The 72089-nt window shown below is 41.0% G+C and overlaps 2 protein-coding genes across 3 annotated transcripts in view; one reads left to right on the forward strand and one right to left on the reverse strand.

The window, feature by feature from the left end:
* The first annotated feature begins 21192 nt into the window (after nucleotides 1-21192).
* On the forward strand, nucleotides 21193-27494 carry LOC148113450 (uncharacterized). The gene is made up of 2 exons (XM_087895231.1): nucleotides 21193-21379; nucleotides 25513-27494. Exon 2 carries the CDS (start codon nucleotides 25627-25629, stop codon nucleotides 27109-27111), a length of 1485 nt encoding a protein of 494 aa, XP_087751357.1. The 5' UTR covers nucleotides 21193-21379; nucleotides 25513-25626; the 3' UTR covers nucleotides 27112-27494.
* Nucleotides 27495-49522: 22028 nt separating this feature from the next.
* IL1RAPL1 (interleukin 1 receptor accessory protein like 1) overlaps nucleotides 49523-72089 on the reverse strand; it is a 2053286-nt gene continuing 2030719 nt past the window's right edge. For both annotated transcript variants that reach the window (XM_087895235.1, XM_087895234.1), the window contains exons 10-11: nucleotides 57351-57521; nucleotides 49523-53050 (exon numbers count right to left, since the gene is read on the reverse strand). In XM_087895235.1, the coding sequence (XP_087751361.1) occupies nucleotides 52332-53050; nucleotides 57351-57521 (890 nt within the window). In that variant the 3' untranslated portion in view covers nucleotides 49523-52331. The remainder of the gene's footprint in view (nucleotides 53051-57350; nucleotides 57522-72089) is intronic.

Genomic DNA, 72089 nt, shown 5'->3' on the forward strand with positions numbered 1-72089 from the left:
GGGCGATAGTAAAAGATATGTATAAACAATATGAAATAATGAAAATTAAATATAATAATTAGGAGTAATAATATGTTTATTTGTATTGAGAAGTATGATACCCAGGTACCACACCATTCACCCATTGATGTATAAACAATATAAAATAAAATAAAAACTTGAATTGAGATTTTGGGGGTTGAGATTCTCCCCCAGTCTTCGCCCTCTTCGTGATCACTGCCCTAGGCATTCATGGTGTGCACAGTCCACACGGTAGGGCTGTTGCCTCTCTGGGTTGACTAGTTTGTAGTTCTTGCCTAATGTAAGGTCTTGCCTCTCCAATCTTCCCAAGAAAGTTGGACTCTTGAAACTGCAGTGGTTCCAAAAGCAGTTTTTATTGGAAGGTTTGTGATAACAACAGATCTAGGCAAGAACTGAAGCTTCTCATTTAAAACCAGCTATTTAAAGCAATGCTAACCAAGCCCCTCCCACACTACATCATTGCAGGGAAACAGAAACAGAAATTTCATATACAGACCACTCAATTCCTCCCCTTTCCTCCCACCAAAATGCCAGCATCCCTGTAGAAATATCTGGGACCTGACAGGTGACAGCTCATGTCTGGAGGTTCTGAACAGTGTCCCACTGCAAGATCTGGCCCAGGCCTCTCCACCTCTGACTCACCAATGAGGGTGCTTCTGCCGGGCCAGCTGCCCCCCTCCCACTGGGCTTTTCAGCTCAGCATTCGACTGGGGGAGGGGAGCGCTTCCCCACACCACCCCCTTCTTTCTATTGGCCCCGCTGACAAAGGAGGAGGAAGGCCAGGCTTAGGGGATGGCCCCCACCCCACAAGATGCACTCCTGCCATTCTCTCCCAGCCCTCTTTGCTGGTATCAACAGCAAATGTACCACGATGAAGACAGAATCCTGTTGCCGTGCAAAGACAAGCATAGAGGTGCTTTGCTCCCACATTAAGGCTCCAGTCATTACCACTGACACAACAAGGTGACAGCTTTTTCATCCCTCTGCCATGACAGGGCCACAGGGAGCCACAACAGAGGTGAAAGAGTTGCATGTGGCTCCAGAACCACAGGTTGCCAACACCCAATCTAGGGAGATATGTTGTCTCCCTGGAGCAAAAATCAAAGATGTGGCTGAGAACCTAACCAAAATAATTAGGCCCACAAATTACTACCCTTTCCTCCTCCTACACATTGAGATGAATGACACAACAAAGAACTAAGTACAATATTAAGACATTATAAGCAACTAGGCGATAAAGGTAAGGAGCTAGGAGCACAAGTAGTGTTTTCATCAGTACTCCCAATGAAAGGCCAACACCCATTGAAGGGAAAAAAGAATTCTAGAAATAAACCCCTGGCTAAATGGTTGGTGTTGCCAAGAAAACTTTGATTTCATGGACCATGGATTGCCTTATCTACAAGAAGGACTCTTGGCAAGGGATGGACTGCACCTCATGAAAACAGGGGAAAATGTACTCAGAAAAACACTGACCCAACTCATCAGAAGGGCTTTAAACTAAAATTGAGGGGGCAGAGTGACCAATCTTTAGAATCTCTAGAACACAAAACCAACCATAAATCTCAAGAAAACAAATCAAACAATGAGGTAGGGAGTGATGAGAAAAAAGTAAAACTCAAACAACAATTAGGAGATGTAAGAAACATACCCATGGACAGGCATAAAAGTCTTAAATGCTTACATACAAATGCTCAAAGCTTGGGGAACAAGCAGGATGAACTAGAAGCAATAGTACAGGAGGGCAGGTATGCCATAATTGCCATTACAAAAACCTGGTGGGGACGAAATCCATGGCTGGAATGTACTGATGAATGGATAAAATTGTTCAAAAGAAACAGATCAACAAAAAGAGGAGGTGAAGTTGCATTATATGTAAGAGATCACTACATATCTACAGAAATGTACATGATCAAAGATAAAACACCTCCAGAATGTATATGGGTCAATATAAAAGGAAAAAACAGTGACATTGCCATAGGTGTACAGGCCACCCAACCAATCAGAAGAAATAGATGAACTCTTTGCCAACCAGTTAACAAATGTATATATGAAGCATACCACAGTAGTAATGGGATACTTTAACTATCCAGATATCAACTGGGAGATCAACTCTGCAGTGAGTGGGAGAACAAACAGATTTCTAACCAACCTAGCTGACAACTTTGTCATCCAAAAGGAAGAAGACGGAACTAGAAGTAAAGCTATACTGGACTTAATTCTTACTAATAGAGAAGAAGTGATAGAGAGGGTTGAAGTTGCCAGAACCTTGGGTGAGAGTGACCATGTCAGACTGGAATTCAATATAATGCAAACACAAGCAATAGAAAATAATCCAACTGGTGTCTTAAATGTTAAAAGAACTGATTTTAACAAACTCAGAGAGAGTCTCGTAAAGATTCCATTGATGAAAATCCTAAAGGGGAAAACAACTCAGGAAGCATGGAAAACTCTGAAAAATGTGATCATAAAAGATCAGTCCAGCACAATACCACTGAAAAAGAAAAACAAGAAATTCAAGAAGAAACCAGCATTGCTGCACAAAGATCTCTCCAACCAACTAAAAGACAAAAAGGACAAGTACAAAAAAAATGGAAAGAGGGACATTTAACTAAAGCTGATTATCAGAATGAACAAAAACTTGCAACAAAAGTCAAAGATAATTTTAAAAAGTTTCTTTCAACATATCAATAAGAAAAAAAGTCAAAGAAACAGTAGGCCCACTAAAGAGAGAATACGGCAAAGAAGTAACAGGCAGTAGGGAGAAAACAGAACTGCTTTACTTCTTCTTCTCATCAGTCTTCATGCAAAAAGAAGCTATAGCCCAATGTACCAAAAAAACCTACTGTAAAAGACAAACTAGAAATAAAACTTAAAATAAGCAAGAAAATGGTAAGAGAACACCTATCTATATTGATGAATATAAAACATGCAAATAAAACACTCCCAGAAGCAAAACGAATTGAACTATCACATCCAAACTTTAATTTTTAACTCTTTGCTTGCAAGAGATCCTCAGCAGCGCTGTGAAGCCTTTGCCTGGAACAAAAGGGGAAGGAACCATGCGGGCCCATAGGGAGGAGAAGGGAGGGGAAGGACATTCACTGACAACTTCTCACAGCCTGCCATTACTTCTGTGCTATAGTGATCCCTATTTTTTGTAGTGCTGTATTTATTGGTATCTTACTAATAGCAATTTTTAATCCCTAGGAAACAATTATGTCAAGGAAAAGTAAAATTGAATCTGAGTGCAGGATCTGCAAAGAACAGTGGACTTATGATTACTTTTTCATGCAGTACAAGGAAAGAGCTGTTTGATATGCCAGAATTTAGTGGCTGTGTTCAAGGAATACAATTTGCGTCGACACTACGAGACTCGACATAAGGACAAATATGACTGCTTGGTTAGACAAGCAAGAAAAGACAAAATATTAAAACTGAAAAATGGATTGACAACTCAGCAAAATGCTTTTGTGAAGCAGAAGTACATAAATATTTCATCACGGTGAGCAAGTTTTCAAGTTGCCAAGCTAATAGTGTGCACTGGCATTTGTAGAGGGAGAATTTGTTAAAGAATGCCTTCTTTCTGTTGCCAAAGAGATCTGTCCAGAGAAGACTGATTTATTTAGTACAGTGAATTTTCCAGGACCTATAATTACATGAAGGATTGAAGAAATGGGGGACAATTTGTATCAGCATTTGCAAAATTCTGCAAGAAAAACTTTGCTATTTTACTTTTTAAAAAAAATAATATTTATTAAAATAAACTTTGCTATTTTTCATTGGCATTCAATCAAAGAAATGATGTTTGTGATTCTGCACAACTTCTAATTTTCATTCATGGGACATGAAGTCACAGAGGAGCTTGCTGCACTGAAAAGCATCAAAGGAACAATAATAGGAGAGGATATCTTTGAAATCATTCACCAAACTGTGAATGATTTGGAGTTGGACTGGGCTAAACTATCCAGTGTGACAACTGATGGTGCTCCTAACATAGTGGGATGTATGAAAGGAGTGGTTGCACGCATTAACAAAGAGATGGATAAACACAACCACTCGCATCCAATAGCCATACACTGCCTCATTCATCAAGAAGCACTGTGTAATCACTGAAGTGGGATTCTGTCATGAAAGTTGTGGTGTCTTGTGTTAACTTTATTAGGGCACATGCAGTTTCAGGAATTTCTATCTGAGCTACATGTTGCCTATGAAGATATTTTGTACCACACAGAAGTCCATTGGCTGAGACGAGGAAGAGATTTGAAACATTTCTATGAGTTACTTCCACAGGTTTCTGGTTTTCTGATTTCAAAAAACAAAGAAGTACCAGAGCTCAAAATAAAGAATGGAAATGGCACCTTGCCTCTCTGAAAGATGTAACAGAGCTACTCAACAGTTTGAATGTGCAACTTCAAGGAAAGGGGGAGCTCATCTGTGATATGCTTTCACATGTGAAGGCATTTGAAGTAAAATTGGATCTCCTCATTAAACAAGTGAAGCAGTGGTGGGTTTCAAAATTTTTTACTACAGGTTCTGTGGGCATGATTTGCTTGGTGGGCGTGTCTTGGTGGTCATGTGACTGGGTGGGTGTCTTGGTGGGCATGTGACTGGGTGGGCATAGCCAAGTTGACATCACTGACTTCTTTGCCCTAATGAATGACCTGCAAAAAGAAGATATACAAAAAGGAAATTTTTAATTTCGTGCACTTAATACTTAAATAAGAATAAAAGAAGTACACAAAACAATAAAAGAGCTACACAAGTACTTACATAAGAACGATAAAAGTGTTGTGTGTCTTCAACGTCACTGACTTCTTTGCCCTAATGAATGACCTGCAAAAAGAAGATATACAAAAAGGAAGTTTTTAATTTCGTGCACTTAATACTTAAATAAGAATAAAAGAAGTACACAAAACAATAAAAGAGGTACACAAGTACTTACATGAAAGTGTTATTTGTCTTTAACTTTATGATGTTTCCACATCTTTCTGTCAGTGTTCCAGAAAAACCCAAACTCCAAGTAAAGACGCAGAAGCAAGCATTTCTCAAAGTTCCCTTTACTAGAATAGGCAAACTGGCACATCTGGGAAATCCCGAATCTGAAAAGCCCGGGTTTTCCTTCAGTAAGTCAAAGCTCCCAAAACCATCCCCTTTCTCCCCAATCGATCACCTGCTCCAATCAACATCCGTTCCATCTTGACCCAGCCCCCCGACCACTCCTTCTCCAGATGCTGGATGCCCTGACCTTGACCAACAGGAAGAATGCTATTATGTCTACTAACCCTCTCTCCTAAATCCCCCCTCCTATTTTCCCACACATGAGGAGATGGCAGCATTGAAGCTTCCAGCCTAATATGGCTTCCAAAGCTGACACTTTCTTTCATTGGCACCCTCCTCACTTGCAATTTTTTTCATCTTGACTCGAGAATCATCAGCTTTGTGATGATGTGCTCTCAACAATTTTTTGATGGTAGGAATAGATCCCATTCTTTTAGAGGCCAATTACACTAATGGTCATCAGGATGGTTATGTTGGAAACAGGCGAGTTCTGTGTTCTGAACATATGAGGTTCATTTTTGAAAAACCCCTTTCCGCTTCTGCTGAACTTACAGCAATTGTTCTGACAATATCTTTAGCTTTTTTAATACTGTCAGGAATTGCATAGTTCTTTTAAACTTTCTTTGAATTCTTTTGAATCTTTCTTTGAATTCTTTTGCAATGAAATCAACTATTTTCACTGCCATTGACCGTGATGCAATCCTACTCCCATATCTAGTCCATTTTCATTTTGCATTTCTATCTCATCTTCTATGTCTGAAAATGGTTTACATCTTTGTGCCAGACTGTAAACTGTAATAAATATTCTACAATTTAATTTAATTTAATTTAATTTAATTTAATTTAATTTAATTTAATTTAATTTAATTTAATTTAATTTAATTTAATTTAATTTAATTTAATTTAATTTAATTTAATTTAATTTAATTTAATTTAATTTAATTTAATTTAATTTAATTTAATTCAATTCAATTCAATTCAATTCAATTCAATTCAATTTATATGCCGCCCCTCTCTGCAGACTCAGGGTGGCTCACAATACATTTTAAAAAATCATTATAAAAAAAACATTTAAAAATTAAAAACATTAAAAACATTAAATACTCATTCACGCCATTCATGGCCGGATCTCGCCAGATCACAAGAGCGAGATCAACAGCCCCAGGCCTGCCAGAAAAGCCAGGTCTTCACCGCTTTTCAGAAGGCCAATAGGATAGGAATGGTCTGGACCTCAGGAGGTAACTGGTTCCAGAGAGCTGGGGCAGCAACAGAGAAGGCCCTCCCCCGTGGGCCCGCCAGCTGGCATTGTTTAGCTGACCCGGAGGAGACCAACTCTGTGGGATCTTACCTGTCACTGGGAACTATGCGGCAGAAGGCGGTCTATAAGATAACCTGGCCCTGAGCCATGTAAAGCTTTAAAGGTAATAACCAACACCTTGAATTGTGATCGGAGACCAATAGGGAGCCAGTGCAGCTCACAGAGAATTGGTGTAATGTGGGTGTATCTAGGTGCATCCACGACAGCTCGCACGGCTGCGTTCTGGACCAACTGTAGTCTCTGAACACTTTTCAAGTGTTCACACTCCATGTAGACCGTGTTGCAATAATCTAACCGTGAGGTGAGAAGGGCATGAGTGACTGTGAGGAGAGCCTCCCGATCCAAGTAGGGCCGCAATTGGTGCACCAGGTGAACCTGTGCAAAAGTCCCCCTAGCCACAGCTGTCAGATGTTGCTCTAATCTTAGCTGTGAGTCTAGGAGGACACCCAAATTGTGAGCCTGTTCTGAGGGGGACAATTTCTCACCCCGTTCCAGAACCAAGGATGAACAATTGACATAGTCTTTAGGAGGCAATACCCACAGCCACTTGGTCTTGTCTGGGTTAAGTCTGAGCCTGTTGACTCCCATCCAGACCCTCACAGCCTCCAGGCATCGGCACATCACATCCACTGCATCACTGAATTGACACGGGGTAGAGATAGACAGCTGGGTATCATCCACGTATTGCTGATACCTCACCCCGTATCGTCGGATGATCTCATCCAGAGGCTCCATGTAGATGATTTAAGGAGGGGAGAGAGGACCGAGCCCTGAGGCACCCTGCAAACGAGAGGCCTAGGGGTCGACCTCTGTCCTCCTACCAACACCAACTGTGACCGACCAGAGAGATAGGAGGAGAACCACACGGTGCCTCCCACTCCCAGCTCCCTTAGTCGTCCCAGAAGGATACCATGGTCAATGGTATCGAAAGTCACTGAGAGGTCAAGTAGCACCAAGATGGAGGAATGACCCCCATCTCGGGCTCGTCAGAGATCATCCATCAGCGTGACCAAAGTAGTTTCCGTGCTTTAATTAATTAGCCTCTTGACTAAAACCAATGTATTTATTTATTTATTTATTTATTTATTTATTTATTTATTTATTTATTTATTTATTTATTTATTATATTTCTATACCACCTTTCTCCCGTAGGACTCAAGGCGGTATACAGTCAAGAAAAATATACATACGCAAACATCATAAAATTGCTAATTAAAATTATTATCATAACATAGTTTGGCCCAATTAAATAGAACCTAAAATTAGATAACATTTTAAAAACATTCACATGTTCATATGTTTAACCCCGCTTGTTGGAACATCAGGGTTTTGAGGGCACGGCGGAAAGCACGGGGATCAGGGATATTTCGTATCTCAGGGGGCAGTTCATTCCAAAGGGTTGGAGCCCTCACAGAGAAGACCCTCCCCCTGGGAGTTGCCAGTCAGCATAATTTGACTGACGGTACCCTGAGTAGTCCCTCCCTGTGAGAACGAACTGGCCGGTGGGAGGCTATTGCCGGTGGCAAAAGATGGTCTCGTAGGTACCCAGTTCCTAAGCCATGGAGCGCTTTAAAGGTGATAACTAACACCTTGAATCGCACCCGGAAGACCACCGGGAGCCAATGCAGCTCACGTAGGAGAGGTGTTACATGGGTGCAACGAGCTGCGCCCATAATCACCCACGCAGCTACATTCTGGACCAGTTGGAGCCTCCGGGTACTTTTCAAGGGGAGCCCCATGTAGAGAGCATTATAGTAGTCCATACGGGAGGTGACTAGGGCATGAGTGACCATGCACAAGGCGTCCCGATCCAGAAAGGGATGCAACTGGCGGATCAGGCGAACCTGATAAAAGGCCCCCCTGGCCACAGCTGTCAAATGATCTTCTAAAGATAGCCGTGAATCCAGGAGGATACCCAAGTTGCGGGCCCTCTCTGTGGGGAGCAAGATCTCATCCCCAATTGTCAGTGATGGTACCAGCTGACTATACTGGGACGGCGGAAACCACAGCCACTTGGTCTTGGAGGGGTTGAGTCTGAGCTTGTTTCTCCCCATCCAGATCCGCATGGCCTCCAGGTAACGGGACATCACAGCAAGGGCATCATTGGGGTGGTCTGGGGTGGAGATGTATAGCTGTGTGTCATCAGCATACTGATGAACACTCACCCCGAAACCACGGATGATCTCGCCTAGCGGTTTTACATAAATGTTGAACAGAAGGGGTGAGAGGACTGACCCTTGCGGCACCCCTGACTCGAGGTCGATCTCTGCCCCCCTGCCAACACAAACTGTGAACAGTCAGAGAGGAAGGAGGAGAACCACCGAAGCACAGTGCCCCCTATTCCTAACCCCTCCAGCCGGTGCAGTAAGATACCATGATCGATGGTATCAAAAGCCACTGAGAGATCTAATAGGACCAGAATAGAGGAGCAACCTCTGTCCCGAGCCCTCCAGAGATCATCCACCAACACGACCAATGCCGTTTCCATGCTGTATCGTGACCTGAAGCCCGACTGGAACGGATCCAGATAGACAACTTCATCCAGGTATCGGGGTAGTTGTCGCGCCACCATACTCTCAATAACCTTCGCAACAAAGCGAAGATTGGAGACTGGACGAAAATTTGATAATATAGCCAGGTCCAGGGAAGGCTTCTTGAGGAGGGGCTTCACAACCGCCTCTTTCAAGGCAGCAGGAAAGACACCCTCACTCAGAGAAGCATTTATAATCCCCTGGAGCCAGCCTCGTGTAACCTCCCGGGAGGCCAGTACCAACCAGGAGGGACACGGGTCCAATAAACATGTGGCAGCATTAAGCTTGCCCAGAATCCTGTCCATGTCCTCAGGAGCCACAGAGTCAAACTCTTCCCAGATAACGCTCTCAAGACCTACCCCCGTCTCCTCCCCTGGATCTACCCAATTGTGCATTGTTTCCCATATTGTAGCACAGTGTCTGACAGAGTCTAATCATTGGTCTAACATTTGCAGCATCTCTTATTTTCTTTTTGTTTCTTCAATTGGAAATGCCAAAGTCTATTTCATGTATCAGGATGGCTTCTGCCGGAGTTGTATCTCCTATCCTTTCCTCAGCTCAGTTATTCATAATTCCTTTTATTAAGTCACATTTAATACAATTATATTCTTAGTCCACATTCTGGAGTGTTCTGAAAATATCATAAGGGATTAATTAGTTTGGAATAATGTATATTCCTATATTTTACATTCAGTATCTCTTCTATCAACAGGGGAATGTATTGAAACATTTTAACATTTACAGATAACATTTGAGATCCTTATGTTGAATATTCCTTAAGCTTTTATGTTCAGCACTGTTTGAGCATTATGAATATACAGTCCTAATGTAGTATTCAGAAAGGCTGTGCATTTCTGTGATTGGGACAGTTTGGCCAAGTTTCAAAGCAGCTTTTGGTTCACCGAAATCAAGCTATTTGTTGAATAAAATTATTGAAGTCATTCAATGTATTTATTTGAGTATATTTCAAATGTTTTGACAGCTTTATGTTGTTTTCTGGCTTTGCCAGACCTTTAAGCTTCCATCCATCCATCCATCCATCCATCCATCCATCCATCCATCCATTTAGTTTATATATATAAAATTGGCACAAATAAAAAGATATAAATAGGAAAAACATAGCCATAAACACATAGAATGATTACATATAAATGGGTACAGTAGGACAGGGATGGTAGACACACTGGTGCACTTATGCACGCCCCTTAGGGACCTCTTAAGAAACATGAAAGGTACACGGTAGACAGTTTAAGGTAAAAGGTATGGGGATTAGCGAGACTAACAATAGGATCAGATAGAGTGTTCCAGACATTTACTACTCTATTGCAGAAGTCATATTTCCTACAATCAAGATTAGAGCGAATTACATTGAGTTTGAATCTATTGATAGCCCTTGTGTTATTACGGTTGAAATTAAAATACTTATTTACAGGTAGGACTTTTTGGTAAATAATCTTATGAATTAAGCATAGGTCAGAATGTAGACGGCATAGTTGGAGGCTATCCAGACCTAAGATTTCAAGCCTGGTGGTATAGGGAATTTTATTTTGAGCAGAAGATTTGAGTACTCATCTAGTAAAATATCTCTGAACCCTCTCTAATGTATTGATGTCTGAAATACAGTGAGGATTCCAGGCAGGTGAACAGTATTCCAGTATAGGTCTGGCAAAGGTTTTATATGCCCTAGTTTGAAGTATAGCATTAGCAGAGAGAAAACTTCGTAAAATGAGATTGACAACTCTTAATGCCTTTTTTGCAATGATGTTACAGTGAGCTCTGGGACTTAGATCTTTTTAAGTGAGCACTCCTAAGTCCTTGACACAGTGTGGGTCAACTTTTAGATCGTTTCCAGCCAGTAAATATTTGATGTTCTTATTTCTATTGCCAATGTGCAGGACTGAGCATTTGTTAGCAGAGATTTGAAGTTGCCAATTGTTTGACCATTCAGTTACATAGTTTAGGTTAGTGGTTCTCAACCTTCCTAATGCCGCGACCCATTAATACAGTTCCTCATGTTGTGGTGACCCCCAACCAGGGGTGGGTTCTAAAATTTTTTACTATCGGTTCTGTGGGCGTGGCTTATTTTGTGGGCGGTCATGTGACTGGGTGGGTGTGCCTAGCTGGTCATGTGACCGGGTGGCCATAGCTATGTGTATAGGGACTACTCAGAGGGCTGAAAAAAGTCATTTCTGACAGATCCTCGCACTTTTGACTGGTCCTCACACTTATGACCATCCTCACATTTATGCCCGTGCAGCATTCTTAACAACCATGTCACTCATTTCACAACTGCTTCTCTTCACCATGGTGATAAGATAGGGCAAAAAATGTAAAATGTGAGGACAGTCATAAATTCGAGAACTGGTCAAAAGTGCGAGGACCAGTCAAAAATAACTTTTTCAACCCTCTGAGTAGTCCATGTGCACAAAAGGACTACCCAGAGGGCTGATTTATGACAGGTCCTTGCACTTTTGACCGGTCTTCGCACTTATGACTGGTCATCATGCCCATTGTAGCATTCTTAACAACCGTGTCACTCATTTCACAACTGCTTCTCTTCACCATGGGGACAAGATAGGGCAAAAACGTAAAATGTGAGGACAGTCGTAAGTTTGAAGAATGGTCAAAAGTGCGAGGACCAGTCAAAAATAACTTTTTCAGCCCTCTGAGTAGTCCATATGCATAAAAGGATACAGCAATAGAGAGGGATGAAGAAAGGGAAGGGAAATTAGAGTAGGAGTGAGGGTAAGAGAGGGAGGAAGAGAGGAGGAGAAGGAGAAAGGAAGAGGAAGTAGGGAGAAGAAGAAGAGGGGGGGGAAGAGAAAGTAAGAAGGAAAGAAAAGAGAGGGGTGGTAGGTTTGAGGAGAAAGATTGCTGTACAATAAAAAAGATGAAAGGGAAGAAAGCCAACCCAAACAAAAATAAAGATATTAAGATAAAGAATGAATTGTTAAACTTTAAAGAATAAAAGAGAACAAATATGAATAAATAGCAATAATTAGAAACACAGATACAAACATACAATGTATTTTCTTTGAACAGAGTATTTGGCCGGTTCACAAATTTAAACAGTGTTTAGTCATTTCAATTAAATTTACAATTTCTATATTTTCTTTTTGCCATATTTATTCCTCATCTATTTTTTTTAAAAAAACAATATTACCCTTCATCCTCATCTCTAATCTTAATCAAATTCAATTTTTCCCTTCTATTCTATATTATACCGTTTGACAGGAATGCTACTAACCAATTATGCAGTGGTCCAGAAATGCCATAAAATTTTAGTTTCAGAAGTAGTTTGCCATGCACTACTGAATCAAAGGCTTTACAGAAGCCTATGTCAATTGCATCTATTGCTTTGCCCTGGTCGAGTTGAGAGGTCCAGATGTTTTTGCAGTGTATGAGTTGCAGATTCCATGACAAATTTTTTCTGAAACCAAATTGTTTATCAGAGAGTAGGTTATATGTCACTAATTGGAGGGTGATGGATTGGTTTATGATGGATTCCATGACTTTGCACGTGACACAACAAAGAGAGATTGGTCTATAATTCTCAACAAGGCTGGGCTCACCTTTTTTGAAGATAGGTATGACTGTTGCTAATGACCATAGGTGAGGCAAGGAGCTCATTCTAAAAGATACTTCATAGATGGTGCTTAGAGTTCAGCTATGGTAGAGGAAAGCTTTTTAAGAAAGAAGGCACATATTCCCTCAGGACCAATAGATAGAAATGGTTTTAGTTTGTGTAGTGCCCTTATGATGGTATCTTCAGTAAAATCAATGTGGATTAGATCATTGCAATTGGATGAGGTACGACTAGGAGATGAGGGAGATACTGTATGCCATTGCTGTTGACAAAGACTGAACTGAAAAAAGCGTTGAAGAGATTAGGTTTAATGGCATCATTGTTACAATCTTCACCATTTGGCCCTTTTAGAGGTGGAATGGTTTTTGAGTCTTTAAGTTTGGCGTTTACAAAATTATAGAAGGCACGATTGGAATTCGTGTGTAGCAACTCTTCCTCCTGTTTGCAGTGGTAATTGACACATTCTATTTTTATTTGGCGGCATATGGATTTGTATCTGTGAGGGATCTCATGAAGAACGATGGTTCGTTGAGGGCGCTTCCAAGAAAAGGTCAGCACGCAAGGATGCAATCAAATTAAGTCTTTATTTAGAAGTAAAAGTAGAGTAAAGTAAGTTCCCAAGCATGGAGGCATCCATGCCTGGATTGAGTCCATGGGTCAGTCCCATAGGAGACTAGAACAAGAGCAGGGAAAAAAGGAAAAGCAAAAAGGGGTAAAAGCAAAAAGGGGGGGAGCAGCCCCTGTGCAAGGGCTCTTATAGGGGCCCCTGGCCCTTCCCTTACAAGGTGTGTGAGGGGGCCGGAGGGCCATTAACTTTCCCCAATGGGGCTGCAGGGGCTGGAGCCCCTTGACCCACCAGTGGGATCAAAGGTGCCTCTTTGCCCGCATCTGGTGGCCTTTGAAGAGACTGCCATGGCTGGCACAAAACACCTAACATTTCCCCTTCTTGCAAGCCAATGACAGGTGACGGTGAATATGTCTGAGAGGGCGAGCAGGTGTCATAGACATACAGATGCATCGTTTACAGGACCAAACACAAACACTTACACAGAAGGTTGTGTCGGTCAATGGGCCCAGGTTTTGTAAACAGGTCAGCTAACTGGTCGGTTGTATTACAATGTTTGATGTGTACAAACCCCATTCTGGCAAGCTGCCTGACATTCTTGTAGCGGATGTCTATGTGGCGGGACCTAGAGCCCACCGCGTATGCCCCTGAGATCCCATTGCGGCCGTGTTATCTTCCTGAATTTGGATGGGCAGAGTAGGAGGTGCCCAAATGCTTGTTACCAGAGCATTGAACCAAATCAAGTCATTTGCAGTGTCTGATAGGCTGGCATATTCTGCCTCGGCTGTGGAGCAAGAAACAAATTTTTGCTGCCTAACATGCCAATGGATAGGACAGCCATTTAGCAGTATGAGGAAACCAGAGGTGCTCCGTCTACTCTTGGTGTCACAGCCCAATCTGCATCCGAGTAAGCGGACAGCTGGGCTGGCTTCCCCTTCTCTGCCTCCAGCATAAGGAGGGCATCGGCAGTGCCCCTGAGGTACCTAAGCACCCTCTTGACAGCATTCCAGTGAAATTCCTTTGGGTTTTCCACGTGCCTGGACAATAGATTCACGGCTAAAGCTATGTCAGGCCTGCTCCAATTGCTAATGTATAGCAAGGAGCCAATCACAGATCTATATAATTTGTTGTCTGTGAAGTCAGGGCTGTCTTTGTGATTGTGGCCGTAGTAATCACTTTGTATGGGGCTATGCATTGGGTTAGACTCCGCAATTTACATTTGGCCAACAATTCTTCAATTTTCTTCTTTTTGGGATAATGCAAATCCCTTTTTAGTGGCCAAGATATGTGGTACCTGTCAACCCGCCCCAAGGACTTCAGGGTAAACTTTTCCCCCAGGGCCTTGTCAAATTCATCACACCTTTCCTTCCCAGGCCCTACGTATAGGAGGTCATCCACATGAACCAACATCCGTTCTGTATCATCTTTGGTGTTACGTGTAAAAACGCACTCATCTGCATGAGATGCCCTGAAGCCAATTTGCTCTAAACCCTTTTTGAGGCAGTCGTACCAGAGTTTCCCTGACTACTTGAGGCCATATAATCCCTTTTGGAGTAGCCATGTGTTTCCCCCTTCCTGCTGGTAACCAGGAGGGGCCCTCACGTAGATCTGCTGGTCCAAGTTGGCATGGAGGTAGGCCGTCTGGATGCCACTTTCCCAGAGTGGCTGCAGTTACGAGGGTGGCCTTGATGCTTTCTGCCCGGACAGTTGGAGAGTAGGTCTCTATGTAGTCCTCCATGTAGGGTTGGGTGAACCCCTGTGCTACCAAGCGGGCCTTATACAGATAGCGGTCATTGGCAAGTGGTTTGGCCTTGAAAACCCACCTTGTGCCAATGACCTTCTTCTCCTTGGGTGGCTGCCCGGGGTTGAAGACCTTGAGTTTTCTCAGGCTCTCCATCTCCTGTTCCATCGTGAACTGCCACTTCTCCTGTTCTTCGATAGGCGGCTCCTGGATGTCAGAGAAAGTCTTTGGGGTGACCATGACGCTGTTGATGGATGCGACATGCCCAATGTCAATTCTCTTTGGTGGGACCCCCTTGTTGGACTGCTTTGACCTTCTGACCTCCTGCCACTCACCACCCTTTTCCTCTGCGGGTTCTTCGCCAACTGGCTGTTCACGACCGGGATGTGGAGGCCCTCGGTCCCAGGCTTTGGGTATCATGGGCCTCTGGAGCGTCACTGGAGGCAAAGAGTCAGGTGAAGATGGCGTGTCTTCCCCCTCAGGACTGGACGGCTCATCCTCCTCATCTGGACCAGGTAGGCTGACCCCTTCGTCCTGTTCCTCGCTCTCGTCGGTGGCAGGGTCTGTGGTTGTCTCAGGCGGTGTCATGGTTGGTGCAGCTTTGCTGGGCCGGTTAATGTATGGACCCACATCATTTGAGTGGATCTGGGTCCAACTGGAGTCCTCTTCGAAGGAGGCAGATTGGGAGGTCACAATCCTGCCTCCTTCTCCCAGGAATCGGTAGGCCTTGGAGCCAGGGACATAGCCCAAGAACCTCAGTCTCTGGGAGATGGATCTCCCCTTCTTACGCAGCTGCTTGGGAATGTGCACCCAAGCGTAGGAGCCAAACACACGCAAGTGTCCCAAATTTGGCTTCCTACCGTGGGAAAATATGGGGTCTGGTTCACAACGCTGCTCCAGGTGCAGTTCAGGGTGTAGTTGGCATAGTGTACCGCCTCCGCCCAGTACGATTCCGCAACCCCAGCATCCGCAATCAGGCTGCGCACCATGGTCTGCAGAATGCCATTACGTTTTTGTGACACACCGTTCTGTGCAGGTGTAAAAGGCGCTGTATGAAAATGGTGTATGCCCTTGTGCCTTATCCAGTCCTGGAACTTTCGGGACATGAACTCAGCCTCCCGGTCGCTCTGCAGCTGTGTGATCTTGGTCTTGTACTGAGTTCCACGTAGTTGTACAGTGACTTTATGGCATCAAAGGCTTCAGACTTTTCCGTGAGGGTATACACATGGCCGTACCTCGAGAAATCATCAACGGCAGTGGGGAAATACTGCCTCTTTCCTAGGGATGGTGTAAATGGCCCAACCAAACCAACATGTATTAATTGATATGGGTATTGAGTTTTACGCAGTGACACCTTAAGTATTGGGGCGGCCTTCCTCTTTGCCATCTAAAAGATGGCACAGTCCAGAAACACCTCACAATCCTGGAGATGAATCCCCTCAGCGAATTCCCCCATCTTTTTAACCACTGGGAAGGTCGCATGGCCTAACCTCCAATGTAAGAGGTGGGCAAATTTAGTATGGAGCGGTTTTCCCACTGACACCCCCTTGGCTCTGGTTGCCTTGGGTGGTGCTGGCACCTTAGGCCCTTTTTTGGGCTTATCTGCCTTAGGTGCCTGCTGAGGCTCGGGTTTCTTGCCCGCATTGGCCTTGGAAGGCCGTGGTGCTGGTTGAGGCGGCGTGGGCGCAATTGCCTCAGTCTTGTGCATCTTTGACAGCCTGGGAGCTGGCTGTGGAGCCTTTCTCTCTCTCTGCGCACAGGCCCCTTCTGGGGTGGCACCCTGTGAGCTGTCTCCTGTGGCTGGGTACTCGGGGGAGAAATATGGCAAACCATTTATAATGGTAACATTCCCAATGACCCTTTTGTCTCGAGTGACATGACCTCCCCCTTTGCAAAGCAATACCTCCACCCTGCCATCATCACATAGCTTGGTTATGCTTAACAGCTTATTGGCTATAGAGGGAGTATGTAATACACCTTCGACATTGCCCAGCCCTGGTACAGAGACAGTGCCCTTCCCAACAACCAAAGCATTGTTACCATTTGCAACCTTAACGGAGGAGTTAATTCTCTTTAACCTCTTAAAGCCTTGCCTCAAGTTAGTGAGATGACGCCCCAGAGTCCAGGAACCAGAGGCCAGTAGGGCTATCAGCCTTTGTGGCGGGGGTGAAATAGCTAGTACACAAAATTGCCCTTAGCACCACCTTTTCCCCCACCTGGCCCCCTTCTCTGCCCCCTGCCCCTTCCTTGAGTGGAGCCACACTTAGGTCCTTGCTGGTAATGGGGGCAGTTCTTCTTCAAATGCTCCTCAGAGCCACAGATGAAACACTTGGGTAGAGCATTAACCTGCTCTGAACTCTGGTGCCTTCTGTTGATGCGATGAATTGTGGCCCTGGTGTACTCTCCCGCATCTCTACGCCTCCTGTCTTCCTCATTGAGACTCCCTGTGAGGTAGGACAGAGTCATGGCTTCCTTTCTGGTTCCCTCTAGTGAGACAATAAAATTGCCCCAACTTTTGTCCAGGGATGCCAGAATGACAGCGATCATGTTGGCCTCAGTCATGGGGTAGACCCTGAGCACCAGTTCTGCCCTGAGTGCCTTCAACTTTCCCAGGTGCTCAGCCATGCTAGCCCCAAATTTTAGCTTGGTGTTATAGAACTCTGTTGTGAGTTTTGTGGTGGAGCCCAAGCTATCACTATTAAATGAGCTATATAACAACCCCCAAATTTCACCAGCTGTGAGCCCATCTGGAATGCTAGGGTACAATTTAGCATCCAGTGAGCTCAGTAGAGTGGTATAGGCTCTCCTGTGGTACCACTCTTCTTGAGGTCCCCAAGGGAAAGGTGGGGGATCTAAAACAATTTCTAGGGTCCCCTCTTTTAAGAAACATACCTGAATCTCTTTGTTCCATATATTATAATTTTCCCCTCCCAGATGTAGCTTCTGAAAGTTATTTGGGAGAACAGACACAGCTGGGGCAGAAAATGCTGATCCCACTTGCTGTCCAAGGTATCTTTGCTTTGGTTCCATTGAAGTAAATGGGAGAGGGATCCCTCTGCTGGTCAGTGTAGGTATTTTTCTCTGATTATTCTTTTCTTTTTCGGGTGGAGCGAACTGAGCATGTGCGAACTGCTGAGCATGCTCAGAACTCATTCCAGCCCAGGAGCCAATTGGGGCGGACCTCTCTCTCTGTGCTTCAGAGCCAGGCCTGGGCCCAGGTCTGTGGAGCTCTGAAGAGTCTTCTGGAAGCCCCCCTGGTACTGGAACACTTACCAGGGGGCGAAGGCTGCAGGATGGGGCTGGAAAAGCCTGAAAATGCTGAGGATCGCCTGGAGGGGCCCACCACTGGTCCTGAAGACTCTAGAGGAGGCATCCATCTTGGGAGGTGGGGGGCTCGGCTGGAGCCCCCCTGAAGTCATCGAGGTGAGTCCTCCGTTGCCTCAGTGGGGGTGTTGGGAAGGCTGGAGCCCCCAGGGGTTCTTCTGGGGCTCTCTGAAGGCCTGGGTCCTGGCTGGGGGGCTCCGGACTGGGTGCCCCCCCTCGCTGGTCCCCTGGGGGGGTTGAGAGAGGCTGGCTGCCCCCGAGGTTGAGGCCACGGTCATTGTGGCCTCCAGGGCTGCGACCAGGACTTGGATTGCAGCCCTGATGCCTGCTGCAGCAGGAGCGCCTGGACAGACTTCGAGGCTTGCCTGGGGGGGGAGGCGAGCAGTTTGCATGCTGCTTTGGCCGGCTGCCATCGGTTGCTGGGCCTCGTGGCCTAGCTGAGGTCTACCAAGCCTCACTGGAGTAGGTGGCCTGGGGGCCGCCATGTTGCTTCCAGTTGGCTCCGGAAGCTGCAGGTCGCGATTTGGTGGGAACTTTCCTGCCAAAAGCTCCGGGGCCCCGGGATCCCCCAGGATGGCCGGCGCCATGTTGGGGAGCCTCCTGGGCGCTGGGGAAGGACTTACCCGGTGTCCAGAGGCCCCCTGTGCTGGTGTCCCACGTGGCTGGGCTCCTGGCGTCCCTCGGGCTGCTAGGAGCATTCTTAGCAGCTCTCTACATTCCTCACCAGTGAGCTGGTCCACACTGGGGGTGGCCTGGTCCCTGGCCACATCCCCGGTGTTCTGGAAGTCCTGGGTGGACTGCTGGCCTTCCATGCCTTCCTCTGTGGCTTGCAGCTGCAAGGGAGCATGCGAAGGGGTCCCTTGCGTTCCACTGGGTCCTCTGGGGGCATAGAGATCATCTGTACCCTCCTCTGGATCAAAGCTCGCATCAGGGACTGGATGCAGGGCTGCCAACCTTGCTTGGAGACTCCTGGTCATAACCGGGGAAGTCCTGCCATCCATCTCTTGGGGGTTCTTGCTGGAACCTCCTGGCATCTTACTTCTGCTGGCTTGGAAGCGTTGCCTCAAACCATCCTCAGCTACCACTTTGTGAGGGATCTCACGAAGAACGATGGTTCGTTGAGGGCGCTTCCAAGAAAAGGTCAGCACACAAGGATGCAATCAAATTAAGTCTTTATTTAGAAGTAAAAGTAGAGTAAAGTAAGTTCCCAAGCATGGAGGCATCCATGCCTGGATTGAGCCCATGGGTCAGTCCCATAGGAGACTAGAACAAGAGCAGGGAAAAAAGGAAAAGCAAAAAGGGGTAAAAGCAAAAGGGGGGGGGAGCAGCCTCTGTGCAGGGGCTCTTATAGGGGCTCCTGGCCCCTCCCTTACAAGGTGTGTGAGGGGGCCGGAGGGCCATTAACTTTCCCCAATGGGGCTGCAGGGGCTGGAGCCCCTTGACCCACCAGTGGGATCAAAGGTGCCTCTTTGCCCCCATCTGGTGGCCTTTGAAGAGACTGCCATGGCTGGCACAAAACACCTAACATTATCGGTTATTTTTCCGCCAAAGGGATTTTTTTTTATTATTGGAGTTTCTTTATTGATATGGGTAATTTGTTCTTTTTGGCTTTGGATGTTATTAATGGTACATATAGATTAATGACTCTTGGAATTTATCATCTATTCTTTTACATCTTCTGTTTCAAATTTCACTATTTATCATTTATATACAATTCTACTTTAAACTCACTTCTTACAGTATTCAAAACATAAATGATTTTATCGACTTCAAAACTTTTCAACAAGTGTAAATAAGAGAATAATTGACAACTATATCCCTCTGCCATCAGTTCTTATCTTGGTTTTATTTTATATTCCCCTTGACAGAGTTCTAGTATCTCATGACAAGTTAGCCATTTGTGTTTGACTATTATTTCTCATCTATAAAATGCTTCTTGTGCTGTGAGTCACAAAAATGTTTTGGGGAACAACATTTATTCCATATTCTCATGCATAAATAATGATTTTTAAAATCCACATTAACCTTTCCTTTATCATACCACGATTATCCATGCCATCCAAACAAATAAAGTCTTTCATCCAAACAAAACAGGAGGCTGCAAAATACAATTCAAAATCAGGAAAACCCAGTCCTTCTCTTCCCTTGCATTTTATAACATCTAATATTTAATGTGGCTTTTTTCTTCTGCCTCACAAATTTAGATATATCCTTCAGTCACTATTTAAAAGATGCATTGTATCAAACAAAAAACATCATTCTAGGCAAGACATTCCTTTTCATTACAGAAATTCATCTCATTGAAGATTGTTGTAGTTTCTTCCCTCTTAAAATGTCTTTTTAAAGTTCATTCTATCTTTTTACAATAATATTGTTAATGTTAACATATTTAACATAAATATTTTTAAATAACATACATGTTTATCAATCTAGTGATACCTAGACATTCTAATTTTTTCTCAGTTTTAAAACTTGTTTAGTCATTATGATTATTATGATTCATCTTCTATTTTCATATTTTTCTTAACATTTTCATTCTCTGTTTATTAATCCTGAACCCTGATAATGCACTAAATTCTTTTATTTTGTCCATTAATATTCAGATCCCTTTAAAGGATCTTCCAGAACCAACATCAAGTTCTTAAAATATAATCTATATCAATATTTTCTCAAACCCACCTGAGGAAATAATATTCAAGTTTTATAGTTTTATGTAGGGTTATTACAATGTTCATCTGTATGGTTTTTGGAACTGCAGTTACACGAAATTGCAAACATCAGCAATTCTCATCTTTGAGCAGTGTTTCTAGCATGTACAAGGACACAGGGTGAAACAATGTATAACCTGTAACATTTGCCGCTTTCAGTGTATCTTGTATAACTATCATTGTGTGTGAATACATGCATTTTCTCATGAAAACCAATGATGTAATTACTAACCAATTATTGTGCCTTGGAGATTTGTTAACCAATAATAAAGTAACACGCATAGTAGGTGAGAACTGAGAAACTTAGAAACTATATAAACTATGTCTGATGCTCAATAAAGTTGCTGTTGATTCTGCTGTTGATTCTACTCTCAACTCTGCTATCCGTGGATGTTTTCCTTTCATACATCACACACATCTTCAGCCTCCGGGAAACGAATGCTACATTTGGCGCCCGGAACAGGGACCCATATTTCGTCCGGCAAGGACAAGCGCGCTGTTTCGATCTTATCTCTTATAAGATTTTTGTAAGTATGGGCTCTTCGATTTCTCAAGAACAAAGGAAGCATGTTGATGATTTACTTTATCTTCTTAAAAAGTCTGAACTTTCTGTTTCACAGAAGGCTCTTTATCGGCTGGTACGAGAAATTGCCTTAACTTGTTCTTTCTATCCTGATAGGGGTTCTTTGAAATTGTCAGATTGGGATAAGGTTGGCAAGGTTTTGCATTCTAATACAAGCTTAAAGGTAGATATTTTGCATGCTTGGCATCTATGTAGACATGCTATAGTAATGTTTGGTAGGAAGGAAGAGGAGTTTTCTTCTCCTTTAACACCTCCTTCTGAAGTTTTGATTTCTGATTCTAAAATACCTCCTTCTGACACTCTGCCTGAAAAGGAAGCTTTGACTTCTGACTCTAAAGAAGCTTTGTCTTCTGATTCTAAAGCTGAAGTTTCTAAATCTGAAGTATTTCCTTCTGCTTCTTCTGATAAAGCTGAAGTTTCTATAACTTCTGATTCTAAAGCTGAAGTTTCTAAATCTAAAGTATTTTCTTCTGCTCCTTCTAATATAGTAATACCTTCTGCTCCTTCTGACACTGAAATATCTTCTGCTCCTACTGACACTAAAATACCTTCTGCTACTACTGATCTTGAAAAGATTTTGAAGCCTCTTTCTGAGATTTTAAAACCTCTTTCTGAGATTTTGAGACCTCCTTCTGAGATTCTAAAACCTCCTTCTGATTCTTCTGTTTCTTCTGCTATTGAACAAAAGAATTTAAAATCTTCTTCTATTTCTTCTGACATTGAACAGAAACTTTCTAACATTGAATTGAAACTTCCTCCTTCTAATAATGTTCTAAAGTCTCCTTTTCAAAAGATGGTTGAAAGTTGTAAGGCAGATGTTGCTATTTCTGGGGAAGAGTTAGCTGAATTGTTGTCAGTATGTCCAGTGCAATATCAACCAGGACCACAAGATGGACAACAGATTGCAGAATGGGAAGGTTTGCCATTTCAAATTTTGCGAGAATTGAAGAAGGCTATTTCTGCTTATGGAATTACGTAAATCTTCTCCCCCTTCCTCCTCCTCCCTCTCTTGTGCCTCCTCAGCCACAACAGGTAGCGCTGGGATCGATCTAATTACTCAAGAAGACTTGGATTTTAAATTTCCTTTAGAAGTTAAACTTGTTTCTTCTCAATACACTGGTCCTCTCCCTTCTGGATTAGTTGGTATTATTTTACCTCGCTCTTCTGCTCATAAGTTAGGATGTTTTGTAGTCCCAGGAGTTATTGATTCTGATTACACTGGAGTTATTCTTATGCAAATTTGGGTTAATATTCCACAATTTCTTCCTAAAGGATCTTCTGTTGCACAACTTCTTTTTCTTCCTTACAAGGTACCTAATCCAGGTACTGGACAACGTGGTAATTCTGGATTTGGTTCAACTCTTAATTCTATAGGACTTCTTCAGTCTATTAATTCTTTTAGACCACTTCTTACTTTATATCTTAATAAACAACCTTTTCAAGGTCTACTGGATACAGGTGCCGATGTTACTGTCATCTCCCTTTTACAGTGGCCTGTGCAATGGCCTAAACGTGATGTTCATTCCTTGTGGGGCATTGGTGGGTCTACAACTGCTTGGCAAAGCATTCATCCTATAGTCATCACAACTTCTGCTGGTAAGTCTGTCTCTTTACATCCTTACATTTTAGATATTCATACTAACATCTGGGGCAGAGATCTTCTTTCTCTTCTTAATGCTCATTTGATTCTAGATGATGGCACTTCCTCTTAAATGGCTTTGTTCTACACCTGTTTGGATTGAGCAATGGCCTTTATCTTCTGAAAAATTGATTGCTCTTCATTCTTTAGTACAGGAACAATTGACTGCTGGTCACATTGAACCTTCCACTAGTCCCTGGAATACTCCTGTGTTTGTTATAAAAAAGAAAAGTGGCAAATGGCGCTTTTTACACGATTTGAGGAAAATAAACGACTGTATTCAACCAATGGGGCCTTTGCAATGTGGCCTACCTAATCCTAATTTAATCCCACAATCTTATAAATTGTTAGTAGTAGATTTGAAAGATTGTTTTTTCACCATTCCTTTACAGTCACAGGATAAAGAAAAATTTGCTTTCACTGTACCTGTTTTAAATAATAGTCAACCTACACAACGATATCATTGGTCTGTTCTACCACAAGGTATGCTTAATTCTCCTACTATTTGTCAATATTTTGTGGATCAAGCTTTGCAACCTTTTCGTGCTCAATTTCCTTCTTTTCTAGTTTATCACTACATGGATGATATTTTAATAGCAGGTCCTGATTTTGATGAAGAACAAGTGCTACAAGCATTGACTACCATTGTAGCCAGCAGAGGGCTCTACATCGCTCCTGAAAAAATACAACGTACTGAACCTTATTCGTATTTGGGATTTAAAGTTTTACAATCTTCTTCCATTCCTATCTTACCTGAACTGAAAGTGCAATCTTCATATACTTTGGTCCAATGGCAAAAACTTTTAGGTACAATTAATTGGGCTCATCCATATTTTCAAATTTCTACAGGAGAAATGTTACCTCTCTTTTCCTTGTTAAAAGGTTCTAAGCATCCTAACGATATGGTTTCTCTTACTGCTTTGCAAAAGAAATGTCTTCAAAACATTCTAAACAAACTTAAACTGAGATATGTTGATAGAATTGTCTCTATAGCTACTAAATTATGGTTAGCAATTCTTCCTACTTCACCTTTACCTACTGGTTGTCTTTATTCTCCTTTTACTGAAAAAACAATTCATATTCATGAATGGTTGAATTTGTCTGCTTCTCCTCCTAGAAATATTTTTCCTTATCAACAAGCCTTAGAAGAATTGATCATGAAAGCACGACGACGATCTTTGCAATTAATAGGTCATGATTTGGATGGTATTGCTTTCACTCATACTAAACTTGAACATGAACATTTAATGACTGTTTCTGATTCATATCAAATTGCTTTTTCTCAATATCTTGGTGATATTCAATATTCTTTACCTAAAGATCCTAGAATAGTTATTACAAATACATTAAATTTTTCATTTTCTTCTATTTTTACTCGTTCTCCACTTCCTGAAGCTTTAACAGTGTTCACAGATGGATCACCTACTCGTGGTGTTGTGGTTTGGACGGATGGTCAACAATGGTTTTCTAAATTTACTTCTACTCAGACATCTACCCAACGTTCTGAGTTGGCAGCTGTTATTTTGGCTTTGAGATTGTTTTCTGATCAGCCTATTAACTTAATTGTTGATACAAAATATGTCTTTCTTGCAATGCAATCTCTTCCTTATGCATATTGTTCTGTTTCTCTTGATGTTAATCTTTTGTCTTTATTTTTATCTTTAAAACATGTTTTGGAAGAACGTGTCTTTCCTTTATATGTTGAGCACATTAGGAGCCATACTCCTTTTCAAAATTCTTTGACTGAAGGAAACAGATAAGCTGATGAAACTCTAAAAGATGTCACAATTCTTTTTTCTGATCCTGTTGCTAGTCATTCATATTTTCATCAAAATGCTAAATCTTTGGCTAAACAATTTTCTGTTCCCATCTCCCAGGCTCGTGATATTGTTCGGGGATGTACTTCTTGTCAACAATTTGCAGTTCCTTTTCCTATGGGAGTAAATCCTCGAGGAACAAAAGCCAACCAAATTTGGCAAATGGATGTCACACAATTTGCTACTTTTAAGCCATACACATATTTACATGCAACAATTGACACATATTCTCATTTTTTATGGGTTACTGCTTCTAGACATGAACGCACTTCTGATGCAGTGTCTCATTGTCTTTCTGCTTTTTCTGTCATGGGAAGACCAAGTCAATTGAAAACTGACAATGGTCCAGCATATACTAGTAAGGAATTTACTTCTTTCTGTCAACAATGGAACATTCAATTGATACATGGATTTCCTTACAATTCCCAAGGGCAAGCTATCATTGAGCGAGCTCATCGTACATTCAAAGCTACATTGACTAAATTAATAAAAACTGAATCTGGTCCATTCCATTTGCGAAAGATTCAAAATTTGATCTCTATTGCTTTGTATGCATGGAATTACTTAACATTTTTAGATTCTTTTTCAGAAATTCCAGTCAATTTACATTTTCATATTCAGGATCCTGTTTCACGACCTTTGGTACTCTATCATCAACTTCCTGATCCGGCCTGGCATGGACCTACAAAACTTATAACCTGGGGTCGTGGTTACGCTGCAATTGAAGATCTGCCAATGAAAAATTTCCAGGATGATGTGTTCGTCCTTATCATGGAAAAACAAATGAAAACTCTCAAGTCACAACATCCTCCACTCTTGATTTGGGACCAATTTGAAGTTCAACAACGATTCAACAAGTCCTTTCTTATGTGCTGTTTTTTCTTTTGTTTTCTCTCTCTATTCTCTCCTAATACTGAAGCAATTATTGATTTTCCCCTTAGTCCTAATCTTTGGATTCGTCATGCTCAATATATGTTTTTGATTCATGGTAATAATGTAACTTTATATTATGAACCTCCTATGGCTTTTGGTCAAGTTGCCTTTATTCCTAATTTAATTAAGTCTTCTGCTTTCATTGTTTCGCAACTTCAACATATTTCTTCTTCTTGGTTATTTTCTACTCCTCCATATGAATTGAATTTAGTTAAATGGAAGTATCTTCGTATTAATCAATTTACTAGAGGTTTATGTTTTTGTTGCTATGCTTGTTATAATTGGTTTAATAAATGGTCTGATTATTCAAAAGCTAAACGTATTTTAGATAAAGTAGGGAATTATAGTTATTGTACTCAGAAATATTGGTTATGGGGTAATATTAATGGAACATCACAAGGTCATAATATTATACCTGATATGTATCCAAATGATTTTCCTATTTTTCAAGTCACTGATGTCTCTGATATGGGATTAAGTGGATCAATCTGTGCTGGATGGCAATTAAAAGATCCTGCTATGTGGTTTTTCTTTGATAAATATGCAACAAATGTACACCCTCAAAACTATCAATGTGCTGCAATTGGATATTTGTCTTTACCTGTACAAATAGGTGTTTCTGATAGATTGTCAACTCGAAGGAGACGTGCAGTTATGGGATCAACATGTTCTGATGAAGTTATTATTGATACCCAACTTTCTTCATTGCCTACTTTTGGACGTGCTTTAGCTGGAGCCATAACTGGAACTATTACTTTGGGATCATATCCAGGAATAATAGCTCAAGAAAATAGACATTCTATTCTGGGATTAACATGTCGATTGGAGAAATCTATTAACGCTACTGCTGCCATTGTTCGAGATTTGCAAAATGAAATTGAAGAACTAAATCAAGATTTGATTCAACAACGTTTTGCCATAGACTATTTGTTAGCTCGTCAAGGTGGATTTTGTACCTTGGTTGGTCAACGTGCTTGTGCTGTGCATTTTCATTCACTTAATAAAACTATTGAAGATGAATTAGCTAATTTACAAGCTGATATAAAGAATAATGTACATGTGGAATTTTCTCCTTTTGCTTGGTTAACTGATTGGTTACCTGATCTTGCTTGGTTAAAACAATTGTTTTTCTATGGTGTAATTGTACTTGCATTACTTATACTTTTTTGTTGTTGTCTGCAATGTATTCCTACATTTTTTGCAATGTTTCGTAAGTCACCTCAACCTACTTTAAATGTGATTCAATTGCGTACTCTTGATAAATTTCGTTTTCCTTCATTGAAATAAAAAGCGAGGAAATGTAGGGTTATTACAATGTTCATCTGTATGGTTTTTGGAACTGCAGTTACACGAAATTGCAAACATCAGCAATTCTCATCTTTGAGCAGTGTTTCTAGCATGTACAAGGACACAGGGTGAAACAATGTATAACCTGTAACATTTGCCGCTTTCAGTGTATCTTGTATAACTATCATTGTGTGTGAATACATGCATTTTCTCATGAAAACCAATGATGTAATTACTAACCAATTATTGTGCCTTGGAGATTTGTTAACCAATAATAAAGTAACACGCATAGTAGGTGAGAACTGAGAAACTTAGAAACTATATAAACTATGTCTGATGCTCAATAAAGTTGCTGTTGATTCTGCTGTTGATTCTACTCTCAACTCTGCTATCCGTGGATGTTTTCCTTTCATACATCACACACATCTTCAGCCTCCGGGAAACGAATGCTACAATCCTGTAAACAGATAATATTCTCTTACCATTATAACAACAGGCTAAGCAATCCGTGTAGATAAAAGCATTGATTTGACAAGGAATACCCAACTGAAAAGAAAAAAGGAAGAGCTATATTTCAGGCTTACAGACAGAATAATTTACATATCCCATATTCAATAGTTTTGCTTCAGAAGAAACACTATAAATCCCTAATAGTATCAGAAAATGAGAAGCTTTTCATATATCTGACCTAGACCCAACTGTTAAGAGCAGCATGTGGGCAAGACCCTGCCAAATTCTGGAGTCAAATTATTGATGTCTCAATAATGACTCATACTGAAGCAGTCACTTGGGAATCCTACTTTCAAAATCCAAATGAAAAGATGAATTTGAAAACCCCCGAGCTGGAACTATGAGATAAATCTTTGCCTGACAGGTTTGCCAATTACTGCCTTTGAGGTCCACAAAACCTCGAAGGATTAATTGTCTAAACTAATTAGACAATTAAAATCAGGGAAATTTCAGGGGTGGGTTTGATCTCTGCTGAGCAGTTATGCAAGAATGAATACTGGATTCTCATTCTGGCATCTTTTTTTACTTATATTGGCTAAATCTGCTTGTTATCTCTAGTGATTGGGACTTGGCTATAGTTATTCCTTTATTTAAAAAAGAGAAGAAAGATAACCCAGTCAATTACTGTCTAGTGAGCCTCTTTAGTTTAATTAATAAGATTTACACCAGACATAATTACTGGAAGCTTTTGGACTGGATGGAAGATGAGATTTTGAAAAATAAAGAATGGGTAAAATTTAGAGTGTGTTGCTCTATGCTTGATCAATTTTTTATAGTATCTCACCTAATTGAAAAATAAACGTAAGGTTCTTAGTCAGCCTTGCTCACTCTGGAAACTGCAAACAGTTTCTATACTATGATTTAGTATCCAGAGAAATTCTTGCCACCGACCTAAATTCTATACAGTTGATAGATGTAACCTCTAGTATATCTACTATATAATATATACTGTAGTATGCATAACAGCAGTATGTGTTTCATAGGAATGGCTGATGGGAATGACACACAATACAGCAAAACAAGATCATGTATTTTGCAATGGTTAAAAAAGGCCCAGGAGACGGGAAATATGTTAAGCAAGCATTTTGTTTTCTGTGTTTAGGATTTGTAGTGCAATACAGTACTCATACTGCCCAGATGTTCCTTTATGTCCAGAGAAGCCCAGTAGCAATTCTTACTATTTTTTTCTCTACAGATACAGAGAATTACAGCTGAACTGTGGATATTTCTATTTATGTCCGAATTATTGGCCCAACAGTCCCATGAGGCTAAACTAAACCTAGATATTGGTTACATTAAACTTGTAAGAATGTAAACTAAGTTCTTTTGAAAGCTGCTTCAGATAACAAGATACTGTAGCTTCTTTAGACAGCCTGGAGCCTGGACAGCCTAGACAGGCTGGAGACACAACTGTTGAGGGCTGAATCAAGGGCATGGCTATGTATGTTCAAGTATTAGTTAATGATTAAGTTCAACCCCAGGGTTGAATATTTTCGCTTTCTTATTTGGCAAACAAATGGCAAACCACTTGGAAGCAGCAAATAGAAGATATTGTTCAGAAATTTGGTTTTGCCCCTGAAGTGCTGCTGACACTGGAATAAGAACAGGGTATGGCAGTTCTTAGACAGAGGAGTGTGAATTCAAAACTAAATGCAACAAAATACCAACTGGAATACAACTGGGATATAGTTCATTCCAATTTAAACTGGATAAATAATAAATCCCAAATGGTCTTTGCTTCATTTTGACAGCTTGCCATTGGCTGAACTGGAGGGCAAGTTTCAAGTAAAAACCTAAGCATGTTCCTTTCAATTTGCGAACACTGACTCAGTGACCAAATGATTTCCACATAAGTCTCCTTCTGTCAGATAAAAATTCTAAAAACACATTTGTTTAAAAATTGAATTTGTAGTTTGTAGAACTCATGCTTCACTAATGGCAACTTGACTTGCGTTTCAGTGTGTTGAGTAGAGTATTGTGTAGAACTTTGGAGTATTGTATAATTCTTAGCTAATTCTACTGTATCTTATTTTGGTCTTCCTACTCATTTTAAAATCCATTTTTAATGTATTTTACTTGATTGTTTTTCTTTTGATGTACTTTATGATCTATAATAATATTCAGTTTCAGCCTAGACAATGAATATTATGAGCAACTGTTCCTCCTTATTTTTTGCTGAATGTTTTCTTTCTATAATATGAATGATAAATTACATTAAAGTAATGTAAGTTCTCTGCTGCCATGTTAATGAGAAAATATATATTTTTATATTCTTTTTTGTTATTTCCCCATGCTATTCTGAAAGAATACCATTAGAAAAAGTTGATGTCAGCTCCGATCTTCTGGGCTACCATTCTGGAGGGGGAGACTGCCATCCCGCAAGCCTAGCTACCACGAACCTGCCGCTGACATGGCCGCTTCTATCCTGGCCACCAGCGAGACTGGCGGAATACCTTGGAGCCCTGATATCCTTTATTACATGCTATTGCTGCCACAGCGAGTACCAGGGACTGAAGTAGAGTTGCTGCTGCAGGCACCACCATTTTTGCTGCTGCCTCACAGCTGAGGAAGGACAGCTGATTTTCGGGGCCGGGTGTTCATGGGGAGTAAAAGCCACCATCCTTGCAGGCTGTCAGGACTAATAAACCAAAATGAATTGCCGGTTAGTGTGTGTGTGTGTGTGTGTGTGTGTGTGTGACATAGGCAGAAGCTAGGCTAAGGGCAGAGTAATGGGGTGGAGCTGGAAAGGGAAGAGGGAAACTTCAAAAGGTGGTGGGGAGCACAGCACGGATAGCGCTGACAATGATTCACTTTCACGGGTGATTGTCAGAGTGTGCCAGATAGTAGGATAAAAGCCTTTTACAGCAAACCTGCTTGAAGTGTTTTATTTCACGTCATTCCGGAACCTGACAAATTGTCAGTGCTCTCCTTATCTGCTTATTTTCAATGGAAGCATGGCAGAGGTTTGAGCCTTCCATCCTTTCTAAGGTAGGTAAATTGAGGACCCAGTTTGTGGGGGCAATAAGCTGACTTTGTATAAATATACAAAAGTATGAAGGCTATTGCTTAATGCATGGTAAGCCGCCCTGAGTCTCCGGAGAAGGGCGGCATATAAATCAAAATTTTTTTTAAAAAAAGAGGTGACTCAGCCAGACTTGGAAACAGTGGACTTGGCAGAGTCAGAGGTGCAGGCTGACATTGCCATGCTGGAGGAACTGCCTATTCAGAGCTTAGGGCCGGATGTTCAGCCAAAGGAGCACCCAGCACCCCTTCTTCCACCAAGGCTGGACCAGGAGCTTGTGGGTGCAGAACAGGTCATGCTACCAAGGACTGAGGGTGTGGGGGAGTGGTGGTTAGGCTCCCTGGGGCAAGGGGGGTTATAGACCATAACCCCTTCCACCGGTGCTCACCCCTTCCAGCAGCCACTTTACTCAGGGTGTGAAAGGCGTATTTCTGAGGATGAGTGGAGTTACACTGTTGTAGGAAAAAACCACAGGACCAGACCAAGCCCTTCAATGCAGGAAAGATTTATTATGCATAAGGTTCAAACAGCAGTTACACAGCAAATTGTCTGAACCCCGAAGGGTGTACAGAGGCGTTACTTATATACTTTTAAACTACGTAGATATTTGTCGAGGGTGCATTAAGACATATTTGGTCTTAGAGGAAATGAAAAATGTTTAGTCCAGACATTTAGCAATAGATATCAAGAAAGAGGAAATAATACAAATGTATTGGGGTATAACTATACATAGCACACATTTGAAATAAAATGCAGAAGTCAGCAAAAGTCAGCAACAGGATGCATCTGTCTGGGTCAGTCTGCTCTTTTCAGATAAAAATACTCTCTGTCATCTCAGCAACTCCTTACTGGCATAAAGCAAATATGTAACCTTGACCAAAGTTTCAGGCCTATATATTGAGGCTTTGGGATTTGACCAAAGAATTCTCAATTACCTGAACTTTAACCTCTTCACTACAACTGCTCTGGGGAGCCAGACTCTGGATGTGTTGTGTGAAATGTTTGGGCCAGTTGGGTTTAAGGCCCCGAATTCTGGGAGAGGCTGGAGGAGGGGTGTGGAAACCCTACCAATGCTCATCTCCAAGAAGGGGGTTAGCCCATTATCCAGAGGCTGGATGCAGTCCTAAGGTGGACAGGAGGGAGACCCACATACCAGGAGACCCTCAACTTCCTAGGAACAGCAGTCAAACCCCAGGGCCCCACATTGAACACTGTGTAGGACAAGACAGGGCATTGAAGCAAGACAACCGGCCTCCTGTCCCATCTTGGCCATTACCCAACCAAGGTCAGGGTCCGGTGGGCCGATGGGAACCACCAGCTGTACGGGCCTCATTCAATGGTAGCCCAGAAAGTGTGGCACTGTTTTTAGGACAAGTGATAGACCATCTGGATAAATATGGCCATTTATATAGGAGGTGTGGGTGGTGTTTGTTTGGTTGTTGGGCTTGTCACCTGGAAGAACCATCTGGGTCACTCTGGGGATCTCCAACTCCTTGTTGGCCACTCCGCTCCTGCTTGGTCATCTCTCCATATCTACACATCGATCTCAGTAGTGGCTTGTACCCATGCCATCATACGGGGTGGCAAGCCACAGGTCAAGCACAGTTGCTGTAAAGCACATTCGAGTCCAGCTCTAAATTGGTGTACTAACAACCTCTCCAGCCAGCCCCTCACTTTTCCAGATAGTCTGCGGAACTCCCTCACATATTCTGCCACTGGTCGGTCCCTTTGCCTCACTGCCAATAGCTCACCCTCGGCCTGTTTCATTCATGCATTATTCTCAAACCTCTCCTGCACTGCAGAGAGGAACAAGCCTATGTCTCCCAATTCTCCTGCATGGTCACTATATAGGTCAGTGACCCAGTCAGCTGCTTTGCCCTCCATGACTGCAGCCACACCCATGACCATAGCCCACTGGGCTAGAACCTCTCCAGGAAAACCCAGCCCCACCAGGGCCCCAATGATCTGTTTCCTGTGCGGGAAGTTGGGCCACAGGGCATTGGAGTGCCCTGAGGTAGGCCCTAAAATGACCCCAGGAAGTGCAAGTGCCACCCCAGGGCCCCAGCAGAGTACTGCATAAAGACACTAAAGAAAACCCCCATGAGGGAGGCGCAGCAGACAAACTACCCCACCCCTGCTGGGGACGGTGGTAGTCCCCCTGTAGATGAGGTATCCAATGGCAGCGAGGATGAGGTGGTGGCCGATCCTATGGTAAGCTCCCCAACCTTTCCTGATCTTGGTGATGTTGGAAGCAGGTAGTCGATGGAAGTGTAGGGCCCTCGTAGACTCAGGATGCACCTGTTGTCTTATGAGCACAGCCACGGCAGCGAAGTTAGGAGTGGGGATACGTAGACAAACATACACTATCAGGTTTGAACAAATGGATGGGTCCCTATTTGGAGGCAAATCGGAGACACATGTAACCAAATTACTTACCCTGGAGATAGGGCCTCATAAAGAATGTATTCATTTCATATTAATCTCCAAGATAACGGAGGAAGTTGCGTTTGGTTTTGCCTGGTTAGACAAGTAGGGCCCCATGATGTGGTGGGAAGGAGGTTGCAGACATTTGAGAATAGGAGTCGGCCCTGACCCAGCTCCAAATGAAACCCATCCTAAGGGTTCGGGGAGCATCCAATCAGCAGATAAGTGGACTACAGAGCTGGGATGATTCCCAGAAATCTATAGTGACTTTAAGGAGGTCTGTAATGAACAAGAGTGTGAGAACCTACCTCCACATCGCGCTACTGACTGCACTATTGAAATCTTACCAGGGGCATCACTACCCAAGCCCAAGATGTACTCGATGAACCCCCAAGAACTAAATGAAATGAGGGCATACTTAGAGAAAAATTTGAAACAGGGGTTCATAAAGCCAGCCAGGTCAAGGGTAGCAGCTCCCATACTATTCTGGGAAAAGAAAAATGGAGGGTTACGATTCTGCATGGATTTTAGGGTGATCAATGCTGTATGTGTAGAGCATATGTACCCCCTTCCGTTAATGAAAGATATGCTGGCCCATTTGGCAGTGTGCAGGGTCTTTACGAAATTGGACCTTCGAGAGGCCTATTACAGGGTTCGAATTAGGCCTGGCGATGAGTGGAAGATGGTGTTCAATTGATAACATTGGGCAGTTATCAATTCAGGGTAATGCCATTCGGACTAGAGGGAGCACCCGCTGTATTCATGCAGCTGATTAATAAAGTTTTGCAAGAACATTTATGCAACGGTCTGCTCATGTATTTAGACGATCTTGATATATACCAAAACCCTAGAGGAACACATCATCCTAGTACACGAGGTCCTAAGTAAGCTGTTAGCCACCGAACTCTACATCAAATTGACGAAATGCAAGTTTCATAAGTCGTGTTTAGACTATTTGAGCTTCCATATTTCTCCAATGGGTGTAGAGATTGTCCCCGCAAAGGTAAAGGCCGTCTTGGATTGGCAGGCCCCAAGAATGCGAAAACAACTGCAGAGCTTCTTTTTTTTTTATTGCAAAAGTTTTACAATTACATTTTCACCCCTTTCCCCCCCCCTCAACCCCCCCAAACTTCCCAACCTCCCTAACCCTCCCTACCCCACCCCTCCCCCCGGACTTCCACACAATATACTCATGTCAAGTAAAAAAAAAACCCTTTGTATAAAACTTGAACCCCTCCCTCCCCCGTATAATTTTTCATCTTCATTACATTAAAATATTACTATCTTGACATATCATTTTCAAATGAAAGCTATTTGATACTTCCTAGTTTGATATTTGTTCTGAACATAATCTATCCACTTTTTCCATTCCCATTCATAAGTCTCTTGTGAACAATCTTTTAAGTATGCTGAAATCTTCGCCATCTCTGCAAAACTGGCCATCTTCAAAGTCCATTCCTCAATAGTGGGCAAAGCTTCATTCTTCCAGTATTTACCTATCAACAATCTTGCTGCTGTTATCATATACAATATCAATTTTGTTTCACCCAATGTAAAACCCTTAACTATACCCAATAAAAACTGTTGCGGAGAAAATTGAATTTTTTTCTTCAAAACATTCTGCATGACCCACCAAATTTTTATCCAAAAAGCCTTAACTTTCCTACAAGTCCACCAAACATGATAATATGTAGCATCTAAACAATCACATCTCCAACATTTTGGCTGAACATTAGGGTACATATACGACAATTTTTTGGGGTCTAAATGCCATCTATAAAACATTTTATAGAAATTTTCCCTCAAATTCTGCGACTGTGTAAATTTAACGTTCTGAACCCAGATTTTTTCCCATGTGTCCAGCATCACTGATTCTTCAAAATTTTGTGCCCACTTAATCATACAATCTTTAACTAATTCAGTTTCTGAATCCCTTTCTAACAAAACATTATAAAGCCTTTTAATATGCATTGGACCTTTCTCTTTTATGTGTCTAACCAATTCTTCCTCATGCAACATAATACCAGTTTTTTGGTCCTCTTTCCATCTCAATTGTAACTGATTATATTGTAACCAAGTTAAGTTAATCCCTTCATCCAACAGTGTCTGTAATGTCTTCAACTGCCATCTGCCCGCATCTGTAAAAAGAACCTCTTTGTATAACCCCCCCCCCCCGAGTGACATTATATTTGTATTCCACATAATATGACCAAGATCCAGCCATAGCGGTATTTTATAATCCCATTTGAATCGGTGCTTCTTCCAAACTCTCATCAAAGAGTCTCTGAGTATATGGCTTTTAAATACTTTATCCACTTTGTTGTCATAAAATAAGTAAGCATGCCATCCAAATTCAAGATCAAAACTTTATATATTCAGTATTCCAGTCTTTTTCCTTCCAAACCAATCACTTGCTAAGGTCAAAGCTGCTGCTTCATAATATAACTGTAGGTTTGGAAGTTTAAGACCTCCCCTTTCTGGAACATCCTGCATAATTTTCAATTTCACTCTCGGTTTTTTCTCGTTCCAGACAAACTTATTCACTCCAGTTTGCCAGACTTTCAGTTGTTTATCACTTTTAAGCACCGGAATCATTTGAAACAGAAAAAGAAATCTTGGCAAAATGTTCATCTTAACTGCTGCTATTCTTCCAAGTAGAGACAGCTGCAGTTTTTTCCAAGTCTCCATATCTTTCTGCACCTCTCGCCACAACACCTCATAATTATTTTGAAACAATTTCATGTTTGATTCTGCAACCTGAACTCCTAGATATTTTACCTTCGGTACAATCTCAAAACCTGCCCTCCTTTCAAGCTCGTATTTGTGATCTTGTGTCATATTTTTAACTATCATCTTAGTTTTTTTCTGATTCAGTCTAAAACCTGAAACTTTACCATAGTCTTGTATAATGTCCTTCATCTGGATTATTGATTCCATTGGCTGTGTTAGGGTAATGACCAGATCATCTGCAAATGCCTTTATTCTATAATCCTCTTGCCTTATCATTATACCTTTCAAAATATTAGAGTCCCGTATTGTATTTAACAAGACTTCTAGTGTTAGAATAAATAGCAATGGGGATAGCGGACATCCCTGTCTTGTTCCTTTTTCAATTTTAAACTCTGTTGTCAAACTTCCATTAATAATAATCTGTGCCTTTTGCTCTTGGTAAATTGCTGAAACCGCCTGTATAAATTGGTCCCCAAAGTCCATCTTTTTTAAAGTCTTTAATAGAAAATTCCAATCCACTCTGTCAAAGGCCTTTTCTGCATCCAGAAAAACCAGCACTGCAGGTATCTGTTTGTTCCTCTCAAGATATTCCAATAAGTTTATTACTTGCCTTACAAGGGGGTTTGTGAACTTTTATCGCCAGTTCATTCTGGCCTTTGCCACAGTAGTTCTTCCATTAACGGACCTCCTAAAAACCAAACAATTGACACAAAAACCCCAGCCCGGCCAACCATTACACTGGACCTTGCTTTGTTAGCAGGCTTTCAAACATTTGAAGGCATTGTTTGCAAGAGAACTGATCCTAAAAAATCTGGACCTGACTAAACAATTCGTGGTGCAAGCAGATGCCAATGACATAGCTGTGGCAGCGGTCCTCTTGCAAATAAATGAAAAAGGAAACTTGCAACCATGTGCCTATACCTCCCACAAGTTAAATGAAACCAAATGCAAATGGGCCATCTGGGTGAAAGAGGTGTTTGCAGTTCGGTGGGCTTTGCAGACATGGTAGCACCTTCTAGAAGGGGGAGCTATGCCGTTCGAGTATGGACGGATCATAAGAATCTGGAGGCTCTCCAAACCCCCTGTAACCCATCACCTAAACAGACAATTTAATTTTCAGTTGAAATATATACCTGGTGGCTGGAACTTCCTGGCAAATGCCCTATCCCATATGCTCCAGTACTACAGCAACTGGGAAGAAATAATACAGGCCAGCATCCTGGCACCAGCAGTTGTGGATCGTCCATCAGTACAGGTAGTGGGTACCACCCAAGCGAGAAGTCAGGTAACCGACATAACCAGGGACATACAACAAGCTCTTCTGACTGATGAGTGATATATGTACCCAGTGCCCTTTGGGTGGAGGTACTGCAGCGATGTCATGATATCCGGCCAGCTGGCCACTTTGATTTTCTAAAAACATTACAGCTCACCAATCATCAGTTCTGGTGCCCTTGACTGAAACAGGATGTAGTGGAGTATGTACACAGTTGTGTAACATGTACCACAATGAAGAAGCAACCGGGAAAACCCCCCCAGATAGCTCCAGTCTGTGGCATCTCCTCTCAGGCCATGGGAGGAGATAGCCATGGATTTCATTGTGGATCTTCTGGCCAGTCAAGGAAAGACAGTGATTTGGACGGTCATCAACCTGTTTTCCAAACAGGCCCACTTTTGGCTTGTGAGGGGTTACCCTCCACTTGCAAATTAGCTAAAATGTTTATCACACATATATACAGATTACATGGGGTGCCACAAAGAGTTATATCAGACAGAGGAGTCCAATTCACTGCCAGATTTTGGCGCAGATTCCTAACCATGATAGGTTCCACACAGGGACTCAGCTCAGCATTCCACCCAGCCACAAATGGGGCAGCGGAGAGGACAAACGCGATGATAGAGCAATACCTCCGGTGCTACATTAAACACCAACAGACCGACTGGTCGGAGTTGCTCCCTTCACTGAGGTGGCCTATAACAACGCCCTCCACAGTAGCACCAGATTTACTCCCTTCCAGATAACTACAGGACATGAGTTTGTTCCCATACCCAAGTGTCCCCAGCCGGAGGCGCAGGACCTGGGATTGCAGGGGTGGGTGTCTCAATTCCCTAACCCAGCCGCCTCCAGTTTATACATTACCACCTTGATTTTGACACTGACCTAGCTGCCTCCAGACTATACTTTCACCACCTAGACTACCTTCCCTCTTTATATACATCTACACCCCCCCCCCATGGAGCTATTGTCGTTCTACCTTCACTGTTTGGCTTTATTTCCAACTGAGCCACCCTCTTGTCATACGTTGTCTGGGCAGCTACTAATGTGGATACTGAGGGAGTTTTGAATTACTGACATCATTTGAGTAGATGGAACAACAAATTTATTACGACCATCTCATTCAGAATGAGCCGCTGTGAGAGGATGACTAGATTTTTATCCTCTGTCCATCCTGAGATAGCACTAAACTCCTTCCCCCTGCCGTGAGAGGGCAAGGGAGACCAGTTTCTTACCCACACTGAATTTATTACTCGCCTGCCTCAAGACTCTTACATCAGACTGTTGGACCAGACCCAAATGCTATACCCATCTGACTTACTAGATGTATTTGGCGACCGAACTCTTGGCATTGCGAGACTCCCCCCTCTCGCAAATTTGGCCCTCCACATTATCGAGGGCCTACCTTGATGATGGATTTTGGAATCCCGAGAGGTGGCACGGTGCTAAAAGGGGATTAAGGGCTTTCTTATCTAATTTTCTAAATTAGATAATTCTAAATTTTCTAAATCTAATTTTCAAAATCTTAATGGCTTCTGAAAGGGGGGTGGGTATAAACAGGGTGGATCATGTGGATTTGGGGGGCAATCCACAGAGGGAGGGATTAGTAAATAATTTTCCAAAAGTGAAGCCAAAGTCAACACAAAATTACATTATAGGAAACTCGGAATTGGGAATAGGCAGACTTAATACTGGCATGGAAATGGGCTGTTCCATCAAGGTTATGGTTGGGAGGGGCAGATATGGTGGGAGCAGGAGGCCACATCATGTCAGGGGGTACGCACCCACTATCTTCAAGCGGTGGCGTGCTCGGACCTCCAAAGCTCTTCTCGTTTCTTGGGTTGCTCAAGGTCTCAGAGCCCGAGTCTTAGGCTGATGTTATGCAATGACAGGTCCGCGGCTAACAAAGCCCCCCTCATTTGTGACCTAATTCAGGAGGGGAAATTGGACCTGGCAGGTATTACAGAGACCTGGTTGGGCATTGAAGGGAGGGTCCCCCTCGTAGAAATGTGCCCACCAGGTTTCCGCGCATTCCATCAGCCAAGGACTCGGGGCAGGGGTGGAGGTGTGGCGGTCATTATAAAGGAAGGTCTTGACCCTAGGGAAGTCACTGTCCCTCAGACAACTGGATGTGAGCCCCTCCTCATGAAGTGGGTTATGGGTTACAGATGGGCCTGTTGATTGTGTATCTGGCTCCCTGCCACGTATCAGCAGCCCTGCCTGAGTTCCTCAACGTAATAGCCGAGGTGGCAATTGAGACTCCTAAGCTACTGTTTATGGGAGATTTCAACCTGCCATCCATTGGTGAAACGTCTGAAGGGGCTCGGGAGTTTATGGCTTCCATGACAGCATGGACCTGACCCAATTAGTTCATGGCCTTACTCACACAGGAGGACACACTCTGGATTTGATCTTTATCTCTGACCAGTGGCTGAATGGTCTAGATATAGGGGATATAGTCATCGAACCCTTGTCATGGTCAGACCATTCTCTCCTTAAGCTTGACCTTCTGACCACTACAACCCACCAGAGGGAGGCGGAATCAATTAAATGGTTCCGCCCCAGGCGCCTGATGGATCCTGATTGGTTCCGGATGGAGCTTGGGCCATTTCCTGAGACCTTGGCTCATGACTCGGCTAAAGACCTAGTGGCATCCTGGGATAGGATGGCCACTGGTGCTTTAGATTGGGTCGTGCCTTTGCGGCCTCTGACCTGGCGTTGAACCTACCCAGCTCCTTGGTTCTCTGATGAGCTGAGTGGGATGAAATGCTGGAAAAGATGCCTAGAGAGCAGTTGGAGGACCAGCCATTCCAAATCCGACTGAACACTGGTGAGATCTTATATTAAGACCTACTTAGTGGCGATAAAAGCGGCAAAATGTAACTATTTTTCCACTCTTATTGCATCGGCAGATAATCGCCCAGCCACCTTGTTTAGGGTTACCCGCTCTCTACTCCAGCTGAGAGCCTGGGAAGACCCTCTGCAAGGACGAGCTGAGGATTTTGCACAATATCTGCATGATAAAAGTGCTCAGATTCGGGAAGGCTTGGACTCTAACTGGTTTAATTCGGATAAAATGACGAGGGCAGATCTTGAGGATATTATCTGGGATGAGTTTGATACTGTGACTCCTGAGGACGTGGACAGGTTACTGGGGAAGCTGAATGCGACCACATGTTTATTGGACCCATGCCCTTCCTGGGTAGTGCTGGCTACCCGGGAGGTTACATGTAGCTGGCTCCAGAGAATTATTAACGCTTCTCTGAGCGAGGGATTCTTACCTCCCGCCTTGAAAGAGGTGGTGGTGAGACCCCTCCTTAAGAAGCCCTCTCTGGATCCGGCTGTTTTAGCAAACTACCATCCAGTCTCCAACCTTCGCTTTTTAGCGAAAGTTGTCGAAAGTGTGGTGGCACAACAGCTCCCACAGTACCTGGATGAAGCTGTCTATCTAGACTCGTTCCAGTCCAGCTTCAGGCCTGGATACAGCACAGAACCAGCATTGGTCGCGTTGGTTGATGATCTCTGGAGGGCTCGGGATAAGGGAAGTTCCTCTATCCTGGTCCTATTAGATCTTTCAGTGTCTTTTGATACCATTGATCATGGTATCATGCTGCACTGGTTGGAGGGGCTGGGAGTGGGAGGCACCATATTACAGTGGTTCTTGTCCTACCTCTCTGACAGGTCGCAGTCAGTGTTGACAGGTGGACAGAGATCGACCTCGAGGCCCCTTACTTGCAGGGTGCCACAGGGGTCGGTCCTTTCGCCTCTCCTGTTCAACATTTATGTGAAGCTGTTGGGGGAGATCATCCGTAGTTTTGGGGTGTGATGTCATCTGTACACTGATGACACTCAGCTGTACATCTCCACCACAAACCACCCCAATGATGCCCTTGAAGTGATGTCCCGGTGCCTTGAGGCTGTACGGGTCTGGATGGGGAGAAACAGGCTTCGACTCAACCCTTCCAAGACTGAGTGGCTGTGGCTGCCGGCGTTCTGGTACAGCCAGTTAGTCCCATCACTAACTATTAGGGATGAGTCATTGACCCTCGCAGAGAAAGCTTGCAATTTAGGCATCCTCCTGGATGCACGACTGTCTTTAGAAGATCATATAACAGCCGTGGCCAGAGGAGCTTTCTATCAGGTTCGCCTGATTCACCAATTACTTCCCTTTCTAGACTGGGACTCATTACACACAGTCACTCAAGCTCTTGTCATTTCCCGACTTGACTACTGCAATGCTCTCTACATGGGGCTCCCCTTGAAGTGCACCCGGAAGCTCCAACTGGTCCAGAATGCGACCGTGTGAGTAATTATGGGAACAACATGGCACTCACATGTAACATCTCTTCTACGCAAGCTGCACTGGCTTCCAGTGGCCTTCCGAGTGCGCTTCAAGGTGTTGGTTCTTACCTTTAAAGTGCTCCATGGCTTAGGACCTGAGTTCTTACGAGACCACCAACCGATAACCTCCCACCAACCAATACGCTCTCACAGAGTAGGCCTACTCATAGTACCATCATTAAAACAATGTCATCTAGTAGTTCCAAGGGAGAGAGCCTTCTCTTTGGGGGCACCTACTCTTTGGAACAAAATACCCCCTGGAATACAAATAATCCCAGATCTTCGCACTTTCCGACGTGCCCTGAAGATCTTTCTGTTTCAACAAGCAGGGCTAGCATAAACATCTAAATTCTATGCCAAGGTCTTAGCAGATACACCAAGTTGACTCAATTTATTATTTACTGTTTATATATATATATATAAAATTATTATATGTATATGAAATCTTAACCTGTTCACCGCCCTGAGTCCTTCAGGAGAAGGGCGGTATAGAAATTCAATAAATAAATAAATAATAAATAAATTGAAGCAGGTTTGGGAGAAAGTCAGAGAGGCATTAAAAAAGGCAGAAACAAAGTACAAAGGCCAAGCTGACAAGAAGAGACAACCACAAACACCTTTCCATGTGGGCCAAAAAGTATACCTGTCAACTAAATATCTCAACCTGAAGGTGCTCTGTAAAAAACTGGCACCCAAATATATAGGCCCATTTACGATAGTGAAGGTCATAAATCCTTTACGATACAGTTGCAGCTTCCACCTTTATTGGGGAAAATGCATCCCATTTTCCACAGCAGCCTCCTCCGTCCAGTCATTCATTCGGGTCTAGGATTTTTCTCTCTCTGGTTATTCATGGCTTTATAAAAGATAATTTTAAGAGTCTCTTTTCTTCTCTGGATTTTCTTCTTTTTTCCTTTAAGGACTAAATGCAAAAAAAAAAAAAAAAAAAGTGGGATCTTCTCACCCAGCTCCAATCACTGTTCACTAACTCCACTCCAGCACCAGTCTTAGGTGTTCCTTGGCTGTCCCAACTTCGTGGCAGCCATGTTTAGGCTGCCTCTTCTCCTTGTTGTGGCTGAGAGGGAAAGAAAAACCCTGGGTCAGGCAGGAGAGTTGCGACTCTCCTCGACCATGCAGGACACCCCTCTTTGCTTTGCCTCCCCTACAAAGAGGCTTTGGCTCCTCTTGGAGCCCACCAATGGGGAGGATTTGTCCCACTCCTCATGTCCAATCTTGCCACGATATCAACCAAGCTTCTCCTGAATGCATTCTTAATAGACAATACATATGTGCGTGTGCGCACGCGCACACACACACACACACACACACACACAGAAATATATGTTTAGCACTATTATTTTGAGAGTCAAAAAAAGAAATAACATTAATTTCTTAAAATGCTGAACTATTTAAACATCTTGAATGACCAGTTTTGAAGCTGCATTTTTGAAGGTTTATTTAACTTGATTCCAGCCTAGACTGTCAATTAGTATTCAAACTTCATTATGTATTAAATTATGCCTGTTTCAGTTAACTAAGAATGAGACAGTGTAAAATATAAGTGAAATTAGCCTTTTTAAATACATAAGATGAAGTTTATGAACATATAAACTATACCTCCTGAAAGAAAGATAGTCTTGATAAATCCGGAGACCATTCAAAGTTAGCATTGAACAAGTGGCACTTACAACCAGTCCATCTCAACATATCATGGTTACGTGATCACAATATGGACCCTTGGCAACCAGCTTGCATTTACTGTATCACCATTTATGAAGTTCCATGCTGGCTTCCCCCAAGCTAAGTCAATGGAGAAGCCAGCAGGGAAGGATGTAAGTTGCTCTGGTAAGTGTTCTTGAGTAGCAGCAGCCACCCCAGCTTTGCTGGGCTTGTGCTGGACTTATGTTTATGTTTATTAGATTTTTATACCGCCCTTCTCCTGAAGGACTCAGGGCAGTGTACAGCCATATTAAAACACATATAAATATACAAAATTTAAAACAATTTAAAATTGAATATATAAAAATTTGGCCCATAGATTAAAACACACATACACCCAGTCTAAAATTCGTATTAGACCAGGCCGGCTTGTTGGAACAAGAGGGTCTTCAAGGCGGGGCGAAAGGTACGCAGGTCGGGGATGAGATGAATCTCAAGGGGCAGTTTATTCCAGAGGGCTGGCGCCCCCACAGAGAAGGCTCTCCCCCTGGGTGTTGCCAGTCGGCATTGTCTGGCCGACGGCACCCTGAAGGGCCCCTCTCTGTGGGAGCGTATTGGCTGGTGGGAGGCTGTTGCTGACAGCAGGTGGTCTCATATATACCCGGGTCCTAAGCCATGGAGTGCTTTAAAGGTGGTGACCAACACCTTGAATCACACTCAGAAGACCACCGGGAGCCAGTGCAGCTCGCGCAGGAGGGGTGTTACGTGGGTGCGCCAAGTTGCCCCCATAACCACCCACGCAGCCGCATTCTGACCAGTTGGAGCCTCCGAGCGCTCTTCAAGGGACATGTTCTCTTCAACATGTAGAGAATGTTACAGTAGTCCAGACAGGATGTGACGAGGGCATGAGTGACTGTGAGCAGGGCATCCCAGTCCAGAAAAGGACGCAACTGGTGTATCAGGCGAACCTGATAAAAAGCTCCCCTGGCCACGGCCGTCATATGATCTTCCAAGGACAGCCGTGCATCCAGGAGAACACCCAAGTTGCGAACCCTCTCTGAGGGGGACAAGATCTTACCCCCAATAGTCAGTGATGGAGCCAGCTGACTATACCGGGATGCCAGAAACCACAGCCACTCGGTCTTGGAGGGGTTGAGTCTGAACTTGTTCCTCCCCATCCAGATCCACACGGCCTCCAGGCATTGGGACATCACATCAAGGGCATTATTGGGGTGGTCTGGGGTGGAGATGTACAGCTGAGTATCGTCAGCATACTGATGAAACCTCACCCCGAAACCACAGATGATCTCGCCCAGTGGCTTCCCATAAATGTTGAACAAAAGGGGCGAGAGGACTGACCCTTGTGGCACCCCACAAACAAGGTGCCTTGAGGTCAACTTCTGTCTCCCTGCCAACACAAACTGTGTATGATCGGAGAGGAAGGAGGAGAACCACCATAACACGGTGCCCCCCACTCCCAACCCCTCCAATCGTTGCAGCATGATACCATGGTCAATGGTATCAAAAGCTGCTGAGAGATCTAATAGGACCAGGACAGAGGAACAACCCCTGTCCCGAGCCCTCCAGAGATCATCAACCAATGCAACCAATGACGTTTCCATGCTATACCCAGGCCTGAAGATCCACTGGAATGGATCTAGATAATCGGCTTCATCCAGGTACTGGGAAAGTTGTCGCGCCACCACACTCTCAACAACCTTCGCAACGAAGCGAAGCTTGGAGACTGGACGATAATTCGCTAATACAGCTGGGTCCAGGGAAGGCTTTTTGAGGAGAGGCCTCACCACCACCTTTTTTTTATTATTATTGAAAAGTTTTATAAGAAATACAAGCATTTTCTCCCCCCCCACCCTTTCCCCCTCCCCTCCTTCCCCCCCACCCCCCTCCCTAGACTTCCCAGAACAAGCACAGGGTATAGCATTCACAAACATAAAGCTAAAATATGCTAACAAATTATTGCATTCATATTCTCCCTAATTTTTAACTCCTTATAACTCAAAAACTATAAACATAAACTACTTAAAAATATTTCATTCATAAGCTATATGAATCTTATTGTTCGGATACATTTTTTGCATATAGTCAATCCATCTTCTCCATTCTGATATGTATCTTTCATTCAAATGATCTTTAAGATATGATGAAATTTTTGCCATCTCTGCCAGATGCACAACTTTTAAAGTCCATTCCTCAATGATAGGTGGATCTTCCTTCTTCCAGTACTATGCCACCAGTAATCTGACAGCTGTTATTAAATTCAAAACCAACTTGGTCTCTATTTCAGTACAGTCCGTGACTATTCCCAACAAAAAAAAAACTGTGGCGTAAATTTAATTTTTTTCCTTAAAATATTTTGAATAATCCACCATATTTTTATTCAAAAAGCCTTAATTTTTTTACATGTCCACCATATATGAAAATATGTAGCATCTTCACATTCACATCGCCAACACTTGGGTTGTAAATTTGGATACATACAGGCTAATTTTTTTGGGTCTAGATGCCATCTATAAAACATTTTGTAAAAGTTCTCTCTTAAATTTTGAGCTTGTGTGAATCTTACATTTCTAACCCATATCTTTTCCCATGTATCCAATATTATTGGTTCACCTATATTTTGTGCCCATTTTATCATACAATCCTTGACTAACTCTGTTTCCGAATCTATTTCCACTAATACATTATACAACCTTTTAATATGCATTTGACCTTTATCTCTTATTTGCTTTATCAAATTTTCATCCTGCTGCAAAATACCAATTTTTTGATCCTCTCTCCATCTGGCCTGCAGCTGACCATATTGAAACCAAGTCTTAATAATTCCTTCTTCTCTTAATTGCTCCATAGATTTTAATTGTAATCTAACTCCTTCCACCACCTTTTTTAAAGAGGGGGGTAAGAGACTCTCACTCAAAGAAGCATTAATAATCCCCTGGAGCCAGCCTCGTGTAACCGCCCGGGAGGCCAGCACCAACCAGGAGGGACACGGGTCCAATAAACATGTGGCATGTTTGTCATGGTCTGAGTGATCAGACCATGACAAGGGTTCGATGACTAAATCCCCTATTTCCAGATCACTCTGCCACTGACCAGAGACAAAAATCAGATCCAGAGTGTGTCCCCCCATGTGAGTAGGGCCTTGAACTAACTGGGTCAGGTCCAAGGCCGTCATGGAAGCTTTGAATTCCCGAGCTGCCATAGACATTTCGCCGACAGATGGCAGGTTGAAATCCCCCATAACCATAAGCCTGGGGGTATCAACCGCCACCCTGGCTATCACATCACGCAGTTTGGGCAGGGCTGCTGCCACGGAGCAGGGAGCCAAGTACGTAATCAGCAGGCCCATCTGCACCCCACGACCCCACTTCACAAGGAGGGACTCACATCCAGCTATCTGAGGTACAGCCTCCCTCAGACATAGACTTTCTTTAATAATAACCGCCACCCCCCAGCCCCTACCCTGGAATGCCTGGAAACCTGGTGGGCACATTTCAATCAGGGGCACCCCCCCTTCCGGACCAGGTCTCCGTGATACCTGCCACATCCGCTCCCCCCTCCTAAATGAGATCGTAAATGAGGGGGGGCTTATTTATCACGGACCTGGCATTGCATAACAACAGCCGATGACCCAGGCCCTGAGGGTTTGTGCTACCTGGGGAACGAGTAAAGCATTGGGGACCGGAGTGCGCAATCGCTCGAAGATAGCAAGTACGCACTCCCGTAACATGATATGGCCCCCTGCTTCCACCATACCTGCCCCTCCCATCCACAGTACAAATCAAGCAGCCCTCATTAGATTTTCATTAGTCACCCACACAGTCCTCCCCATCCTGCCACTTACCTCCCTGCTAGCCTGTTTGTGAGCCACCTTGGATTTGTAACTTCCTGACAGCTACCCCACTGTTGGAAACTGGCAGGAAGTTGTGAGAAAAATTTTGCTTAATGATTTATGATCCTCGCCTAATGCTGGGATTGCCATTGATAACTGATGCATTAACATCACACTTTACAACTACGTTGTTTAGCAATGGAAATTCTGATTACCATCATTAAACAAGGATTACCTGCATATGTACGACAGATCTGAAAGTGAACTAAGTAAATATTCTTTGATTTTTATAAAAAAAACCAAATGATTTGATTTTACTGTATGTCATTTTTAGACTCTTGGAGAATGTTGAACTTTTTCCAGTTCATAATTATTACTTTCATAATTCATTACCCCTAAAATGTGAACGTATTGGTTTGTACAGCTGCATGTGCATACAAATGCACATACCTCAAACCTTTAGGATCTCAGTGCAGTTGAGAAATGTAAGGTTGAGAGATTATTTCATATCAGTGCTCTATGTATGTTATCCCCCAGTAGGAAAATCAGAAGAAAATGATGTCAGAATAGCAATTTCATCTACAAGGAACATGCTGCATAATAGACAAAGAAGGGATACAAAATAATCAATTCTTTATCTATTCCTTAATAAGGATTTGTGGCCAGTTGGTTGGTACAGTATACTGGACAAGCAGTATCATTCAATTTAGATCTCAGAAACAGTTTTTTAGACTTTACAGTGTTACCTAGAATGCTGGATCTCCAGATCATGTTCATCTAAGTGGACTGAACATGGTTACATGATTGGTCAAAATTAATTAAGTTAGCTAGCTTATAAAAGTCAGGCAGTTTCTTTTCCATTGCTATTTATTTTTACAAGAATATGCCCATGTATCAACATAGAAATTTTAACATTCTGTTTTGCACATGGATAAAGCTACTTTATATAAAGAAAGGGAAATAAATGCAGACTTTGTCAGACCTATTCTTTTATATTTAAATATTTACTTTTTTTTACTGCACATTAATGGGATATCATAACAGTTCTTTCCAATTTGGCCAGCAAATACAATATATGGGATTTGGAAAGGGGTGGGTGAGTTAAGTGGTTACAACAAGATAAACCATTTTACAAGTGTAAAAATATTAGCTACAATTGTATAGCTTACAGATAATATGATACTTTGGTAAAGTAAAGGGCCCATATTTTCTGCATGACCAACTGACTATTTAATCCTTCCTAGTCAACAGCTGAGAATTTCTGGCAATATCAGTTGTATAAGCTAATTATGTCATTTTTTTTGCCATTGAATGAGTGGGTCTTGTACTTTCCCTTTTTCTTGGTCCCTTAAGAGGACCTCTGTTCATGACAGAGGTTCATGAACAGTTCATCAAGAGTTAACTTGTGGATTTGTATAAATAATTTAGACAGGATACATATCCACGAATAGAAATACTTCACAGAAGTGGTAGATTCTAACATCTGACTAAAAAGGTGTGTCAGTAAAGTCCCTATTAATATTGACTTGAACAAAATCTGAAAACATCAAGTACACTTGCATCCACTTCCAGAGAGCTGTTTGAATGTCTGAGTGCTACTTTTTCAGTAAGTGGGCTATGCTCTTTGCCTCTGTACCAAAAAACAAGTTACTGCTGAAACATAGGGCAAAGGAAGCCCATTACTTCCACACACTGGATGTAAATAAATGTATCCAACTCTACTCAGCTTATGAAATCAATATCTAGACAGGAAGAATTCTATATTATTCAGTACTGTGGTTATTTCACAACTGGAAGTATCTTCATGAGCTGACTTGTCAGACTTTATCTCATAAAATATTGTGCAAACCACTGCTGAGATGTGGAATAAAAAGAATAGCTTGTACTAATAAAATTCTAGGAAATTGTTTCCAGGATTATGTATTGTATCCAGACAGATGCTTCTACTTGTTACATTTGTGGAAGTAACTATCAGCAAAGATTTTCAGCAAAGACAAAATTGAGATAATCTTTGTGGAACCACACACTTTTAATGGCATTTCCAGTACTATTCTGGAATTGATATCATAATGTTTGGACTAGTTTTTCAATAGACTGCAACTGGGAGGAGCAATTTGTGAAAATTTGCAGTATATCCTAACTCTTAACATTAGAATCTTAGTCAAGCCATACTGCCAATGTTCATAGGAATGTTTTTTTTTAAATAATCCCTTTAGTCATCCATTTACTACTTTCTTCGTTTTGAACTTTTATGTTACAAAAATAAAAGAGGACAGTGAAGGTTTGAAGGTCCCGAAATTTGTAGCTCAGTATTAACAAAATATTTCAAGCATAGCTATGAGGTTATGCAGCCTTACAAATAGTAATGGCATTTGAAAGAGAAAAACATCCTTTTCCTACCAATTAGGCTTTCAATTTTATTTCACCAATCTTGAAATGAAAGTTATACATGCTAACATTTGCAGAGACTTTGAACTTTCTTTACATGCATTCTATTTTTAAGGATAGCCCTGAAATTTGGCTTTGCATGGAAACACTGCAAAATTAGAACATTTTCCTCCCTCCTCTTTCCCCAATAAAAAAGAATGGAGCCCAATAATTAGGGCATTTTTTTCTTTTTATTTTGTGTTCTAACAGAACTTTAGTCAAACATTAAGTATGCATTTTGAACATATGACAGATCCTTTACTGTTTCTCAAACAGAGCTGTTTATAGAAAAGGAATGACTTAGGTGGAATGTTTCTCAAACCATTAATGACTTTTTTTCATTTGTTTTGTGTTTTTTCCCCTAACCAATTCTGTCATTCCTTTCTGAATAATATGACAAAGCATTATAAGAAAATCTTTAAGTAGCATGAATATCAAATAGTATCTATTAATCCCTGAATCATGCTATTCAAAGTGCTTCAATCTACTTTAAAAACAGAGAATAAAGTGTTCCTTGTGAGGAAAAAAAAAATCAAAGAATACCATCCAGCTAGACTCTACAGTGTGACTATTGTCAGATTGCAATGCTTTACATTACTTCACAAATCAAATGTAAGACTAAAAATTTTAAAGGAAAAGCTGTTGCATCTTTTGTTAGCTATTTGGAATCTTATCAAAAGTGATTAATTCCACTAGTGCCTCGCAGGTGTTTATAGCCAGTAATAACTATTTTAAATCTTCAAAGAATGAACTTTTAAAGAATGTGAATTTTCACATCCTACTTGACAGCATTTTATGCTTAGTGTGTTTATTTGGCCTATGTCCACATTTTTTTCTTTTGTGTGTGTGTGTTGAAGGAAAATAGCAAACTACTAGAAAAGGACTTGAGTGAACAGTCACAGAAATGAATAGTGTTAGTTAAATTATGTCAAAAAAAAATCCTATACATCCTAATTCAGCTTTCAAGTGTTTGCTTGACTATCTACACCATAATACCAGTAATTTTTCATGTACCAATGGAACCCAAATATCTAGATTTTAGCTTAAAATTAATTGGTAACATCTTATTTGACCCAAAATATAGGCCTTTTTATGATGGCAGTCTAAATAAACACACAACACACCCATTATTTTGGCTATGTCTTATTAACTATGTAGAAAACTCTTTCCTTTTCTTTCCAATGAAGAAAAAGATCTGCAGTTTCACGTGATTGTTGCTGTTAAATTGTTGCATTTTAATGCAACATTAAAATATGCTGTATTCTCCTCTAGCATATTAATTAATATCAGTAATCTACTACATCAGTTTATGTTATAAGAAATATGCTCTATTAGTCTAGTGCTATAGTAATCATATAATCTATTGTTGGCTGCCTTCTTATAGGTGGCTATTACATTGATAGGTGGAAATATGAATAGTAGTGGTCATTCTGCTAACAGTAGGTGAATGAGGAGTTAAATGTGTTAATATTTATGACAAATTCTTATTGAATCCAAATAGGCAAAGTTCAGTCCTTAGATTTATGCATAAAACAATTGCAAAGCCAAAATACATGTTTTTTCTTTAACTCTTTAAAGATGAAATAATACATTTAAAATAAAACTAGTTTATTTTATTCAATAACATTATTTCCAACATTTCACCTTCTGATTTAAATATTAATATTTTATAAAATATTGATGTTTGTTGGTATTTACTTTTTGCAACCTCCTGAGATCTCCTTTAAACAACCTTGGAATTTAAAAAAATGTAGTGTTATTACAAGCTTAAGAAAAGATAATAATGAATAATAAAGAATGCTAAATTCTGAATGTATCAATGAAAAGAAAAGGTGATGATCAAACTTGAATATACATATGTTTCAAACTTGGTTGAAAAAGTATGTTCCATAGTTCTTAAAAGACAGCATTTTATGGAATACAATGTGACAGACCATTTTAGATATTGTCCTTCTATTATAGTTTGGTTTGGAAGCCAGCCAGGAAATCTCTGCAGGATTTAATGCTGCTCTTCAGTGCCTACTGCCTTACTTCCTTGGCAGATGTCAATAATCTCATTTGAAGAATGTAAACAAGAAAAGAAACCATTGATTTCAAGCAAGCAAACAAATCCAACAATTTCCGAGGAAGTGAATGAATTAGAGTTGGCATGTTATTTCTATATAAAATGAATATAAACAACTCATAAAATCAAACAGAAAAATCTATTATTCTTTCTATAGATTCCATAGTGGTTATAGTGGTTATTGTGAAGCAAGTAATACAGGGTTTTTCATTGTTGTTGTTCACAACTATTTACTATGTGAAATATTAGACAATTAGACCATCTTTAATTTCACTCAGTGTGCTGCTTTAAAAAAGTGATGGGAAAAGGGCAGAGTGTAGCAGTGTGATAAAAACATGAAGAAAAGATTATGAAACATTTGTGGGACCTCCCAAGAGCAAGTGATTTCACACTTACCTCAATAGGCACCCATGTGCACACCGCACATGCGCACGCGCACTCGCACACGCACACACACAAACAGACAATGGTGAATTGCTGCAAGCATGACTCTGCGTATTGGCCTAGGCAGACCAAAAAATGGATACTGCTTCTAGATTAAAAACAGTTTTGTCCAAGCTTTCCCCCAAAAATGTTTAAAATGCACACACACGCTCAAATTATACTAATGAAGAAAAAAACAATAACCCTATCTATATAGCACTCTTCATTTCTCTTTTTTTTTAAAAAAATGTAAATATACACATCTTAATGACATATAAAACAAAATCAACATGTGGATGGTAAAGACATGGGTAAAACAGGAAGACTGATGCGACAAAGAAATTTCCAAAACATATGTACAAGACCCTGTTTTTCCTCATATTTCATATATTGTAATGCATGTTTAACAGCAGCAGTCGAGGATGTAGTTCCAGGCACCAGACTGCAGACCTTGCTTCTGATCAAGGGAGCTGACTTCCCCCTTGCACCGATGTCACCAAATGACACTGGAAATACTAGTTTCCCGTGGTAAGAGGGGCAGGATTGCACTGTTTGTATGAGCCTCATCAGGATTCTGCTCTTGGTTAGTTTTTGTCTGTGGTCTCTGTCCATTAATAAGTGTCATTGGGATATTGCAATAAGTATGCTGGTTACCTATTGAGGTAAGAGGCAGAGTGCCAGTAGGAGGTACGTCATATTCATAGCTTTGATAATAGTGTTTCTGTCGCATCTGTGAATGGTATGTGTTATGAAAAGTGGAACGCAAATCTGGGTGGGCAGTGGCAAGAGCAGTGGAGGTAGCAGCAGCCATTGAAATTGCTGAGACTGTCTGCAATTCCCCAAAGGGCCCCTGCTCACTAACATCTAAAACCTGCTCATGGGTAATAGGTTCTATCCTCTTAAAAGGCATTTCATACTGTAAACGTTTCCAGAATTTGGAATTCAACTTGTTGCATTTTGGTCCATGCCATTTAATGACAGTTAAAAGTTTGATGGTATGTTTCAGTGCCTCAACTTCCTGGTAGTTCATAATTCCTCGCAATTCACTGCACTCAATGAGGATCACTTTAATTTCTCCTGTAATGAGCATGTTCCTAAGTCTGGTTTCCAATTCAAAGATGCTCCAGCCTCTTCTGACCACATAATTTGGAGTCATGACAATTATCAGTCGCTTGCTTTGGTCTACACATCTTGCCACGTCTTCTATGTAGGCTGATAAGCAAAAGAGCAACACAAGATCAGAAAAAGAAAAAAAACCCCTATACCTGGACTGTGATCTGTAAGCAGATCTTAAATAAGTACTATTAATTTATGTCTTAAAAAGCATTCAATGTAAATTTGGAAAGAAGTATTCACATGTACATCTCTGTTCAGAGGTATTGTTCCTAGGTGAGAACCCATTCAGAATAGGAAGAAAATAGGAAGAGAAATAGCTCCCTCCATACCTATGTATAAAAACTGCTAGCAGAGTTGTCTTTCCCCCCCTTTCCAGGAAGCAAATAGAGAGCAACCTTCTCTGAATGAAGAATATAAGGAACTTTTCCTTTTTATTTCCTGGAAAGGGGAAATCAGTACTTCAGGTAAATTTAATTTTAAAAAAAACACAAGGAAAGAACCACTGTTTCTACAATACATACTGTATTTGTTTTTATAGAATATGTCCTATACAGATTTTTAATTGCATGCAGATGGACCTATTTTTCCACTTTTGGAATATAACTCAGCTTAATGCAATCTAATTTCATCATTTCATCATTCCACTAATATGGCACGTTATATCTGTGCAAACTGCAAAGGCAAAAAGGACATCTTTATTTAACTGGAACTGTTGAAGTCTGTCTGATGTACACTTTCAGTGGGTGGTGTCTATGAGAAAATAAATTTTATCAAGGAAAGGTGAATTTGGTCTAAGTTGTCAATGGAAAAAGATGATTATAAAAAGATTGTCTAATAGCTTTATATTTAAGAGTAAAACAACTGATAAAAATTTGTGATGCTACAGTATATTGCTATTAATCCAAAGACATTTTCTCTTGTGTGCTATACTTTTTGGTAGTCTCCATCGTTTCATTTAAGAGCCACAGTTGTGCATTTCATTTAAGAGTTGCAGTGGCGCAGTGGTTAGAATGCAGTACTGCAGGCTACTTCTGCTGATCACCAGCTGCCAGCAGTTTGGCAGTTCGTGTCTCAGTAGCTCGAGGTTGACTCAGCCTTCCATCCTTCCAAGGTCAGTAAAATGAGGACCCAGATTGTTGGGGGCAATATGCTGACTCTGTAAACTGCTTAGAGACAGCTGTAAAGCACTGTGAAGCGGTATATAAGTCTAAGTGCTATGCTATTTTAGGCTTCAAAGAAGTGTATTTCCACTTAATAAAGAATACAAATTAGGTTAAAGGATACAGATCTATTTATGGGGTGACATTTCAGCTAGCTTTTCATTTCCAGGGCATGTATGTGGTAGTGGCAGGATAGGAAGCCATTTAAACACCATCTCGCACAATTTCTATATACTCTAGAACTATATTTATTTTATTTTATTTTATTTTATTTTATTTTATTTTATTTTATTTTATTTTATTTTATTTTATTTTATTTTATTTTATCTTATCTTATCTTATCTTATCTTATCTTATCTTATCTTATCTTATCTTATCTTATCTTATTTTATTTACTAGTCATATTTCTATGCTGCCCATTCTCCGAGGACTCTGGGCGGCTTACACCAAAGACAGCCGGTGAGATTTGATCCGCTGATCTGCTGAAGTAGCTGCAGCAGTGGTGGGTTGCTCCTGGTTCGTACCGGTTCGCAAGAACTGGTAGTAAAAAAATTTAATAGTTTGGAGAACCAGTAATAAGATTGGCTGGCCACACCCCCGAACGGGTTCCCGGCCTGGTCGCCGGTCACTTACCCCGCCCACTCCCAATCTATTGCTGCCTCCTGAGTCCCAGCTGATGGCTAGAGGGAAAAAAACTGTTTAAACTCTTGCCATGGGGCTTCAAAGGGCCACCCTACAGCTGATCAGTGTTAAAAGAAAACAAATGAGTAGACTGGTGCCTGCAAAAATAGAAAAAACAGCCCCTTTCAGCTTCAGCATAGGTTAATTAGCACAAGTTGATTAGATCGGCCTCCCGACTCTCAGCTAATTTGCTCTCAGCTGTTTTGCGCAGGGCTCTGTTGCTAGCTGCAAAGAGTGCTGGAGCAGATTTTTTTTTCCCGTAGCTATGCTGAAAAAACAAAACTGAAAGTAAAGCAGGGTCTTTGCTGCAACGTGACAAAATGAGGCAGAGAGAGATTTCTTTTTCCTCACCAAAAAAGGTAGGTGCAAACAATGGAAAATTTAGGGCAAAAGAGGAGAGTTCAAGATTTTAAAACACAAAAGAAAAAAAGCTCTATTTAACTAGGGAATTGTAATAATTGAGATACTATTAATTGTGTATTGTGTTGAAAGCAGAAATGGTTAAATTGTGGTTTGGAAGAATATATGGAGGAAATTATTTGGTTTATTATTACTGGTAAATATAATTAATTGATTTGTAAGAAATTGGATTGCATAGAAATAATTGGAATATTCATGTTCATATTGATTAATATACAAAAATATAGTTATATAACTAATTGATTTATATTAAAATGTTGAATTTGTATTAAACAACTGTAATATTACATAATTAACCAATGTGAGGATGGATATAAAAATAGATGACAATGGGAAGGGGTATAATATAGAATAGAAGGGAAAAATTGAATTTGATTAAGATTAGAGATGAGGATGAAGGATAATATTGCTTTTTTAAAAAAATAGATGAGGAATAAATATGGCAAAAAGGAAATATAGAAATTGTAAATTTAATTGAAATGACTAAACACTGTTTAAACTTGTGAACTGGCCAAATATTTTGTTCAAAGAAAATACATTGTATGTTTGCATGTGTGTTTCTAATTATTGCTATTTATTCATATTTGTTCTCTTTTATTCTTTAAAGTTTAACAATTCATTCTTTATCTTAATATTTTTATATTTGTTTGGGGTTGGCTTTCTTCCCTTTCATCTTTTTTATTGTACAGCAATCTTTCTCCTCAAACCTACCACCTCTCTCTTTTCTTTCCTTCTTACTTTCTCTTCCCGCCCCTCTTCTCCTCCTCTCTACTTTCTCTTCCTTTCTCTTCTCCTCCTCTCTTCCTCCCTCTCTTACCCTCACTCCTACTCTAATTTCCCTTCCCTTCCTTCCTCCCTTCTCCTCCTTCCCTCTCTCTCCTTCCTTCTTCCATCTCTCTTCTCCTTCCTTCATCCCTCTCTATTGCTGTATCCTTTTGTGCATATGGACTACTCAGAGGGCTGAAAAAGTTATTTTTGACTGGTCCTCGCACTTTTGATCAGTCCTCGAACTTACAACTGTCCTCACATTTTATGTTTTTGCCCTATCTTGTCCCCATGGTGAAGAGAAGCAGTTGTGAAATGAGTGACACAGTTGTTAAGAATGCTACAATGGGCATAAATGATGACCAGTCATAAGTGCGAAGACCGGTCAAAAGTGTGAGGACCTGTCAGAAATCACTTTTTTCAGCCCTCTGGGTAGTCCTTTTGTGCATATGGACTACTCAGAGGTCTGAAAAAGTTATTTTTGACTGGTCCTCACACTTTTGACCAGTCCTCGAATTTACGACTGTCCTCACATTTTATGTTTTTTGCCCTATCTTATCACGATGGTAAAGAGAAGCAGTTGTGAAATGAGTGACATGGTTGTTAAGAATGCTGCATGGGCATAAATGTGAGGATGGTCATAAGTGTGAGGACCAGTCAAAAATGCGAGGACCTGTCAGAAATGACTTTTTTCAGCCCCCTGAGTAGTCCCTATACCCATAGCCATGGCCACCCGGTCACATGACCAGCTAGCCACGCCCACCCAGTCACATGACCTCCAAGCCACGCCCACAAAATAAGCCACGCCCACAGAACCGGTAGTAAAAAAATTTAGAACCCATCCCTGAGCTGCAGTACTGCATTCTAACCACTGCACCACCTCGGCTCTTTTTAATCTAATTCTAGACTATATCTAGAATATATAGTCAGTTCTAGAAAACTGACAACTTAGTCTGATTTGTTTCTCCTGTTAGTTTTACTGCTGTTAAAAATATTTGGAAGATTTTATTCTTGTATGTGCAAGAAGATACAAGACAAAATTTTATATAGACACTTTTAGTTAGACTAGACACTTTTTAATTAGGCTATTAAGTTAGCTATGGTATCCAATGAATTTTTTCAAAGAACATTTAATTTTGTTACTGTATATCTTATGTTAATAAAAGCTAGCATATTATACATATAGAGTGCTTACTATTTTTAGTATTAGTACCATTGTAATTATTAATATGCTTTGATTACTTATCTTAATGGAATGTATAATAAACAGCATTAGTACAGTATCGCATTAAAATGTACCTAAACAGCACATTGTGTATGCAAAATGAGTGTATGTGCATATGTGTGTGTGTGTGTGTTTAAAAACTTACTTCCAGTTGGAATTAAATCTCTATCAGGAATGAATAGTTTGTACCCATAATGCTTTTCAAGCATATCTGGTAAGATCTCAAGAGCAAATCGTTCTTCTTCCCCAGTTTCCTGATTCCATTGGTCAGGATCCACTTTGGTATATGACAAATAGGCATCATAATCTTTGTTATCTGTAAATATAAAGGGACAGAGAAGAGAGACAGATGAAAAAGAAAATAGATTTTATTTCATACTGATTTTCCTCTTCCTATTTTATATGTCCATCAGTGGTGGGTTCCTCCCGGTTCGGCCCAGTTCTGCCGAGCCGGTAGCGGTGATGATATGACGTCACCGAACCGGTTCTGCCCCCCCACCCCCTGCCCCCCCACCCCCTCGCCCCCTGGCTCCCACCCCCCCACCTTATTCTTACCTTTTATTTGCCCCCACCCCCAATCTATTGCTGCCTCCTGAGTCCCAGCTGATGGCTAGAGGGAAAAAAACTGTTTAAACTCTTGCCGCGGGGCTTCAAAGGGCCGCCCTACAGCTGATCAGTGTTAAAAGAAAACAAATGAGTAGACCGGTGCCTGCAAAAATACATGAGTAGATCAGTGCCTGCAAAAATACATGAGTAGATCAGTGCCTGCAAAAATACATGAGAAGATCAGTGCTTGCAAAAATACATGAGTAGATCAGTGCCTGCAAAAATACATGAGTAGATCAGTACCTGCAAAAATAAATGGATAGATCGGTACAGCCTGGTAAACCAGTACCTCTGCTAAATCCTAAATAATTGTCACATGACCATCAAGCCACACCCACAAAATAAGCCACGCCCACAGAACCAGTAGTAAAAAAAATTTAGAACCCACCCCTGATGTCCATGTATATTATTCTGAAATATTTCTTATTTATTCTTCATCTTTTCTATTTGATCATATATTACTAAGTAGTTGCTTGTGCTCCATCTTCTCTTTAGTATTTTCATGATTACAAAAGCCATTTTACTAGATTCTCATTTCAAACTGAAAACTAGATTCCTTCTTCATTTCTCTACCTTATGAAATTCTTCATAAGACATTTGCAATATTCATAGCAGCTTCAGCATTTTAATCTTACAAAGATCCTAATGTATGTTATTGCCTTGGGGCTTAAGAAATGCAGTCAAACAGACAATAACAAAAGTGACATGCCCATTATAAACTATGAGAAAAAAGAATTAATTTTCACAATATGCCTTGGAAACGTTCATAGGAGACATTCCAGAAATGTTTTTGTTTTTAAATAATACTGTATTTCCCCACAAATGTTTATAAAATAGAATGGACCTTCGAGGTCTCTTAGTCCAGCCCTCTGCTCAAGCAGGAGATCCTATACCATTTCAGACAAGTGGCTATTCAGTCTTTCTTAAAAACCTCCAGGGATGAAGCACCCACAACTTCTGAAGGCAAGCTGTTCCACTAGTTAATTGTTCTCACTGTTAGGAAGTTTCTCCTTAATTCCAGGTTGCATCTCTCCTAGATTAGTTTCCATCCATTGTTTCTTGTCCTGCCATCCAGTGCTTTGGAAAATAAGTTGACTCCCTCTTCTTTGTGGCAACCCCTCAAATACTGGAATACTGCTATCATGTCACGCCTAGACTTTCTTTTCTCTAAACTACCAAAGCCAAATCCTGCAGCTGTTCTTCAGACGTTTTAGTCTTCAGATCTTTAATCATCTTAGTTGCTCTTCTCTTCACTTTTTTCAAAGTCTCAACATCTTTTTTGTAGTGTGGTGACCAAAACTGAATGCAGTATTCCAAGTGTGGTCTTACTAAGGTTTTATAAAGTTGTATTAATACTTCATGTGATTTTGTTCTAAGCCTCTGTTTATACAATCAAGCAGCTTTTTTGGCTGCTGCCACACACTGCTGGCTTATGTTTAAGTGATCGTTCAGCAGGACTCCAAGGTCCCTCTCACAGTTACTGTTTTTGAGCCAGGTTTCGCCTAATCTGTACTTGTAACTTTGGTTTTTCCTGACTAGGTGTAAAACCTTGCCTTTCTCTACATTAAATTTCATGTGGTTGGATAGGGCCCATTGTTCAAGTCTGTCGAGATATTTATGGATCCTGAGCTTGTCTTCTGGGGTGTTGGCTATTGCTGCTAGCTTAGTGTCATCTGCAAATTTGATGAGTTTCCCTTCTATTCCCTCATCTGAGCTATTTATGAAGATATTGAAGAGTACTGGGGCCTAAGACAGAACCTTGTGGTACCCCATTGCTTCCTTCCTTCATGTAAATGTAGTACCATTAAGGATTACTCATTGAATAAGTTTATCAGCCAGTTACAAATTCATTTGGTTGTGATGGTGCCAATGTTTTAGTTTATCAAGAAGTAGGTTGTGTTCTACTTTGTCGAATACCTTACTAGGCCACTGCATTTCGCTGGTCTACTAATTTAGTCACTTTGTCAAAGAATGAAATAAGATTGGTTTGACAAGTTCTGTTTTTAAAAAACCTTGCTGGCTTCTAGTTATAACTTTATTTTATTTTTATTCGTCAAGCATGTATTTTAAAACAGATACAAGTGTAAACATAATTATAAATAAGTCGGTAAAATGAGGACCCAGATTATGGGGGCAATAAGCTGACTTTGTATAAATATACAAAAGTATGAAGGCTATTGCTTAACGCATTGTAAGCCGTCCTGAGTCTCCGGAGAAAGGCGGCATATAAATCAAATTAAAAAAAAATACACGAAATGGATATGAATAAAAGAAAACATTAGGACAGGGATAGTAGGCATGCTGGTGCGCTTATGCATGGATCTAGATGTTTACATATCTGTTTTTTAATTATCTTTTCCAATTATCTTCCCAGGTATTGATGTTAGGCTGATTGGTCTGTAGTTTCCATGGTCTCTTTTTCCCCTTTTTTGAAATGGGAACCACATTAGCTCTTTTCCACTCCTCAGGTAATTTCACAGTGCTCCAGAATTTTGGAAAGATATGGTGCAATGGTTCTGAAATAACATCTGCCAACTCCTAAAGAACTCTGGGATATAATCCGTCAGGTCCTGGTGATTTACAATATATTCATCAAGATCAAACAGGTGTTCTCTTAGCATTTTCTTGCTTATTTTAATTTTTATTTCTAGTCTGTCTTTGGTGGTATTTTTTTTTAATTGGTTGGGTTAAATCAGCTCTTCTTTCTTTCTATTGCCTGTTACTTTCTTGCCATCTTCTCTTTTTAATGGAGCTATGTTTCCTTGACTTTTTTCTTCTTATTAATATGTTAAAACTTTTTAAAAATTATCTTTGACCTTTTTTTGCAAGTCTTTATTCATTCTGACCCTTTGCTTTCCTGACTTTATCTTTGCAGCTTCTTGCTATTTGCTGATATTTTGCCTTAGTTATATGTCCCTCTTTCAATTTTTTTCTATTTGTCCTTTTTTTTTCTTTCAGTTTATCAGAGAAATCTTCGTGCGACTGTGCTGATTTCTTCTTGGATTTCTTATTTTTCTTTTTCAGTGGTATTGTGTTAGCCTGGGCTTTTATGATTGCATTTTTCAGAATTCCCCACCCTTCTTGAGTTGTTTCCTCTTTAGGATTTTCATCCATGGAATCTTTCCTAGGGTCTCTCTAAGTTTGTTAAAATCAGATCTTTCAAAGTTTAAGACACTGGTTGGATTATGTTCTATTACTTGTGTTTGTATTATATTGATTTTCAATATGATGTGGTCACTCTCACCCAAAGTTCCAGCAACTTCAATTCTCTCTATCATTTCTTCTCTATAACTAAGAATTAGGTCCAGTATAGCTTTTCCTCTAGTTCCCTCTTCTACTTTTATATGACAAAGTTGTCGGCTAGGTTGGTTAGGAATCTGTTTAATCTCCCACTTGCTGAAGAGTTTGTCTCCTAGTTGATATCAGGGTAGTTAAAGTCTCCCAAAGCTTCTTTGATTTTAATTAATACATTACTTTCAGTACATTCAGTGCATTTGGTGTACTAGCCTGTAATGTTGAATGAAGGCAAACTTCATTACTTTTCATTAAAGGGTCAATAATGCCAAATATTCTGAATCTCAATACTAAATAAAGTCACATTCTGATTTTTGTTGTGAAGAAAGTAGGATAAATCAATGGCAAGAGCAAGGAAGTGTTAACATTCTTTGCTGAGTCAAGGAATGACTCAGTCATTCTGAGTCATTCTTGACATTCTGAGTCAAGGTTGACTCAGCCTTCCATCCTTTCTAAGGTAGGTAAATTGAGGACCCAGTTTGTGGGGGCAATAAGCTGACTTTGTATAAATATACAAAAGTATGAAGGCTATTGCTTAACGCATTGTAAGCCGCTCTGAGTCTCCGGAGAAGGGCGGCATATAAATCAAATTAAAAAAAAACAAAAACATTCCTCTAAGTCTCCAGATAGTATATGCAAGTAGATATTATCAATTGTTCCTCAAAGAAACAGATTGAATATCCCTCTATAAGCAATGTTACACTGTTCAGTGCTTACTAGCAAGATATCTTTTTCTGTCTTCTATGTTACACTTCAGTCACAGCTGTTAAAAATAATGCATGTCAGCTCTAGCAGTGCTTCTGGTTGGCCATTTTACTTGTCCATAAAAAGAAATTCTACAAAATTTTCCTACTGTGTAAAGACTTGCTTTACAGACAAGAGCACAAAATCCACAAATTTTGGGAGGCAAGAATGATAGGAACTGGTAATAAAAAACACTATATGCTTATCTCCAAGTAATAGACATCTCTGAAAGTTTTACACAGTAAATTCCATATTATTTTAAAATACATAATGTTAAATAATAATACAATTTTTGGATTACAACTGCTGTGTAGGATGGTGTTTTTCAAAAACTGTAGTACTAACAGACAATACAATCTTACTGCTAGGCAAAAAATCTTAATGATTTAAAATAATTTTTTCCTTTAAACCTTTGTATTCTATCCTGGATGGTATAGCCCTCTCAAGTCAATTTGTGTGCACAGGCTTTAATGTACAAGCTATTAATTAAACAATACATTAAAACATAAAAAAATAAGTGAGTAATAAGTAAATTTATAATAAACTATAAAATTAGTATTAAAAAACAAAAAAGCATCATAACCAATTAACTATTGACAGCAATGCAAAATAGCAAGCTATTCAAACCCAAATTATTTCCTGGTGAAATGTAGGTTGGCAAAGATTTGTGTATCTTGAACATTGTGAATTCATTAAGATAATTGCCATCAAAACATTTATAAAACCCAGGGATTACTGAATGTTCTTGGAGATTCTTCATTTGGCATGTGCAGTCTCCTTTTGTTTCCTTAATTTTGTCTTTTACCATCCCTTTTGTCTTGGTGCTTGGTAAAATTCACTTTTAGGTGATGAGGGATTTAGATCGCATTGTCATCACTATGTTAATGAGACTCAGCTGGATCTGAATATCTTTTAAATTATTTAAACTAAAACATGTTAAATTGTATTAAACTTCATTTTGCTTCCAAACCCAATTCAAATTATTTTTTTAAATTTTCCTTTAAAATCTATTCATGGCCAATTTTTGATAGGCCATACATGCAGTACGTACACTGAAGTGGCAAGCTTTTTCTGAATTTAGCCCCAACATTTTCATAGTATTTTATACATTTTCCTATTTTCTTTCAGTATTAAAATTAAAAAGTAAAGAGAACTGAAACGTAAGCAATAACTGTGGACTTCTCTCTCCTTTTTTGATGAGAGCTTCCACCTCAAGTTTTTATATCAATGATTCTTCAAATGGAAATGTGATTAATTTCATGGTAACACTTTGGCTTTAGACTTGGATTATGTCATTTGAAAAATCTGCTTTTTATTGCATTAATGTAGTATAGTTTACTGATGAATACAGAACTCTTTTTATTTCTATCCTAGGAAGAAGTATTTACTAACTTCTTAGTAAACAGTTAGTAAACAGTATTTACTAACTGATGAGGACTTATAAGTCCGAAATAGATCTATCTTAGTCTCCTTAGTCTCCCAATGGACAGCAGAGTGTTTGCTGGCTGCCAGAAAAAAAAGCCTAGAAACTAGTGGATTGTGATTTCACTGAACTAGGGCTGCATAAAAATCTTGGTTTACATAGAACCTGGCTAAAGAGAAATACATAAAGCCTACGAAAAGGAAAGAAAACATATACTGTACCTTTACAGAGAGAATACATGGGATGAGGGTGTGGCTAACTGATGAGGACTTATAAATCTGAAATAGATCTATCTTAGTCTCCTTAGTCTCCCAATGGGCAGCAGAGTGTTTACTGGCTGCCAGAAAAGGGGGAAAAAAGCCTAGAAACTAGTGGATTGTGATTTCACTGAACTAGGGCTGCATAAAAATCTGGTTTACGTAGGAAGAACCTGGCTAAAGAGAAATGCACATAAAGTCTATGAAAAGGAAAGAAAATACACACACACACACACACACACACACACGTAGGTCTTTGGTTATTCGGGTTTTGTCCCGCATAAAATTGGACGTGGGACAAAACCCGAATAACCAAAAACCTACATACAAATAGCCGCGAAAACCTCAGAAAACAAACAAATATATATATATATATATATATATATATATATATATATATATATATATATATATATATATATATATATATATATATATATATATATATATATATATATATATATATATATATATATATATATATATATATATATATATATATATATATATATATATATATATCAATTTTCTTACTTCTTCGTAGGGTTTATGTGTGTTTTTCTTCTAGCCAGGTTTTCCCTACGTAGCCAAGGTTTTTTTGTAGCTCCAGCTCAGTAGAATCTCATCTACTCGGTTCTGGGCTTTTTTCTTTTCTAACACCTATATATATAACACCTTTTATATATATATAAAAGGTGTATATATTTTTATATATATAAAAATATATACACCTTTTATATATATATAAAATCTCTTGTCTTTATATTAAATGATCTTTTCTTAAAATTTTGTATAATAAATTCTGTGACAAGCTTTAAAATATTAAATAAAATAATAATAAATAATAAAAATATTAAATATTAAAATATTTTTCCAAATTTTCCATTACATTACAACTTGCAAAATATTACTGATGCATAAAAGATATACTCCACAAATAGTATAACATACCATTTTCAAAATGATAACTGTTAGATATTGACAGTTGCATAAGTTTTCTATCTGATCCATTGTTTGAGCAGGAAGAATACTCAAACATGATTGGCTGAGCCCTCTGGCAGCTCCCTATATAAGGACAAACTGTCAGAGAGGCTGGTTGCTGGATTGTACATAGTTGCTGAATAAAGAGCTGTTGTCTGAAGTCTGTCTCCAGTCTCTTTATTCTCCCAATTTAACACTGGTGACAAAGGCGGTATTCAGAGAGGAGAACTGAAACAAAAAGAGTTGACAATGAACAGCCAGCCAGGTGGACTTTCGATCCAGCGAAAGAAAATTGGGACACTTATATGACCTGATTTGAGTGCTTCATGGAAGCAAATGATCTTCTGGGGTTGTCGGACAACTGGAAAAGGGCACTATTTCTCAGCCATTGCGGCCATGAGGTATTCAACATGGCAGAGTTCCTGTCAGAACCAACCCCGGTACAATCTGTACCATGTCAAGTTCTTCAGAATGTGCTGAAGACACACCACGCTCCGGCCCCATCAGAGATAGTACGTTGCTATGAATTTCAGCATTGAATGCAGAAAAATGGCAAGTCTATCAACCAATACATGGCAGCACTGCAAAAGGCTGCTGTCCACTGTGAATTCATAGACTCGAATGATATATTGCTGGACCAGCTCATCTGTGGGGTACAAGAACTCTGGTTACAATGAAGACTGCTGGCCAAGATGAACCTGATATTGCAGGCTGCCTTGGATGAGGCAAGGATCTCCGAATCCTCTAACAGAATGTCTGAATCGTTCCAGAAGCTCGCCACAGCCCCAGTGACAGTGAAAACCACAGCCACCGTGCATAAGGGGGACTACCAGGACAACGAATCCAAAGAAAACGAGGATGAGGTCTATCAGACTGATAGAAGAAGACCCCTGGAACATGACAGCAAAAAGCCATTTTGTGCCAGCTGCGGGGGTCAGCACCCACGAGCCTCCTGTTGATACCGGGATGCCATCTGCAGAAGGTGTGAATGGAAAGGGCACTTGGCTAGAGTCTGCCAGGCACCCCTGCCCAGCAGCCGCTTAGACACCCCAAAGACTGCCCTGCCAGAGGTGCTGAAACCATATAAATGGGACTTGTGAAGGCCTAAGCGGGCAATTAACAAGAGTGTCAGACACCAACCAAACAAGAATCAGCCAAGCCAGCACACCATCTCAAAAGAAGCTAAGCGTGTCAATACAAATCAAAGGGTCACCATGTGAGATGGAGATAGACATGGGGTCCTCGGTGACCATCATATCATGGCAAGCATTGAAAAAGGCGATACCAAGGTTCCAGAATGGTAGCTGACTCAGCAAAATTTAAAACTGAGCGACTACCAAGGAAACCAGATTCCTGTGTTGGACATTCAACATAAAGTATCACAAGTTCCAAGGAAGACTGTCCCTAATGGTCATCGACAAACCTGCTTGGACTAGATTGGTTCAGTGCTCTCGGACTGGGGGTTACTGGCATCAACACCATTACCAGAGCCACCGTGGATGACCTGATCCAGAAGTTCCAGGATGTCTTCAGCCCAGAGTTCAGCAAGTATGTGGGCAACCCCATATTGTTTAGCTTAGATCCTAGCATTGGCCCCATACGAATGAAACCGCAGAGGGTTCCATTTGCACTAACACCCAAAATTGACTTGGAACTTGACAAGTTAATCAAACAAGGCATCCTCAAACCCATCAACCATGCCAAATGGGAGACCCCCATAGTAACCCCCATAAAAGGGGATGGGTCTATGCTGATTATAAGTGCGCAATCAATAAGGAACTTCAGCAAAGCGCCTACCCTGTACCAGTCGTCCAGCACTTATTGCATTCCATAGGCTCCAGAACCATCTTTGCAAAGTTAGACCTCATGCAGGTATATCAGCAGCTTCCGGTAGATGGCGCTACTGCTGAGACTCAAACCATCGTAACACATAGGGGGGCATTTAAATGTCACCACCAGCAGTTCGGGGTTAGCATTGCCCTAGGAATCTTTCAGAGCATCATGGAGTGACTCTTATTAAAAATCCCTGGGGTGGTGCCTTCCTTCGACAACGTGCTAATAACTGGCAGCACTGAGCAGCAGCTCTACTCCCAGTTACAGGAAGTGCTTACAAATTTCCGCTCTGTCGGACTTCATATCAAAGGCAGCAAATGCCAAATTGGAGTCCGGGAGGTTGAATTCTTGGGTTATAGAATCACTGGGGAGGGCATTCACCTGACTAAAAGCAAAATCTGAGCTATACAAGATACTACACCAAAGAATCAAACCAAGCTGAAGGCGTTCCTAGGGTTGCTGAACTTCTACAGTGTTTTCCTCAAGAATAAGATTATGGTGGTCAAACCCCTCCACAAACTTTTGGCGAAGCGGTCCCCGTGGGTTTGGGGGCACAGAGAAGCTGCTGTGTTTCAGGCAGTCAAGCAGCTGCTTTCTGCTGACAGTTTCCTGAACCAGTATAATGACACATTGCCTATCGTGGTGGTTTGCGATGCTTCCCCCTTCAAGGTGGGGGAAGTTCTCAGCCACTGCCTCCCAAATGGAACCAAAGGCCCAGTAGCATATTTCTCCAGGACACTGTCTAGCGCGGAGAGGAACTACAGTCAGCTTGCCGGGGTCAAGCGGTTCCATGAATACTTATTTGGGAGGGATTTTGAGTTGGTGACTGGCCACATGCCATTGCTGGGGCTTTTGGCTGGGGATCATCCAACTCCTGTGGCCATGTCCCCGAGATTAACACGGTGGGCCATTTTTCTCTTGGTTTACAGCTACAAACTCTCCCACCGGCCCGGAAAGACTATGGGGCATGCTGATGCCCTTAGCCATTGCCCTCTGCCTGAACTTTTGGATGATCCTACACTGGGTGACCCAGTTTTGCTTATTGACTGCCTTGATTCCGGACTTGTGACTTCTGCCGAAGTGGCCAAGCACTTGGCTAAAAACCCTATGTTTAAAACTATTTTGAACTGGGTGTGGAGGGGATGGCCTAAAGGCCCAGTGGGTGTGGAATTTGCACTGTTTATTGCTAAGCAGCATGAACTATCTGCTCAAGGGGGGTGTTTGCTATGGGGAGATCGGGTAATCATACCCCCCCTCCCAGTTTGTGAAATTCTATCCTAAGAGCATTATATGAGGGCCATCTGGGGATTGTCTGGATGAAAGCCCTAGCATGAAGCTTTGTATGGTGGCCCAAAATGGACCAGAAGATACAGGAGTGGGTACCTACATGCCAACTGTGCCAAGAGTCATGGCTGGCACACCGAAGGCACTTGCCCTGGAGTGGGAATGACCCCGATCCCCTTGGTCTAGAGTTCACATAGACTTTGCAGGGCCATTTCATGGCCAAACATTTCTCGTCATTTTAGATGCCTACTCTAAATGGCTAGAAATTATTTTATTTATTTATTTAAAAAATAATATTTATTGAAATTCCAACATTTATAAACACAATACAAAAATACAACACAAAAGAAAAAAAAGAAAAAAACATAGAAAAACAACATAACAATTTTTTTCCACTAATAACAGCTTTTCTATATCGGTATCTCTATCATAACGTACATATTTACAAAATTTCTAATTCTATATATCTCTATCTTAAATTACATCCTTATCTATATTTACAGTTACTTCTCTTCATAGATCAATTTCATATCCTATATTTCTTCAACAATTTTATCTTCTATATATATTTAACATATCTCTTATTTTTTCCGTCTCCTCTCAAGCCAGGAATACTATCTGTTCCAAATTTGATAGTACTTGGTTTCCTCCCTCTCCTTCATTTCCATGGACAATCTGTCCATTTCTGCACAATCATAGATTTTTTAAAATTATAATTTGGTCTGGAGGAATATCTGGTTGTTTCCAGTTCTGCACTAGGACAATTCTACTTGCAGTTAATATGTGTATTATTATATATTGTAGTTTTTTCTCTATTTTCCCTTCAGGAATGCCCAAGAGAAAAAGTTCCAGCTTCATCTCTATTTTCTGTTCTGTTATCCCCTCCAGTCACTTTCTTATCTTACACCAGTATTTTCAGATTTTAGGGCAGGTCCACCATATGTGGTAGAACGTTCCTTGTTTATGATCGCACCTCCAGCATTCCGGCACCTGTTCAAGAACATCTTGGCCAATCTCACTGGTGGCAGATGCCATCCATAAAACATTTTATAGAGGTTCTCCTTGTAAGCAACTGACATCGTTAGTTTGTAGTTTCTCTCCCACAATCTATCCCATTGCTCTAATTGAATATTATGACCAAATTTCTAGCCCAACTAATCATTGACTCTTTCACTGTTTCTTCTTCCATTTTGAATTTTAACAAAAAATTATACATTTTGTAATCATTTTCCCCCCTGTTCCTAATAATATCTTGTCAAGTTCCAATTGTTCTGTATATATTGTTCCCGGTCTTTTTTGTATTTTGTTCTAATTTTCAGGTATGGCCACCAATCCATTTTTATCCTCTGATTTCTTAAGCCCTGCTCTGATTTTAAGTTTCCAAATTCATCTAAAAGTTCTGAGTATCTGACTACTTTGTTTATGTCCAACACATTGGGATAAATTATGGCTTCCATTGTTGAAATCCAAACTGGAACTGGATCACAGCTCTGTTCCAAAAGGATGTAATTTGTATGTTTGGAAAAAAATAAAAAAGCTTTTTGCAAAAAAAAAAAAAAAAAGAACTTTCATATAGTTATATTGTCCCAAATATTTAACAAAGCATTTCACACTAGATGTCTCTGGAAGTATGTGTGGGTCTTGTTTTTTAGGGAAAGGGGAAAAAACTAGAAATTATTTTAATGGGCACAACCACTGCAGAGGCAGTAATTAAAGTGCTCCAGAAACTGTTCGCCACCATGGCTTCCCCGATGTAGTTGTTTCAGATAACGGCCCACAATTCACTGCCACCCAGTTTGAGGGGTTCTTGGCAGAACAGGGCATATGACATGACCTTTCAGCACCCTTTCATCCTGCTAGTAATGGTATGGTTGAAAGGATGGTAAGATCTGCCAAGGAGGCATTTGGGAGACTAGGGCCAGGTGATTGGCAAGGCAGGGTAGACAAATTCCTCCTGTACCAACATATAATGCCCAGTGCAACAACAGGGAGAAGCCCAGCCGAACTCCTCATTGGCTGCTGGCTCCAATCAGTACTGGACTGGCTTCACCCAAACTATGCCCCAGACACAATGAAAGAGCCAACCATCCACACTAGGTCCTTTAGCATCAGGCACCAGCTGTTCACAAAAAACTTTCTCAAGGGTTCCCTATGGCTACCAGGGAAAATAGAACAAATAACAGGGCCTAAATCATATGTGGTGAGGTTAGATGACGGGCAACTATGGAGGCAGTACATAGATCAAATCTGCAGCTGCCTCTGCCCTACCGCTAACAACCATGAGAATGCCAAACTAAAATATACTCCCTCCTTAGCAGACTCAAGCCCGATGGAAACGGAGTATGCACCTGAAGAACCGGGAATCCAGCACAGCAAACTGGTTCCAGTTGAAACCAAGGCCCCACCCAAAAACTTCCAGGAGTTTCCACTGGCAGACCAAGAGGCAGCAGCAGGCACTACCTCTCAGGCCACTGCCACCACACCTACTGAGCTGCGCAGGTCCAAAAGAACCTGTAAACGCCCCACCTACTTGCGTGACTACATATGTAGATTGGATTGTTCCAACTGAGAAGGGAGGGGTGTTGATAGATATTGACAGTTGCATAGGTTTTCTATCTGGTCCATTGTTTGAGTGGGAAGAATACTCAAACATGATTGACTGAGCCCTCTGTCAGCTCCCTATATAAGGGCAAGCTGTCAGAGAGGCTGGCTGCTGGATTGTATATAGTTGCTGAATAAAGAGCTGTTGTCTGAAGCCTGTCTCCAGTCTCCTCATTCTCCCAACTTAACAATAACAACATTGTATTGCAACTATTATTTTTGCTGAATTTCATTTGTTAACTATGAGATTTGGCACTGATGGAGATACTAGATGAAATGTTATGGAATTAGCTTCAAACTGAATGATCTCTTGTCAAATATTTGCTCAATTACAATCAAATAACTTTAAAAATGCTTGATAATTCTCTTTTCTGTATGATTTACTGTATTTATATTAAATTCTGCTAAGGCAATATTTATAAAAGAAAATTCTAAACATTCTCTTAGGAGTCAACATTGGTGATATAGAAGACTCATCTGAAACAGCCTAAAGTATGAAGATTTGAAATATTCTCTCTGTTCTGTGAGATACTTATCTGACTCGTATACCCATGAGAATAAAAGAAACAGAATAAACAATAGCTAATGTCCAAAGAATCAAACATAGTGAAGTGGTATTTTATAAAGCTTACCATTTTGCTACATGCCATTCCCTGGGTTGGATACAGATGACAAACTAGACTAGTAATGGTGAATCTATGACACATGTATCATGTGACATGCCAAGACATTTTTGGTGACACAACCATTTTTTGTGACCCTTTGGAAGTTGTGCAAGGTGGCCCTGGTCTTGTGCAGCTTCTGAGGCTTCTGAAAAATCATGTGAGTATTCTCATACAATTTTTGGAAACTTCAAAGGCCCTATGACAACATGGACCTAATGTGCAACTTTCAGAGTATTCAGAAATCTCTCCAGTCCCTCTGGAAGTCATGCAACAGGGCCCTGCTTTGCCTCTGTCTATGGAGTAGTTTTCTGCTCATTTTGGAGGCTGCAAGTGCATTCTCTGAAGTTTCCAGACCTTGTGCAATCCAGAGCTGCCTTGGATAGACATTTCAAAAAATATTTACAATTAAATAATCATTTATTTATTAAATAAAGAGAGCAACCGGGGAAGCAATGGTGGAGCTGAGTGGAGGGCTGAGTGGAGCAGACCAGACAGAAGAGCTGAGCTGACCAGAAAGCTGCACAATAGGACAAGAGAGCTGACCAGAACAGGGACCAGGCTGAAAAGACTGGAGCACCGAAGGACAGAAGGGAGCTGGCAGAGAAAACAACAAAAGGCCAGAGCAGCAAACAAGGGAAGTGAAGGCAACAAACTAAGCCTGAGGCAGGGAGGGAAGACCCTGGTAGAGAATAAAAATAAATACAGGACAGAAAATAACAGATAAATAAATAGGCAAATAATAAGGACAAGAGTGGAAAATTAGAACTCAAGGAAGAATAGGATTAATAAAGATCAATCAAATAAATAAGGCAAATCAGTCCTAGTTTAAATCCCCAGAAATCCCAATTAAAGAATCTAAAATAGCAGAATTGGGAAAAAGTAAAACCACAGAGGCCTGATCCTACCTAAGTAGAATGTTTTTATAAAGAGTTAGATTAGTAACTTTGTGATGAGCTGTCTGGATAACCTTGGGTCATTCACTTCATATGGGTCTATTACATCCCACCAGTTTGTTCTGGCAATAAAACATACTTTAGGAGGAGAAACAGTGTTAGTCTTCTGATTCTTGGAAGAAAGCAATATTTAAATATCATAAGCAAAAGTAGTGCACATATGAACAACAATTGAAATGGCAGTTTGAGCCAGGGGCATATCTATGTTTTAGGCAGCATTTTAAAATCAGTTGTGAAACGGGG

The sequence above is a fragment of the Pantherophis guttatus genome, chromosome 5 (genome assembly GCF_059756535.1).
Source record: "Pantherophis guttatus breed Tessera chromosome 5, ASM5975653v1, whole genome shotgun sequence".
Lineage (NCBI taxonomy): Eukaryota > Metazoa > Chordata > Lepidosauria > Squamata > Colubridae > Pantherophis > Pantherophis guttatus.

Coding starts and splice junctions, on each gene's coding strand:
- LOC148113450 (XM_087895231.1), top strand. CDS start 25,627: ATGAAAAATTTCCAGGATGATGTGTTCGTCCTTATCATGGAAAAACAA.